The following is a 68,832-nucleotide window of genomic DNA, read 5'->3' on the forward strand; positions in this document are numbered from 1 at the left end:
CCTGAAGTGTAAAACTCTGGTTTGCTTGGTTTTGTGTTTGTTTCGTGAGGGGGAAAGACTCCAGGGCAGCCCTGGGTGACCCGGAGTCAGTGGAGGGTTACGGATGTGAACTGAAGCTCTTCACCAGCCTTCCACAAAGACCATGGTGGTGTAAGGCCATCGCTCGTGGGTCCGGCAGCCAGTGGGACTGTAACGCTGCTCACATGGCTTCCTGTCTGCGCCCCCCAAGGAAGCTCTAATTGCCGGGTCTGGGGGCGCCCAGCAGAGAACCTGGGTGCTGTGAGGTGGGCAGTGGGCTGGAGCGGGTCCCCAGCCCAAGGGCAGCAGCTCATCGCTCTCCGCAAGCATCGGCCGCCATCCCCTGGCCAGCACCACGCCAGGCAGGCAGCTGAACACTGTGCTTCCAGCGTGGTGCTGGGCTCCTGCTTCCCCAGAGGTGCCCATTTCCAGCAGCGTGGGAGGAGAAGCAGCTCACACCTGTGAGACAGATGGGCACTTGTGTGCCATGGGTGTTGTGTCCCAGCCCGGCAGCAATGCCAGGGGCTTTCTTGCGGGAGAGCAGTTGGTGAGCCCCTGTTCAGCAGAGGGTTTGGGACTGTTTTTAGCCTGGAGAAGAGGAGGCTGAGGGGAGACCTTCTCCCCACCTCCACTGACCTGACAGGAGGGTGCAGAGAGGTGGGCGATGGTCTCTTCAGCCAGGGGACAGGAGATGGGACAAGGGGCAATGGGCTCAAGCTGCCCCAGGGCAGGGTCAGCTCAGCTGGGAGGGCAGAGTTCTTCCCTGGCAGAGTTGTGGGGCTGTGGCACAGGCTGCCCAGGGAGGGGCTGAGTCCCAACCCCTGGGGGTGTTTAACAGAGGGGAGATGAGGTGCTCAGGGATCTGGGTCAGCACAGGTCAGGGATGGTTGGACTCAATGAGCTTAAAGGGCTTTTCCAATCTGGTGATTCTGTGAGGAAGGACTAACTCTGTGTTTCCTTCCCTTCAGGCAAAGCAGCCGCCCAAGAGTCACCGGTACAAACCTGGCAGTGGAGGAGAGGAGCCAGCTCAGGAGCCCCTGACGTCCCAGGGTTGTGTCCCACTGAGTGCGATGTCTCGCCCCTTCTGCCCATCCTGTGAGTGTGAGCTGCTGGGTCTGGAGGCTCCTGGGCAGACGGGTGCTTCGGGAGCAGGGCCCTGCGTGGGCTCTGCGCCGGGGGAAGTCTCCCAGCGCTTTCTGTGCCATTCAGGTTGGTCAGCAGTGACCTCACAGGTACAACCCTGCTGAGACAGGAGCCGTGGCTCCTTCGTGTGCAAGGAGGAGGCGTCTCCCCCCCAGCTCTCAGCCCGGGTTTCCTGTCTCTGTCATGCGGAACATGAGTTGTAGAAAAGGCAGATGGGGCCGTGTGTACCCTGCGTGGGGTACCAGAGCGCTGCGCTGCGATGGGAACTGCTCAGGAAGGGTACGCTGCCTGGAACGCTTCTACCGCCCAGAAGGGGGGTCTAATTAGTATGTTCTACTAATCTGTGTATAGTATGGTTAGTATAGATGTGCTCATTAGTGTAACAAGTGTCTGCACAGGACCTGCCGCAGCGCCAGGCACCGCCTGGGCGACGCGTGGTTGTTTCAGGGTGACAGGGTGGCAGGACCTGTGGCAGGACCTGTGGCAGGTCACTGGGGTGTGGGAGAGCTGTACCACCTGGTTATTCTTCCTCTGCTCTGCTGGCTGTGGGAGTTCGAGAAGTGTGTGAGTTCAGGGCAGCCCAGGAAGCGTGTAGGTGTCTGTAAAGAAAACAGAGAGGAGAAAAGAGCAGATACAGCGATCTCCAGTTGACAGGCTGCAGCGTTGTTGCAGTGCAGCAGCAGGGTGCCTCCTGAAAGCTCATCAAGCGCCTGGCTGCCTTTCAGTCGTTGGCTGCCGTGGCACTCCTGGCCAGACCCTGGAGCTGGGCAGGGTGGTTGGACCAGGCTATGAACCTGCCCCACAGGCTGAGGACTGGCCACTCTTGGGAGGCTGGAAGCCAGGGGCTTTTCACATTTTAAGGTTCTGTTTAATATTAAAGACTTGACTTCAGACACTGCTGTCCTTAGTGCTAGCGTGGCTGCAGGGTCTGGCATACGCCAAGAATCTGGGCTCAAAGTAAAGGAGGCTGAAGGTGGCAGGGATTTTTCCTTGCATTATCTTTAGGAAGGTTTTTTCTTTGCAAATTACTTGCTGAAGCACTGCTAGTATGTCTGTAATCCTTCAATAAGCCCATGTTCCAGACCCGGCCTGTGACCTGCACATGCATCGTTCTGCAAAGCCTTTCGGTAAGGCATCCGAGGGGAGGCAGGGCTGGGTCTGCATCCCAGCAGCGATGCTTCTCAACTCCCAGAGGGATTGGCTTCAACCTGCTCAGCGCTGGGAATGTTTGCTTGATGCCCCAGGAGTGGGGGAGCATGCCCCTCACCCCCGCCCCGAGAAGCACCCTGTGCCACCTGCTGCCCTCCCAGGGGCACCAGCCTTTGCTGGCTGGAAACACATGGTCCTTCAGGATGATGGAGCACCCTGCCTGCCACGCTGGCTCTGCTCCTCCTTCCCATCAGCGGGGAGGAGCCAGCACTGCGTGTCTGCCCAGAGTGTGTTGGCACCGTGGGCACACTGAGAGCTGGAGGGCTGAAAGGACACTGTGCTCGTAGCGCAGGTCTGCCAGCAGTAGCAGCATGTTGGAGGGGTTTAAAGTGTGAGACAGGCGTTACCTGGCCATGCTGCTCGGCACCTGCGTGGTGCTGCATGTGCTTTGGGTGTTTAGCACTGAGCTGGACCAGGCTGAGGAGCTGCAGGGGCTCCGTGCTGGTGTTGGGCACCCCGAGAGCGGGGCTGACACGTGCTGCTGCTCTGTCACCCTGTCAGCTTGTGAACTGCCCTGTGCTGCCCCAACTCCATCCGCTGCAGGGTGTGTGTGTGTGTGTGTGTGTGTGTGTAGGTGGGGCACGAGGCTGCCCATTGCTCCAGCACAGAGAGAGCCAGCCTGGTGCCAGGGAGGTGGCTGGAGTGGAGCATCCTCTGTGATGTCTGTGGGTACACAGGAGCGGCTGCTGTGGGCAGCTGGGCCTCATCTGTGCTTCCCCCAGCCTCTGGCTCGGCTCCCTGCAGCTCTGGGCATGGCCAGCAAGGCGGCAGTCGGGCTGTGACGGACAGGCTGTGGGGGGCATGGGGCACGGGCATTGGCATCAGCATTGCCTGGGGGGCACGGGGCACACAGCGTCAGCATTAGTATTGCCTGGGGGACATGGGGCATGTGATATCACCATCAGCATTGCCTGGGGGGCACGGGGCACATGGCATTGGCATCAGCATCACCCAGAGTGCCGCTGCGGGGGCGGCGTGGGGCTGCCAGCTGCTCCCAACGGGGTCTCCGGATGGAGATTGGGTTTGTTTCTGTCTCAGCGTGTCTGGAGATGAGTCACTGCTGTTTCAGGAACGTCAGAGGCTTGCCAGAGGAACCGAAATGTACTTTGTTGGTGTTCAGAGGCGCTTGGGGGGCTGTGAGTGGGAGAAGGGGAAGTGGCTCTGGGTCGCTGCGGTCCCCGTGTTGCTCAGGGTGCTCTAGCGCGTCAGCAGATGCTGTCCCTGTGACACAGCTTACCTTCCCTCAGAACAGGACAGAGCTTTCCCTGTCACACAGGGCTTGTTTAACCCTTGTACCTGAACGAGCACCATGAGGAGGTGAGCGAGATGTAACCTGTGAGTGGGGCAGTGCCACCCCCAGCCCAGAGGCTTCCCCTGGGATCTGTCTCATTCCGCTTCCCAGAACCGAAGGACAGACTAAAATCATCCCCATGATGTCACTGGGATGTCACACGTGTCTGTCCCGCCTGCCTGCCAGGAGAGGCAAGGGGACTAGTCTCACATCAGCCACAAACCTCCCCCCAGCTGTGGGGCCAGATGTTTTCTGCCAGCACTTTTTTCTGCCTGGTTTCCTGAGAGATGAGTGTACAGTGGGAGTGCAGCAGTGCAAGGAGAGGATGCCCAGGGGCAGAGGGAGCCTGAAGCATCACTGATGTCTCTTCAGAGGGGCAAAAGACCGTTTTCCTGCCTGCTGCCTCACCAGTATTTCCCACAAAATCTGGGTTTCCTCTGGCCTTTGTCAGTCTGGAAGTTGGGTGTCAGGAGCAGTGGTGCTGGGCTGCCAGCAGCCTCCTCCTCCTCTTCCTCCTTCTTCTGGGCTGGCAGGAAAACCTCTCTAACCCTGAAGATGTGCACCCAAAGATGTGGACCCAAAGATGTGCACCTGTGCTGCTGAAGGGACCTGGGAAGGGTTGGGGGGGGGGGCTGCACAAGCCCTCAGGGTCCGTCCTGTGAGTGTTGGTTGCCCCCCAGCAGTGAAATGCAGCCCAGCAGTGTCCCGCAGAGCTGCTACTGGCCCTTGTGCCAGTGAGAATTCCTTCCTGGTCAAACCTGTGATCTTTCATCTTTAAAATCGTTTGTGAGGTGATGAGGATGCGGAAAGAGCACTTTAGTTCTCCTGGGATGGGGAGCTGGTCCCACACACACCGATCTGCTGGCTGTTTCTGAAGCCATGCCATGGTGGTTTCCCTGGCACAGGGTAGGGCCCTGCTGCTCCTCCCAGGAGTATTTCGCTTTGCTCCGGCAGCGCTGGCAATTTTGGTTGATGGAGAGATTAAAAAAGATGTGAGACCTTTACCAAGCAGCGAGGCCAGGTGCTGAAATGTGTGTGAACTGTGTCCTCCTGGGAGACCTGTAGAGCACGGCACAGCCCTTGGAAGGATGGTGGATGGATGGATGGACGGATGGACAGACAGACAGATGATGTGGTTCCTGGCGTGCGTGCCAGGCAGCTCTTCCCCTGGTGAGGTGATAAAGCGGGGGGCTGGGTGAGGAGGAGGGAAATGAACTTGCTGTGTCAGAACTGTGATTAAAATCAGGCTTGTGGCAAAGCAACACCCTCCTCCCCGGGCTGGGTGCTGGGTTTCCCTCACCCTTCGGGGAATGGCCCGTCCCACTGCTCACAGCTCCCCTGCCCTGGGGCTCTCCCGAGGTGCTGATGTGATCCGTAGTGCTCTGCAGCCCCCAGTCACCCCACAGGTTGTTAAGCACTGCTCAGGCTGCCCAGGCCGTGCTGTAGTCCCTGTCCCTGGGGATGTCTCAAGGACACGCAGGTGGGTGCGCGGGGACCCGCGTTAGTGGGGGGCTTGGCCGTGCTGGGGGCTCTTGGAGGCCTTTTCCCAGCAGAACCGCTCTGTGCTTGTTTCCAGCACAGGAGGAGACACAAGTTTCCTTTTTAAGAAGATACTAATTTTAAGCCCTCACAGTGCTGCTTTTGCTGTCCATCCCGTGCTTAAAAGCCGTTATCTTTTCCGTGCCTCCTCCCGGCACGTTCGGGGGCAGAGCGGGTAGGAAGGGACAGGGCCCAGCTCTGGCAGAGCCGGCGTGTGCCGGCGTGTGCCGGTGCCGGCAGCCGTCAGTGGCAGCCCTGCTCTCCCGGGAGGGTGCGGGTGCCGGGTAGGGCTGGGTGTGATGAGCTCTGGTCCCCTCGCAGAGTTCCTGTCCTTGTGCTTTCCAGCCACCCCAGCTGAGCGCAGGGGTCTTGGACAAGTCCCAGGGGATGTGCAGCCTTGCACTGGCATTTGGAGCAATGGCTGGCTGCTCGGTTGCTCTGTGTGCAGCAAGATCCCAGTCGGGACGGTTCTGCTCTGATGGCTCAGCTCCCCAGAGGGACCCTGGCTGCAGGGTGCCGGGGATGTGCGGTCAGCAGGACACATGGGCTACCACTGGCCACTGTGACCACTGCAGCTGGCTGGGACGGTGGGGTTGGTGTGCGGTGCCCAGCTGGGCACAGCACGGCTGCCTTCCCCATCGCCCGCCGGCAGCCCCTGCCACCTTCCTGTGTCACAGCCAGCTGGGAATCGTGCCAAGGTGGTGCCCGGCCGAGGCTGTCCCTGGCAGTGCATCTGCCCCAGCTCTGCTGGAGCATCCTCGTGTCCCTCCTCCAGGCTCTGCGCTGACAGTGCCATTTGCCCCCGAAGCAGCTTTCTGGGTGGGTCACTGCTCCCCACCAAAGCATGAACACTGCACTGAGGATGTGGCTCTGCCCTTGCTCTGCTACGATTTGGTTCCTTCTCTCAGGCTGCAGCCTCCAGCTCTTCCTGCCCTGTGTCCAGGCACCAATGCTGCTGTCCAAAGGAAGCGGCGTTCTCCCGCCTGTGCCGAAAGGTGATGTGAGCAGCGCGAGGGGTGCTGATGCTGAGCAAGTGGAAGGGCCGATGCGGCGAGTTCAGGTGGGCGCCTGCAGCCAGCGTGCTGCAAGGGTGGGTGATGGCAGGAGCAGCGGCTGCTGGCTGGGGACCACTGTGTGCAGGGGTGGAAAGACTAATCTGATTTCTCGGACTGCCAAGCCCTTGGTGCTCCTGTGAGCGCGGCGCTTACCCAGTGCCCCGGTGAGGAGCTTTATGTAACATGCACCCAAACCACAGGTCACGTGGCTGGCTCTCCACCCTCATACTTTTCGGTCCTGGGGAGCGGTGCTTCAGTTTCCTCCGCCGCGCCGCAGCGTTGGGTGATGCTGCTTTAGATGCCCCTCTGCCGCCATGGCCCTGCGGCGGCTCATTCAGCAGAACCACAACGCCAACTTCATAGGCTTCAGCACCAGCCCCGCCTGTGCCGCCGGCGAGGAGCGGGCTCTGCCGATGGACAGCAGGATCCAGCACCTGGCCAACACGGTGGGGACGCTGCCCCGCGGGCGCAAGGTACGGGGACACTTGGTGTCACAGGGGTGAGCGGGACTGGCTGGGGCTCCGGAGCGACCACGGTGCCTCCCTGCAGAGCTGCACGGCTTCTGGTTTCGGGGTGCTGGAAGGATTGCAGACTGGGGGTGCTGGAATGATTGTAGCCTGGAGGTGCTGGAAGGACTGAGCCCAGTGCCGCTGACCGAGCAGGGTGGGGATTGTGGTGAGCCAATCTGGGGACTGCAGGGACATCTCTGTAATGCTGGCAGCACAAGGAGTGAGCAAGTTGGGGTCCTGCTCGTGGGTCCCGGGTGCACAAGGGGCTTTTGCAGCCAGGATGCTGCCCCAGCCGCGGTTCCTCTCTCCCCGTGGCAGTGCGGCGCAGGGGAGGCTGTCACTGTCAGTGTTCCTTCGTGCTCGTGTTGACTGTTCTGCTGTGCTGACGGGAGGCACCGGCCTTGCATTACTTCCATCCTGTGCTACGGCAGCAGGGCCAGCTGGGCTGGGTCTTTCCCTGACCCTGACAGCGTGTCTGTGCCCGTCGCTGCTGCAGACGCCGGCTCGCTGCTGCTGCTGCACGCTGCAGGCTGGGTGACGCTGGCCGTGGCCTGCTGGGCTGGCACGAAACAGCCCAAATAGAAATGTCTGGGACGTGTCTTAATCTGAAAGTATTACCCAGAACCCAGCGCCTGATGCCTGTGCACTTAAGGCTCGGCTTTGTTCAGGGGTGGAAACATGCTTAACCCTTTCCTTTGTGTGGGTGTGGGGGGTAATGGAAAGGCAGAGCCAGGCTAATCCGGGGAGCGCTGCGGCACCCAGCTCCCGCGACCGACGGAGCGGCCCCGTGTGTGGTGACTGCCGCCGGTGCGGGGGGTGCTGCCGGTAACGGCTGTGACGGGGCTGTGTCCGTAAGCACAGAATCACTGGGTTGGAAAAGACCTTTAGGATCATCAACTCATAAGGATGAGTTACAACAGGATGCTCCGTGCCATCCATGCCTAGTGCCCGGGTGTCTGCCTGCCTTCAGCTCCTTGGTTGCTGGTGTGCACACCATCCCTCCTTCCTCTGCCTCCCTCCTTCCTCTGCCTCCCTCCTTCCTCTGCCACCCTCCTTTCTCTGCCACCCTCCTTCCTCTGCCACCCTCCTTCCTCTGCCTCCCTCCTTCCTCTGCCCCCCTCCCCGAGCAAACACGTCTCTGCGGTCGGCTGTTTGCGTAGGTGTTGCACTGCAGCATCCTGTCACACCACAGGAGCCCCAGAGATGTTCAGTTACCCTGACTGAGCAAACACAAACCTTTGAGTGGCAGTGCCGGTCCTTGGCATGGTTGGGTTTCAGGGGGAATCGATGTTTGGTGCCGATCACGGCTGTTTCCAGAGAGCATTTCAGGCAGGGGTCTCTGCTGAGGCAGTGGCTGTGGATGCTCGTGGCCATGACCAGGCTTACATCAGCTCTGCAGTGCTGGGCAGCCGTACAACCCAGCAGAGCAGCTCTCCTGCTCAGGTGTGTGTTCTGCCTCTCTGAGTGGCACTAAGCTCGTGAGCACCCACAGATGTTTAGGGGAGAGGCACAGGGTGAGGTCCTGGCACTGTGCAGGTCTCAGCTACAGCACGAACAGGAGGATAGCAAGCCCTGCCCTTCCAGGTCTTGGGGTGCACCCATCTCAGCACTTTGAAGGGTCCCCACGGCCAGAGTGATGCCCTGGTGCTGCCGTCAGCCCTTCTGCACGGCCACAAGTGCCTGCGCACGCAGGGGATGGGGAGCCCAGGCAGGGGCACGGGGCAGCCACACGCTGAGCCGTGGCCCCGCTGCCCCCTTGCTCCCTGCAGTGAAGCAAGGTGAGCAGTGAGGAGGGAGTGTTCCTCCTCTTCCTCGAAAACCCCAGCCAGACGTGTGTGTTCTGGGTTTTTAAACTGCACAAGCCCCTCGAGAGCGCACGGACGTTGGAAGGGCAGCGGGACTCCTCTGATGCACGGCTGGATGCAGGGTTTCCTGAATGGCCTTGCCTCCTGTCTCTCCCATCTCTGCTGTCCTCAGGCATCACACCCCAGCAGCCTGGAAAGAGTTCCTTGCTCTTTTGCCATCAGAAAACTTTTTCTTGGGATTGAGCCTGAATTTTTTCACTTGTTCTCATGCTTCTTGATGGCAGCCTCTACTGCCCTACACAGTGCCTGCCTGCCCACCCAGGGGCTTCCCACGGGTGCTGCTGCAGGCATCCCCCAGCCAAGGTCCTTCTCGTTCCAGACCACTCTCCCTCCCAAGTAGGTGCTCCTGGATTTCTGAAAGCTAATTGGGAAGGTGCCAGGTTATCAGCCCCAGCGCTGCTTCATTTTATATTGGCTGGTGGCAGCTCAGCTCTCAATTCTGACTTACTGCAAGGAAGATTGGAGAGCTAGCTGGTGGCCAATTATTTTCAAATAAGTTTGGAACAGGCTCTGCATTACCCTCTCCCAGGAGGACACCTAATTGTCTTCTGGAGGTGAGCAACTGGGACAACACTGCGACGTGCAAAGAGCACCCATGTTGTTCTGCTCTGCGGTGTCAGTCTGTTGGAAGTACTCCTCTCTGTATCCCAAGGGATTGGAAAATGAAAGGGCTGACCTACAGCAAGTTCTGCAGGGCTTGATCTCCACCCCAGTGGAAGTAAGCCCGACCTCCCCAGAGAGCTGCCCTCGTGGGGTAACGCCGTCCTTCACAGCAGACTGGGTCGCAGTGGGTGTTCTGTCCTGCAGCAATGCTGGTCAAACATCCTCTGTGGGCACTGACAGCAGCCCCCTTACCCTGTAAAATGACTGCAGCTTCACAGAGAGGGCTGGCATGGGGAGGGACACATCTGGGGCAGGATGGGGCACCTCTTCCAAGCCTTGTTGGCCACCAATTCCTGGCCTGTGCCCGGCAGAGCTGGCAGCAGCATCTCAAAGGTGGCTCTGAGCGTGGTGCCCTTGTGCCCTGGATCGATGTGACATCCTCTGTGTCTGCAGGGTTCTATTCTCAGCTGGGGTGAGGCTGTGGTGGTGCAGGCTGCATTACTTGTTCTCTAAACTGCTGATGTTGGGCACAGACCATGACCCTCTCTCTCTCCCTTTTCTGGTTGCAGCCCGCCTTGGCCAGATCCAGCTCCTGCGGTGACCCCTCCAGGCCCCAAAGGTAGGGAGATCTCCTCTCATCACTGTTACTTGCTTACTCTGCGTGGAACGTGTGTCCTGGGGATCTCCCCGTGTAGCAGCTCCGTGGGGGTGACGGTGTGAGGCAGAGTGTGGTACCCAACGTGACGCTGTGACAGTCACCTCGGATCAGGGAAAGATGGTGCCCTGCTGGGGGGGGGGGGGCAGTGATGGGGTGAAGTCATTTCGGGGGGATACAGCACACTTGCTGCCTGGCACCCCGTGTTCACGTGGAGCTGTGTGTGTTCTTCCTACAGACACCTCGTGGCGATATTAAAAGAAGATAAAGAGACGTTTGGGTTTGAAATCCAGGTGAGACTTAAAAATCAAACACGGTGCAAACCCCCAAGTGCCCTGGCCTTGGGATTGGGTTAAGACATCAGAGGGCAGAGAAGGGTATCTGTCAGCTCCTCCTGAAGTCGGAATTGCTTATGGTACTGACACAGCAATGGGATGTGCTTCCCAGGAGCTTTTTCATAGCCAAGGTCACAGATGAGAATTTGTGGCCTTCTCACAAGTCAGAGCGTTGGAGAAATCTCATCCAAATCCAGACATGAGGCAATGGCAATGCTGCCTCAGCTGTGTGAGTATTTTTTGGGGACAGTTGTATAAGGGACTGTTTTCATGTAAAAATACCATATACCAGCTTTTTACTGCTGCCTTTAACATATACAGACGCACATATAGTTTTGAAGTAGATGCAGAGTGTTGGTGTTTTTAATAAATTACTGCTAAGCGTGACTTTCGAGGGCTAGGTCGTGTAGGAAGAGATTCCACCAGGTCCAGAAGTCACTAAATCATCAGTAAATCACCAGTAAAGTCGTCAGTAAATTACCACCCCGAGACTTACTGGGAGTGCTGCTAATGGGAGATTTTGCCCTGCAGACGTTGGTGGGGAAGGTAGCTCTTAGATCAGCAGCCCTGCTAAAATCCTGCTTATAAACAACCCCAGGTAATCCCAGGAAGAAAGGGATGTTGTATGGGGGGGCACTGCAGAGCTTGGCCAGCCGGTGGGACCGGCTGGCAGGAGCCTGCTCCATGAGCTGTTCTGATCCCTGCAGCCATGGGCCCCTCAAAGCGCTCGCCTCTGTGTCTGTGCATGGAGGGAAATGGGTATTTTTGGTGAAATCAGTGGTTTTGGTGCAATAGGTGTACCAGGAAAAGCCTGACTCTTTCACATCTGTCCCGTGTCGGTGGGGTGGGTACGTGTCCAGCTCGCTGCCCCGGAGAGTTTGCAGGGGGGAGGATAATTCAGTCAATCACTGGGCTCCTGTATGAAGAGTCAGGCCAGGGGCTCATTGGACACGACACTTGGACCAAAATAAGAGCTCTTGGCACGTTTCCTTCCTCAGCGTGTCTGGCGTGGGCACTTCACTGGCAGGCCTGGGCTGTGACAAGGCAGCGTCTGTCTGGGCATAGACATTGTGTGGAAGCTGTGATGTCATTACTACAGGTTAAATTTAGGAAAAGCAGAGTAAGATGATGTGAAACTCCAGGCCTACCATCTGCAGGGAGCTCAGGCGAACTGCAGGGATGGCCGAGCGCCACAGCTTCCTGCATGAGGCTGCTGCCTCTCTGATTTCCTACTCATGAACCAGAGCTGGGGGGGGTGGGTAAAACAGATGCTGTGTGGCTTCCAGCATGCCTGGATGTTGGTAGAGTGGGTGCTCTGGTAGCACGTTTCTCCCCTCACTGCAGCCACCTAAAAACTAGGTGTCTGCTCCAAAATCACGGCCAAGCTGTCTTCTGCAGTCCTTGAGGAGAAGGTGCAGGAGAGGGAAGTCCATCCTCCTGGCTGGAGCTGCTTCTCTTGGGGCCACCACTCGCACCCTGCTTCTCCCAGTGGCTCTGGTGGGGACGTCGAGGTGGCCCCAGTTAGGTGTGATGAGCCCCATCCTGCCTGTCCAGCTCATACTTCTCACACTGACCCAGCCTTCCAGGCTGAAACAGGTCAAAGAGGAGAGGCAAGTGGCATGCCCCCCACGAGCCTCACCTTCCCCTGGGCACTCCTGGCGTGGCCAAGAGCTGCACTGTTGGTCTGGGCCTGCAGTCACTGCGCTTATCTGGGCAGAGAAGCTCCACACTCGGGCCAGTCTTCACCCTGGTTTGTCCTGTGCTGACTGAGAAACGGGGGCCTAAGGTGACTCCTTAGATCAGGGTGTGATGGGGCTGTCAGAGGTTCTCAGGAGCTTCACCTCCCAGCTGCGGCTGAGCGCTGGCGTTTGTGTGTAACCACAAGGCCCTTCCTGCCGGGCTGCACCCCAGCTTCGGCCCTGTCCCCTCAGCGTTGACAACCCCGCCGCAGCTCTGCACGTAGAGTTAAGGTGTGTCCAGTGCACAAGTCAAGGACCCGGTGACCTCTCAGGGTCCCTTCCAACCCCTGGGATCCTGTGAATTTAAAAAGCACTTTTTTAGGGGGTGTGTGTGGGGATGTGTGGGGATAATGAGTCTGAGAGAGCAAAAGAGCCACAGTAGGTTCAACTCTTCAGGCTGCTGAGTTCCTGCTGTGAAGTGACTGACCCGCAGCACCCCTGGGGCAGCAGGAGCCTGTTGCTTGCCAGCCCCACGCTGTGCTGCCTGGGAGCACGAAACACCCCTCCAGAGAGCGATCCCCACCCGTGCTCGCACCTGTCCTGGACTGAAGTTCCTGAGTTCTTGATAGCAAATAACCAACATGCTTTAAAACTCGGGGGGTTTGGACAAACAGCACACGGGCACCTGGCAGGCTCCGGCCAGTCTCGGTGACAGGGATGTGGCTGCTGATGGGGAGGCCATCACTCTCTGGTGTTCTCACCCAGAGTAACGTGCCCTGCTCATCGCAGCCTTCTCGTTTGAAAACAGTAAAAGGGCTGTGAACCTTTAAACTCCTTCCCTGGCTTTACCAGGGGTAACGCTGTCGCTTTGGTGTTCCCAGACCTTCAGGTTCTCGCACCAGAATGACTGCTCCCTGGAGGCGTGCACCTGTGTGTGCAGGGTGCAAGAAGAGAGTCCTGCCCATCTTTCTGGCCTCCAGATCGGTAACTGTCCCTGGACTGTCCCTGCCATGGGGGCCTCGGCTCACCTTCCCCCAGCTGGGGGTACTGACTGCATGGGGATGGCGTGTGCGTGCTGTGGGTGCTCATGTTCTCCTCTGCCTACCTCTGACAGGCGACATCCTCTCCAGCATCAACGGCGTGAGCACCAACGGGTTCAGTCACAAGCAAATAGTCGACTTGATAAAGTCTTCAGGGAACTATTTAAGGTGGGCGACTCTCCTCCCATCGGGCTGAGCCCAACAGCCTCACCCCCCCGGGAACCAAAAAAGCACCCCGTGCCACCCCACACCCTGCAGTCTCCATGGGGGTGGTTGTACGAGTGTGGAGTCAGGAGGGAGTGAGGAGCTCTGGGAGGGGCCCCTATGTCGCCCATGACCCTTCTGCCCCTGCCTTGTGTTTGCACCAGTGCAGAGAGGGGTCAGATGGGGGTGCTCCCCGGGGGCCCTGCGGCACCACCAGCTGCGGTGAGCCACAGTGAGCTGTGGTGAGCTGCAGGGCACGGCAGCCCTGGCAGCGCTCGGTGCCCCTCTCGTGCCGGTGCCAGCATCGCCCGTTCCTTGCAGGTTAGAGACTATCAACGGGGCCGCCTTTCTGCAGAAAACAGAGCTGGAGGCCCGGCTGCAGTTCCTGAAGGTAATGCTGGTAACTCGGGCATCCGTGCTGGGGACCTGCTGCTGGCAGGGGCGGTGGGTGTCTGTGGGGCTGGGTGTCCTGGCTGGGCTGGGCACACGTGTGCCTCTGCCGCCTGCACATCCCGCTGCCATCCCTGCCATGGTCTATGGGGTTTGTTGGTGTTTGGATATACCTTTCCCCACAGTGATTCCTGGAACTCGGAACGTTTCTGTTTGTCGGTGCCAGCAGTGCCCAGCCAGCAGGAAACCCCCTGTCAGGACAGAGCGGGGTACTTTAAAGTGCTCTGTAACTAGTGAGAGGGAAGCCAGGCTTTTGCTGGCAGAGCTCGGGCTCAGTAGGGGACAGCACGCCGGCAGAGCCCGAGGCAGCTGGGCTGGGAGCCGGTTTTTGGGTGCCAGCAGCCCAGCGTGCCTCTGCACTCACCCCACCACAGCCCCAGAGCTGCAGGCACCGCAGGGCCAGGGCTCTCCAGAGACTCGGTTGCCCTGAGCAGGGTTTTCCTTACGGCAGCTCTGTGCCAGCCCCGGCACAGGAGCGGGCTGAGTTAGCCGTGCGTGGCAGTGGGTCTGGCTGGAACACTGCCCGTGCCGGAGGGTCAGGTTTGGCAGAGCAGTGACAGCCCTGTGTGCCACTGCCCAGGAAATGTGCGTCTTGCACGGGACGATCCGTGTGTCATGTATCGGGCTCAAACCAGCACTTGTTCAACTTGCTCTGTGAGTGTCTGTGAGTGCAGCACAGGGCGTTGTCATCTGGCATGGGTGTGGTAGATGATGTGTCGGTGGTAGCTGTGGTTGGAGGGGGAGGAAGAGTCCCTCCCAACCTCGGCGGGTCTGCGGGGTGGTGCCGGGGCGGCACTGGCTGTGTGACACCCCGTGCCACAGCGGTGCCGTTTCGGAGCAGAGCATGGGTGTGTGCCCGGCCCCCTGTGCTCCCGCCGGCCTGGCTGCAGTGGAAAGAACCTAGTTCAGAGCTTCACAGAGCTGTAGGGGGGGAAGGGACCCCCAGAGATTGAGTCCAACCCCCTGCCAAAGCAGGGTCCCTAGGACAGGTCGCACAGGTTGGCATCCAGACAGGTCTTTACCCGGAAAGCTGGCCTCCAACAGAGGGACAGACAGACATCGCTCCTGGCTGCCTGGCCTGCAGCTCCCGCTCCTCGGACCAGGGTGTGCGGTGCTCAGCCCAAGCACCCAGGGCAGGATGGTGCTTCCCAGGGAGCTCTGCCAAACTCCGGGAAGGTTGTGTCAGGGATGTACCAGTGCTCTGTGTGGGGCATCTCTGCTCTGACCACGCTGCTTCCTTCACACGGGCTTTGTGCTTCTGCGAAGGCAGAGTGACAGAGTGACAGCCCTCCTCCTTCTCCCCCACAGCAAACCCTGCAGCAGAAGCGGGTGGAGCTCCGGTCGCTGCTGCTCCGGGAACAGCGCTTGCTGCACGGTGCGTCCTCGCTTCCGGGTAGGAAACCGCAGCGCTGCCGCGTCCTGCCGCGGAAACGCTCGCCGAGGGGCACAGAGCGATGATTTCCTCTGATGGCTGCCTGGGCCCTTCTTCCCGTCAGCGCAGGCCTGGGGCTGCCCCCGGTTGGGAAACCTCATTTTCCCAGGGCTCATGAATTCAGGTGCTGCCTGATGGGGACCAAGGGCTCCTTTGCATGAGTTCTAGGAAAGGCGCTGATGTGGGGACAAAGCGCTTTGCCAAGGGAGAGGGTTGGTTGGTTGGTTGGTTGGTTGGTTGGTTGGTTGGTTGGTTGGTTGGCTGGTTGGCTGGTTGGTTGGGTGTATGTGTGGGTCACCCAGGGAGCAGCTTGGGTGCTGCCGGTGGGGCAGAGAGCCCCCCACAACCAGGGAGAAGGGGTTGCTCCCTGTCCCAAGATGCTGGGCATGATGTGCACACCCCTCCTGCTCACCAGTCTCAGCAGACACCGGAAAATAACGCTCCTCTTTGGCTTCTGCTTCCAGGGGAGGTAAATGACAACGATCTGCTGGGCATGCCAGAGCTGGAAGAGTGTGGCTTGCTCGGAGGCTGCAGCACGTCGGGACCCCTCTTCCCAACGCAGCCTCGCTTCTCCAGCGAGAGCAGCTCCCGCAGCCGGCTGAGCTCGATCACCATGGACAGTGAGGACAGCTTCTCCCAGAGCTTTGCCTCCGAGGACTCGGCTACAGAGAGCCTGAGCCGCCAGTCCAGCATGGATGATGACTGCTTCTTCCCCAGGGATGGAGACAGCGCTGCTGGGAGGTCCTCTCTGCGGAGGAACCGCAGCATCAGCCTGGCCAGCAGCGGGTCCATGTCCCCGCTCTGGGAGGGGAGCAGCTGCACCAGCAGTTTTGGGACCCTCACACGGAAAAGCAGGAGATCCAGTGTCCGAAAGCATCTGTGGAAATTCATTCCAGGCCTCCACCGGGCGGTGGAAGAGGAGGAAAGTCGTGTCTGACATCACCCGTGTCACCCTCCGTGTCCGGGGCTGAGCACGTGGAGCTGCCCCAGGCAGCAGCTCTCCCAGAGGCAGGTGGTGGGCGATGAGTGGGACGCTGCGGCACAGGCATGGGGGACACTGTGGCACAGACCTTCTGGCACCGGTACCTGCCGGCTTTAACAAGCTCAGGGGGTTGGCAGTAACTCACTCTTTACTCAGAGCACCCTGCAGACCCTTCACTGACAGGAGAAAGGACGAGCCCGACACGTGAAGAGCCTTTGCAGACCTTCCCCAGCATCCGCCCGTGTGGGGAGCGTTTCCCAAGTGAATGTAACCTGATGGGAGCTATTTATTTCCTGTTTCTGAAGTCACAGACTTCCAGAGGTCTCCAATAAAACAAGTGCTTCTGCTGACCCCAGCGCTGCTCCATTAGAGGGGACGGGGCCCGGAGCGTGCCATGGAGACGCTCCGATCAGGGACGGAAGGGCAGAGGCTCACCGGTGGGTTGCAGTGGGTGATGTACATGGGCGTGCTGGGGTGGGAGCTGCACCAGGTGCTTCCCTGTGGGGCTGCCTGCACCAGCCCGTGCAAGGCCCTTGCCCCGAGCCGAGGCCATGCACACTCAGTGCATGTGCCAGAAGAAGGGTGACCCCACCACCTGCTTCCCCGTTTCCGAAGTAGGGGCTGGGTTGATTTACAGAGAGCAGCGTCTGCTGTTGCTCCGAGCAGCCAGGATGTAAACCTGTAGTAGCCCCGTTCAGCTGTGATCTCACCTGGGCAGCCCCCTCAGGAGAGAGGGAAGAGGGGGTGCAGCACAGGGCTGGGGGGCAGGCGAGGGGCCGTGCAGTGGGTGAGGGGTGGGCAGCATCTCTGCATCTCCGCTTCCCAGAGTGGCTCTGCCCGGCCTGAGCCTCAGAGCTCTTCCCCTCAGGAAGGGGAACAGCTCCTCAGATGTCGTTGGGAGCAGAGGCTGCAGCAGTGAGATTAACTCGATAGCTTATACAAAGTGATGTAATAAATACAGACACCAACGTGAGGAAGAGGAGAAATTGTATTTCCCTCTCGGGTGACACAGGCACCGGCTGCTCCTGCAGCCCCAGCAGCCTAATCGTGTTTCCAGATGCGACTGGAAGAGCTTTAAACACAATCTAAACACCCCATGTGACTCAGTCATCTCTGGGCCACACAGACGGGGGTAAACTGGTTGTTTACCACTGTGGCAGGATTTCCTGGCTCTTCAAGCCAAGCCAGCAGGACCTGTGCCGGCGTCTGTCGGTTCTCCTAAAAGGATCAGGTGGATGGATGGTAACGCAGTGAGTCTGGGGGGAGCTGGAGGGCAGGTGGGGAGCAGCTCCTGAGGTTTTATGTATGGGAACAGTGTCCCATCCAGCTGCCAAGCCAACCCCACAGCCCACGAGCCCCCCTGTCCCCGGCCCACCCCAGCCCTGTGCCCAGAGCTGCGTTTGGGTCTGATGCTGGCCCAGGCTGTGACGTTTCAGGTGCCACTCAGGAGCTCACTCCCAGGCATCAGGGGCTTGCCCGTGACTTTCTGTCTCAAGGCAGAGTTTTCTTTGCCAGTAACAGCAGCTGAGAGGAGGCAAAGTCCTGCTGTCAGAGGCAAAACGCCTTGGCCCCAAGGGGTGTGTGTGTGTGTGTGATGCTTTGCCCCCCCACTGCTGCCAACTCTTTGCTTGGGTGATGATCAGTGTGCCCAGAGCCAGGCTGGGGCAGGGGCTGCATCCTCTGCAGAGGCCCAGGCACACAAGCTTCACATCCCCGCTCAGACAAGCCCTGAATCGACGTCTCCTGCTTTCCTTGTGGGCTGATTGTAGTGGCTGCGGTGGCTGGGGCTGGGCTGGACACGGCCCAGGTCCTGCCCTTGTCTTAGAGAGGGAACCACGGTACTGAAAGCATCTGAAAGCAGCAGGTGGAGTCTGCTCCCCGGGCCTGTGTCTCTGCTGCAGCCTAGAGCGGCTTCATGGTCCAAACTGGTGGTTCTGCTGGTTCGGGGAGTTAGTCTGGCAGAGCTGGGGAGATGGGTGCTTGCTTGTGTAGTGGAGAGGCCGAGCGAGCCTGGAGGTGCAGGAAGCTTCAGAAAGGCCAGAGATGATGCTCTTCCAGCGAGAAGATACTTCGGTTGCTGCAGGGTGACGACGTGACATGTTCACAGCCACCATCAAAAACAGGATGTGGGCGCCCAGCAGGCGCTGCGGCAACAGGCATCCAGAGCAGCTCACGGGCAGCCCAGGGAGCTCAGAGAGCAAAACCAAGCAGAAAGCTCTTCCAAACTGGCATTTCTCCTCGCAGAGGGCAATCTGGGAGGGTCTCCACCTCTGTTGACCTCTGTCAGATTTGGAGCCTGGGCAGCAGTGTGCCCCGTGCTCCAGCCCTGGTGCGGGATCTGTGCTGGCTGTGCCAAGCCCTGGTGCCTGGCCCCACGTGATGGCCACGGCCCCGCTCAGTGCTCATGCTGCTGCCAGGGGGTGATGAGACAGACTGGCCCATGTGTGCCCAGGGCAGGACATGCCCCCAGCCCAGTGCTGTGACGGCAGCACGGGCATCTGGCTGCATGGCAGATGATGTGCCCTGGGTCAGTGGTAACGTCAGAGCCCTGAGCTTGGCACACAGGGGTGCACAGCTGCCTCTCAGCACCGTTTCCCCTGGTGATTCCTCACCAAGGGAATCCTGGGGACAGGACCTGTTGTTGAGAAACGGCCTGATGGGCCCCTTTAGATTATCTGAGGGGTGTGGGAAGAGCTTGGTGGGAACAGAGAGAACCTTTCCCCTCTCCAGCTGTCAGCTTGTGCTGGGTACCCAGCCTCCCCTCCTGAGGGCACGTGTGGCTGCGTGTTGCCAACTCACTCTCAAACCTCATCCTCCCTTTCTCTCAGACAGTTTTCCAGCAGAAGACTGACTCTAGAAATCAGTGGCACCAAATTCATTTTCATAACAACAATGAAAGTCCTTGATTTAAAGATGCAAATTCACGGATGAACAAAAGCTGTGGGAAGGCTTTGGGTCCGTTTCTAACCAAGGTCAGAGCTCCACAAGAGGATTTCCAGATCCTAAAGCCCAGAGATGCCCGAAATGCACCGTACCAACACAAAAAGTCATTCACAGGAGGTGATTACACTCTTACATAAACCTGGCCTTGGGTGCTGGGGTGAAACGAGTTCAGCTGTGGTCAGCAAACGCCGCGGTGCTGCTGGGGTGATCCTCCTGCCTCCTGCTGTAAAACTCCCCCCTCGCTCCTGCTGGCCAGGGGTCCGACTGGCAGCTGGTTATGTCAGTGTGAATCTCACCCCTTGCCCTGTCCTGTTCCTGCAGAGTTTCTGCTGCTGTGGCCAGAAGCTGCTTCTGAAAAGGGGCTGTGCTGTGGGTGCGGAAGGGGAGCGGTATCAGCACATCCCACCCCTGGCTCGGCCTCAGGAGCCGGCCACCTCTCCGCAGAGCAGCGCGTCGGCGTGCGCTCTCGGCTTGCACCTTCTCCTCCTGCCCCGGGGGCAGAGCCCTGGCGATGCGGCCGTTGGGGATGCTCAGCATCCGGCAGGATGTGTCCGCGGCCGCGCAGCGTGGCGGTGTGCCGTGTGCGGGGCGTGTGCGGGGCATGTGCCCTGCCGCCCGGCCGGGCTGTGCCGTGTGCGGGGCGCACGGAATGTGCGCGCGGTTTAGCGGCGCACGGACGGCCCGGGGAACGCTGAGCGGGTTAGGCGCAGCAGCGCTGCCGAGCGCCGTCACCCTCCCGGGATTAGAGGTCGGAACAATGGCGGTGGCTGTGGCCAGGCGGGGACACAAAGGGCCGTTGTGCCCGGAGCACAAAATCTCTGCTGATTACCGCGGGGCTGACATGCCGAGGGAGCCGCCGGCCGTGCCAGCACAAAGCCGGCCTTGCCTCAGAGGGCTTGTTTATGTAAATCGAAATGTTGCCTTTAATTATGCAACGGGCCGGGCCTCGGCAGCCAGCGAGGTGCTGATTGGATCGCCCCGCGGCCAGAGCCCGCTGGAGAGCCCTGGGCACGGCGCACCCTGCTCTGCCCCGGTGCCCGCGGGAGAGGAGACGGGCGCCGACCCTCTCCGCGGGGGGACAGAGGGGCGAGGGGGAGCACTCCCCACCCCGGGGTGCAGGAGCGGGGCCCCGGAGGTGCGCGGCCCCGGTCGGCGGGCACGGCCTGGCCCCAAGCATGACGGAAGAAGTCCCAGCAGCAGCCGAGATGCCCGAGTGCAACGGGAGCATCCCCCCGGAGAAGGGCCCGCTCCAGGTCATGGGCAGCATCGGCGAAACAGCCAGGCCCCTGGGGACGGTGCCGTGCGCTAACGCAGAGCCCAGCCCTGGCCGGAATCAGGAGGGAAGCAGAAACTCCTTGGCAGAGGAGGCAGTACGTGGGGACTGTGATGGAGAGAAGACGTGCACAGGTAAGGTACAAGGCTGCTGTTCTTTGTGTGTTTGGAAAGAAAAGCTCTGGGGTTTATAGCCTTACGGACAACGGGATGTACCCTGTGTGTTAGTCAAAGTCCCTAACCCAGGGTAGCTGTGACAATGACTCAGTTAATGCACAGCCAGGGGCAGGTTTGAACGAGCAGTTACAGGGGTGCAATGAAAAGTATGTGAGTAAAGACTCTCTTTAACCTGCTCTGAAAAACCTGCTGCCAGCCTGCAACTGTTAAGACCTCATCATCATCATCCTCACTAACTGCTCCCTCGGTGCATTTCTTGTGCTTGTGTTTCCCAAAGCAAAGCCAGAGGAGCAGGATGGGGTGTTGCAGCAGCGATCAGCTGACATCCAGCCCTCGGGGGACGGCCAGGAGTCCGAGGAAGGTAATGGGAAGTGCTGTGTGACGTCAGGTTTCCCCAGGCATCGCAATGAGTGGCCCTCCAAGGCCATGACATACAGGTGGTTATTGTTATTCTTTTTAATTGGGTCAGACCCTTATATCCCGGAGAGTAGTGACTCGTTTCTCACCAGCAGAGTTGCTGCCCCTTAGAAAACAGGGCTGGTGTCCCTCTTCCTGAGGTCTGGCCTATCTCCATACCCACAGGGCATGGAAGCACCGTGGGGTCTTTGACCAGGAGGCCTCCAACAGCCTTGTGAGGCTGGGAGATGCTTTACCTGGGAGGATAACCTCTGCAAGTCAGAAACGTGCAGCCTCAAAACCCAAGCTCTTTTTCTGCCCAATTCACTGAAGGTCCAAAATCCCCCAGCACCCCGGCATCACCCGTCTGTGCTCCTGACACGTGGCCCTGGGTCTGCCTGCTCGTGCTGAGGGGGGCTGGTAAAAACCAGCTGGAGGCAGGGCTGAGCCTCACCCTGCCCATCAACAGGCAGTGAATATATGTGTGTACAGATGGACGTTCCTGATGGTACTGTGCAAAGTGCAGACAGGTCTCTGAGGAGGAGGAGGAGTATTTCGCTGGGCATTATCACAGGGAGAAGCTTTGTCTCTCCACAGGTGGGCTTTTGGCACTGCTGCCCCCCTCAAGGAGTCCCACACGGGCTCTTGCCCAGCTCCTTGGTTTTGGCAGGGACAAGGGGGCTGCTCCCTCCTGTCCTCTGCACAGCCACCCAGCTGCACCGAGGTGGAGTGTTCTGTGTGTCAGCTGCACCGAGGTGGAGTGTTCTGTGTGTCAGCTGCACCGAGGTGGAGTGTTCTGTGTGTCTGGTGCCACGTAAAGCTGAAGCCCTCCTCAGAGAAGAGCAGAGTAACGGCCCAGCGTAGCTGTCCTGGCAGAGCGCAGCTCAGAACGGTGTCTGGGCCGGGCCTGGGCCGTGCCAACGGGCACTGTGCTTCCCCCAGGAAAAGGGGGAAATGCACCAACTCCTGTCACAGGCAAAACAACATCTCATAGCAGCTGCATGGGTTGTGGGAGGTGAATCATGACGGCGCCTTTCCCACTTAGAGCTGACAGCCGGATTCCAGCTGTGCTGCTTTATGAGTGCACAATCAAACCTATTAAACGATCCCGCGCTGCCCCCCCCCGCACCCCCCAGCCGCGGGCACTTTATCTCTGAATTGCAGGCAGCTTTTTAGTACCGAACCAATTTAGCCTAATTAATACTCAGGACCCCACAGGCAAAACGTTGAATAGACCGTTTGTTGCGGCACTAAAGCATCCTTTATCAGAGAGCCCCGGGAGCAGGACGTCGCCATCTCGGCATGGTGGGCCACCTCTGCAGGAGGGATGGTCCCAGGAGGGCTGTGCTGGGCTGGCTGGGTGGCTGCAGCACTGGGTGGCTGGGTGCTGGGACCAAAACCCGTCCCTTCCCTTTCCCCTTGCTCCTTTTCCCTTCTCTTCCCCCTTCCATTCCTTTTTCCCTTGCCCTTTCCCTTCCTCCTTTCCTTCCCCCTTTCCCCTTCCGCCCTTTCCCCTTGCCTTTTGCTCCTTTCCTCATTTTCCTTTTCACCCTTTCTGCCATTTTCCCTTTCCCTCCTTTTCAATTTCCCCCTCCCCCTTTTCCTTTCCCCCTTTTCCTTCCCCTTTTTTCCCTTCCCCCTTTCCTTTTTCATCCTTTCCTTGCTTCCCCTTCCCTTTTTCATCCTTTCCCTTCTCTCCTTTCCACCATTTCCCCTTGCCCTTTGCTCCTTTCCCATTTTCCTTTTTACTCCTTTTCCCTTTCCCTTTCCCCCCTTTTCCCTTTCCCCCTTTCCCTTTTCCACCTTTCCCTTGTTTCCCCTTGCCCTTTTCCTTTTTCCCCATTCACCCTTTTCCCCTTCCCACCTCCCATCCCACCCTGCCACAGACCTGCCCCGCCAGGAGGGGGGTTGGCCAGGGGAGCCCAGGCCCGGGGCCAAGGCCAGGGCTCTGGGTTGGGGGGAGCGGCACCTCGGCAGGGCCCTGTGCCCAGGGTGCCTGGGTGCGCCCGGGGTGCCGTGGGGCACCGCTGGCACCCCGTTGCCTCTGCTCTTAAAGGGGGTGGTGGGAAGGAGACGGGGCTGAAGGGGTGTTGGAGCAGCCATGGGGTGGGCTGGGGTGTGTTGGGGTGGGCTCAGTTCTCCCCACAGGCTCTGCTCTGGGGGCTGGGGTGATGCTGCACCCGGAGCAGGTTGGGGCTGAGCCCATCCTCAGCCCCGCTCCCTCGGTGTGGCTGCAGGGCCGGGCAGCGGGGGCACGACGGGCCCCAGCGGGGAGGCGACAGAGACCCTGGAAACCAGCGCCCATGGGAGAGGGAACGCAGCCCCGGAGCCGGCGGAGGAGGAGGACATGGGAGAGGATGAGGAGGAGGAGGAGGAGGAGGACACTGAAGAGGACGAAGTTCAGGTGATTGAAATCAAGAAGGAGAACAGCGAGGCGTCCCGCCTGGAGCAGCTCGGCGGCAGCAAGGAGCCATCTCCCCCCACCAGCCCCGGCTGCGACTCCCAGGCGGAGAAGCCAGGGGAGCAGCCCAGCCTGGGGAAGAAGAATGACATCTCCAGACACAGCTACTCCAGGTACAACACAATCTCCTACCGCAGGATCAGAAAAGGAAACACCAAGCAGCGGATCGACGAGTTCGAGTCCATGATGCACTTATAGAGGGCGGTGACTCGCCAACGAGCCGAGCGGCCGCGCTGCCTTTCTCTCTCTCTCTGCTCCCCCAGACTCGCCCCCGCACAGGCTGCGCGGTCGCCGCTTCCTTCCCTTTTGTACATGATTCCATACCTCCCCGTGAAAAATTTAACTCCTTGGCTTTGGCAGCGGGCAGGACATCACCTCCATAGGAAATAAAAAACCGGTGTGCTAAACATCACCCCCTTTGATTCACATTCGTCCTCTGAGTTTCTCTGCCACTCTTGTAACCGTATTCAAACCCCAGGATGGCTCCGACCGGCCGAGGCTCCTCCAGCCACTGGCACACACGGGGCTGGCACGGGGGTGGCAGCGCCGCAGCCCCAGGAGCACCGGCCGGGGCAGAGTGAGTAATAAGAGAGACGACTGTTTGCAGCCGCAGCGCTCTGTCTTGCTGTCTGTCCATGCTGGTGTCTCGTGGTGCCCTGACAGCCACCCCCTGCTTGTCCCCATCCCTTTGCGCTGTGCTGGTGGGCTGGGGGGTACCTGCATGCGTGGGTAGGTGCTGATGTGCAGGAACTGAAACGGAGGGGAAGGTGTCAAGGACCCTGTTCTGCCTCCCCAGCATCCCAACACCTCACAGGGAGGGCTGGATTCCTTTTGCAGTGCTGTCAGCACTGGCCAAGGCTGGAACCACTGGCTGGCCCCTGCCCAGCAGGGTGAGGGGTGTCAGTGTGGATGTCTTCAGGCACAGCATTGTCCCCTGCGGCCGCGGCCTGTGCCACACCCTCACCTGGCACATGCAGCGCTGCTGTCCAGCCCGCCTGCTCCCAGCAGGGACCCCCCGCCTTTCCGTGTTGCCTGCGTGCTCTGGCCTTCGCCCAGCCCGTGGTGATCGAGTGCCACCAGCTCAGCCTCTCGCACACGTCACCCCGATTCTCACACTAAGATCGGAGGCAGAATTCACAGGTCGGTGCCTCCTCCAGCCACGAGCCTGGTTTAAGGATGAGCTGTGCGTCTCCCCAGCCCCCAGTGTGGTTTTGGCCTTTTCTGTTGCTCTGCATGAAGGCAATAACTGGTCGGCAACATGGACATAATAAAGGGCGATTCTGCATTGTGCAGAGCAGACACAGGCCTCATTGTGCTCCCCAGGCTTGTTTATTCGCACCCCGGCCCGCGGGGGTTCAGAGGGTCGCTTGTATGAACTCATACTGTGGGATTGTTTGCCTGCTGACAGCTGCCCATGGCTCCCGTGGGAGCAGCACCCCCTCCCGCAGATGGGACCCTCGCCGGGGTCTGGGTGGCTCGCTGCGGCCGGCACCGCGCTGCCCCGAGCTGACTGGCCTCAGCTTGAGCATCTGTGCGCCCGCTGAGGTGGGGCTGGTGGCTGCTGTGTCCCTGCCATGCTGTCCAGCCCGGTCTGTGCTTCAGAAGGCAGAACACATCTGCTTCACAGCAAGTTATAGATGCAACGTGGGAGGGACCAGCCAGACCCCACAGCGAAACAAAGATTGGAGAGAAAGCAGGGGCCTCTGCGTGCCGTGGGGATGCTGGGGTGAGGGGTCTGCCCAGGCCTGGCTCCTGTCAGGGGCTGCAGGATGGGTGGGCAGAGCTGTGGAGGCTGGATGGGTGGGATGTGAAAGCCAGGTCTCATGGAGGGATCCCTGGGCCTGGGCAAGGGACAGCCCCAGGGCAGCGCTGGCATCCCATGGGACCAAAGCCAGTGTCCACATCCTGACTGCCCCGTGCTCTCCTGGGGTGAGGAGAGCGGCAGCAGGAGCTGCAGCAGCGTTCCATGGCTGGGCCATTCGCCATCACAGCCCCCTCCTCACCAGGGGAACAGCCTGGCCTGAGCTCCCCGCGCCCAGGCACGAGGACCAACCCTCTTGCCGGCCGAGCCTGTGCTCGCTGTACCAAAGGGCAGACGCCAAGTCCCCTGCCCACCCCCTTTGATCACAGGTCTGCCTGCAGGGTTTAGCACTTGGCCTACACCCACAGCCACAGTTAGAAGTGTTTCCAGAGCTCCTGGGGGAGTGCAGGAGGAGCTGCTCCCCGTGCTGGCTGTGGGATGGGGTTCCTGCTCCTGTGCTGGCTGTGGGATGGGGTTCCTGCTCCCTGGGATTCACGCCCAGACTTCCAAGAACCTTGGCCTAAGGCTACACGTCCTTGGAAAGCTGTTTGACCAGCTGCAACCAGCAACTCCCTCGCTTGCCTTGGACGCTGAAAAATAACAAGCCCTGGGGTGCTCTGGGGGCCTTCCTGACACACACAGCCCCTCGGGGGGGAGGATCGGGGGGGGGGGTACAGGGGAATAGGGCCCCAAAAGATCTGAAAGTTTGCCCCTTGGGGCAGAGGCATCTTCAGGCAGAGAAGCTGGTGGGGATGCTGATTAGGACATGCAGCTCTGCAGACCCAACCTGAAAGCTGCCTGTTTTCCCAGTGCTGGAGGGGGGCTGTGGCAGGTAAGGAAGAGCTGGGTCCCTTGGTGGGGGTCACAATGCCTTTCCTCCCTCTTGAGCCCTGTGGTGCTGGGTCATCTGGGGGGGGGGGGGGACGGGGAGGCTGTTTTAGCATCACCACACAAGAATGGGAACTGAAGTGCTCTGGCAGCAACGTGGCAGCTGCCACAACATCTGCAGCAGCTCTGGGCTCAGCATCCAGCTCTGGGCACAGCACCCAGGTCTGGGCTCAGCACCCAGCTCTGGGCTCAGCATCCAGCTCTGGGCACAGCACCCAGCTCTGGGCTCAGCACCCAGCTCTGGGCTCAGCATCCAGCTCTGGGCTCAGCACCAGCTCTGGGCACAGCACCCAGCTCTGGGCTCAGCACCCAGCTCTGGGCTCAGCACCAGCTCTGGGCACAGCACCCAGCTCTGGGCTCAGCACCCAGCTCTGGGCTCAGGACCAGCTCTGGGCTCAGCACCCAGCTCCCGCGGGCGCCGCAGCCCACGCGACAGGCGCTGGAGGCGCACACAGGCGCAGCCATCACTCGGGGACCGCGGTGGGGTCAAGGCTCTTCCCGGGGTGACACGTGCCTGGCAGTGACTTGGGCAGACGTGCCCTTGGGAAGGGGCCAAGTCGGTCAGAAACAGCCAGCACACAGGGCCCAGAGCAAGACGCTTTATTGATTGTTCTGCTGCTTTTTAACCTGTTTTCTCCTTAACCAAACGGGACCCCACACCACGGCCACAGGGTCCTTGCCGATGGAGGGGCAGCAGGGTGTGCTCATTTGGCAAGGCTGTGCCTGTCCCCATTGCCAGCACAGCCCCACCCCATAGTGCTCTCTGAGCCTGTGTGTCCCCAAGCCCCCTCAGGGCCTGGCAGTGCTGTGCACACCACAGGGATGGGTGAGGGACTGGGCAGCACGGCCGGCAGGAGCGAGATGCCTGTGGCTGTGTGTGCCCAGTGTGCTGGGGGAACAACGACTCCTGTCTCCAGCAAACTGGGCTGGCTGTACTGTGGCTGCCAGCAGCACCAAAGGCATGCTCCCACCTCCGGCACAGGGCACCAGCATGGAGCACTTACACCCAGGGGGAGCGGGGGGCACACGCCAGGCCTGGCCCCCACCACGGTACAGGCTGGGGGTGCTGGCTCAGTGACCAGGGCCCGATGGAAATCACGCTCCTGATGGAAGGTGACAGCGCTGATGACATCACTGATGACATCTGTGCCACTCCTGAGTGACCACGGGGTAGGTGCACTGGGTGGGGGAATGGGGAAGACAGTGGGAGTAGAGCTGGCTGGGGGAAGCGGCTGGGCCAGTCGCTCTCTTGGCAGGCTGGGCCTGTCAGGCACCAGCAGCATCCATCTGCCACCAGCCAGGCGGCACTGGGAGAGACTGGAGAGGCAGGAGCTGCACTGGGTGGTGTTGGCTGTGGCCAGGGCGGTGTGAGAATGAGGGGGGCACTCAGCCCCGTGTGTCCCCACAGCTTGTGCTGGAGCAGCCCCCAGCCCCAGGGCAGGAGGAGCGCTGCCTTCCCAGGGACACTGCAGCTGGATGGGGAGCAGGAGCCCCACAGCTTCTGAACAGAAACAGGGGAAGAAATCTCCTCTGGGACCTATCCTGGGTCAAAGGTCCATTTATTCCACCCCTCCGCCCCGTCCCTTCAAAAAGGGGACAGCTTCTGGGGACAGAACGTTTCACAGTAAGGAAAGGCACGTGGCCATCAGAGGGACTCTGGCGTGTGGAGCCCAGCCCTGAGGGTGGGCTCCTCACACTGTCACCTCTGCAGCCGTCCCTGAGACACGTGTGCACCCCCACACGCGTGTGCGCTGGGGCCCTTCCTCAGGAACAGCCCTCGCTGAGCGCAGGGAGGTAGAAGGTCTGTCATCCGTCTGGCAGTAGGTTTGGGGTGCCAGATGTGCAGCTGGAGGTCTCTGCCCCCCTCTGCTCACAGTGGGGGTCACCACATGGGGCAGAGATGCCGGCCTGGCCTGTGCTGCCAGCAGGCACAGCTGCCCTGGGACAGCCCTGGCTGGAGCACGGTGAGGCACCCTGCTTGGGTCACACCAAATGTCACCAGCCCCTGGCACAGGCACCCCAACGTCCCGGCCAGCCAGGGGCCAGTGAGGGCAGCGGTGAGCCCAGGGAGCCCTGACCGAGCCGTGGGGGTGGGGGCACTGCTGGAGCCCCAGGCTGGGACAGCTCAGAGACCCTGGGACAAGGAGCTCCAGGTGTACCTCTGGTGTGTGCTGCTGGTAAGAAGCAGGACAAGCCCCCCTCTGCCACACGACCCCCCAGGCACAGCAAGGGACACCCGTCCCCGGGGTCTGCAGGCTGTGGGCAAGGCGAGCGCGTTGCTGCTCCTGCAGCCCCCAGCTCACCTCGTCTGCTGGGCAGCTCATCGACCCACGTTTGCCTCCCACTATTAAAAGCAGCTTTTCCAATAAGCCATCTATTCCCAACAGAGCCTGAGACTGATCTGTGAGAGGCGATGGCCCCCCCAGGGCAGCATCCTGGGGCCAGACCAGGCACTGGCACAGCACATGGATTATTTTAAATGCATCAAGAAAAGAAATCTAAAAACCTCTGCTTGCACGGGCAGAGGAAGCGCCCGAATCTGCTGCTGACTGCAGAGCCCTGAGGGGGTTCTGGAGTTTCAGCTGTGGGGTGGGGGGGAACTGATGCAGTGCCTTAGATGGGAGACTTCAGAAAATATTTCCATTTAATAATACAGAAAAGGATTGGAGGTTCTGCCAGTCCCCTGAGGGCCAGGAGAGCACGCCTACCTGTGTCAGACATCCAAGCCTGCTGTGCTGCGCTTGGGATCCCCAGCTCCTGATATGCCAGTTTAAATTATGGGTTTCAATTATCATCTGGAAACGAACTTCAGCTTTGTAACTGGTGTCAGGAGTCACAGATGCCCTTGCTGAATTCCCAGGATGGAAACACAGTGCTTCTGGTGCTGCTGTGCTCCCTTCAGTCTGCATAGTAATGGCCAAACTGCCACTTCTGGTAGGGGTTTGTGGAGTCACAGGCATTCACCCGCAGGGCTGTGCGAGAGGGATCTGCTTCCAGGCACGCCAGTGGCTGCAGGTGCTCTGAGATGATGTGGTCTGTCTGCAGAGGGAGAGAGAAAGAGGGCGTCAGGCAGCAGGACTGGTGCAGCAGCTCCATCTTTCCACCAAGAGCCCTGCACCCTTTATGGCATACCCTTGGGTTTCACATTCCCATCACACACCATAGAATCCCAGACTGGTCTGGGTTGGGAGGGACCCCAAGGGTCCCAGAGCTCCAACCCCCTGCCACAGGCAGGGACACCAACCTCCAGGCCTGGAGCTACACAAGGTTGCCCAGGGCCCCAGCCAACCTGGCCCTGAACACCCCCAGGGACGGTGGCCAAGCACCTGCAGCAGCCCAAGGGAAACACAGCTGTGACTCTGGTTGTGCAGTGCAGGTAATAAAGGGAGGTGTCTGTTCCTCTCCTCTTCAGCAGCACTTCCTTCCACCAAGCCACAGAGAGCTGGCTGCCGACCCGCATCCAGCAGTGCCCCTGGAGGTGCCATTGGTGGCTCTGATGCAGAAGCGGGATGCTCTGTTCCTGCCGGAGCCGATGCCTTGCCAATGGTGTGCAGCGTCCGGGAGGGCTCAGATTGCGGCTCAGATTGGGGCTCAGGCCGGGGCTCAGGCCGGGGCTCAGGCCGGGGCAGCGGGGCTGCCTGGAGGGATGCAGATGCAGCCCAGCAGTGGGCACGCAGCCCTGTCCCCGCCGGACGGGCGCGGTGCCAGGGACCGATGCCTGACGTGGGTGAAGAGGCGGCTTTGGCAGAGCCAGGACACCCCTCAAGGGAGCTGCCTGCACCCCAGCACGCTACCCCAGAGCAGGCAGCAGGGCCGCGGGCTGCCCTCCCCGGCGCAGTGCTTACCAGCTCCGGCTGGAGGGCGGCCAGCGAGCGGTGCAGCCAGGCCAGGCCGCGGGCCCTGCGCTGGCAGCGGTGCAGGCCCGGCGCTCCGGCAGCGCCAGCCGGGGCGAGGCACAGCTCTCCGTGCCGGATCAGCCGCAGCCACGTGTAGTTGAACTGCTGGTTCTGTGGGCAGAGACCAGGCAGAGCTGTGACCCCTCCGCCTTCCGTGGGCAGGGCTGGCAAGCAGCTGGTTAGGCTCTCCTCGCACTCCTCCTGCCCTCATCCAGGACTGGGATCCTCTAGGAAAACCTTTCCTATGGGTCTGCAGAGCTAAAACCCTCAGGGCAGTCCTGGCACAGGCTCTGGGGGCGATGGCTGCCCACAGCCCCAGCCGGACCGCCGCTCGCTCCTCTGCCCTGCCACCTCCCCGGCTGCACCCCGGACCCAGGGTGACAATGGATAAACCCCTGGACATGGACATGGCAGACCCTGCTTCACACAGCAGCCTGTGCCAGAGCAGTGACCCCCAGGCATGGCTGGCTGTGCCTTCACCCCAGGAGGGGCTGCGTTACCTCCCAGGGAGGGGGCCGGTCACAGTGGGAGGCGCGGGAGCTCCACGCCACGCACTGCGCCAGCACTGCACCTCGGCAGGCACAGCACAGAATCACAGAATCCCAGACTGGTCTGGGCTGGGAGGGACCCCAAGGGTCCCAGAGCTCCAACCCCCTGCCACAGGCAGGGACACCAACCTCCAGGCCTGGAGCTACACAAGGTTGCCCAGGGCCCCAGCCAACCTGGCCTTGAACACCCCCAGGGATGGGGCACCCACCCCCTCTCTGGGAAGCCCCTTCCAGCCCCTCACCACTCTCTCTGCAAAGAACTTCCCCCCAATCTCTCCTCTCCCCCTTCCCTCCTCCAGCTTCACTCCGTCCCCCTTGTCCTGCCAGTCTCTGCCCTTTAACAAGCCCATTCCCCTCCTGTTCCTCTGCTCCCTTCAGGGACGGGGAGGCTGCAGTGAGGTCCCCCCACAGCCTTCTCTTCTCCAGGCTGACCCAGCCCAGCTCCCCCAGCCTCTCTCCATAAGGCATCCTTACCGGCTGGTTGACATCACACGCCTCTAACGTGAGCGTGGTGTTTCCCACAGTGATGCATCGTTTCGTGGCTGTGTTCACAACCTGGAAAGCAAAGCACAACGTTAGACACGTTCCTGACAAAGGGAGAGGCTGCTGGGGTGCAGCGAGCTGGCTGGATTCACAGGACACTGACTGGTGCTGTCCCCTTAGCTGAGTGAGCCAGAGCTGACGTGTGGGTCCTTGGAGGGGTGTGTCAGTGCACATCTGCTCTGCTACACGTGTTCTACTGAGAGAAGCCCGAACCAGGTCTTTCCAGGAGCATCCCAGGCTGGATGAGAGGTTATTTTCTGGGTTTTGGGCACAGCCCACGTTCCTCTTCCGCAACCCCCCGAGGAACAGATCCCACCAGCAGCAGCTGCAGAATCCGTGTCCGCATGCACTGCTCCTGCGCCACTGAGGCGCCCGAAGCCAGCAGCTTCACACAGCCTTTCCAGGAGTGCTGAGGCTGCCCAAAGGGATCCCAGCACCCCTGCTGCACCCGCTGTGAGCTGCCCGCCCACACCCGGGCGCTCGATGGGCTGCGGCTGGCAGGAAGCTGGACTGATCCCTGGGGATGCCTGGGATGGGGAACCTTCCTGTTATGCCCTTGGCCCACAAGCCTGAAACGCAGCCAAATGGTTTCCCTGCTCCCTCCTGGCTCCCAGAAGGGCCAGTGCAATGCCTGGAGGCCGTGTGCCTTGGCAGGGACCGAGGGGACAGGCAGTTCTTGCTCTGGCTCCTGGCCGTGCCCATCCTGTGGTAACCGGCTCCTGGCCACCTCCCAAGTGCTGCTGCCGGCCCTGGGGACGGGGTGGGTGGGCGGGCAGGCTGCACACCCCTCAGGGCTCATTCCTGGCAGCGCTGCCGGTTTGCTGACACACCAGAGATTTCCCTGGTCGTTGCAGTGAGAGCTGGATGGCAGTCGGTGCGGTACCTTTCCTGGGGGGAAGATGTGGGGTTTCTGACTGTTCAGACCATCACCGACACTTCTCTGAGGCTCGGGGCCGGGCCAAACCCCTCTGGGTGCTGCGGAAGCGGCACCGAGCCCCGCAGGAGCCGCACAAGCGCTGCCCGGGGCTGGAGAGCACGAAGAGCGCGGCGGGAGTAGGGGGAGCGGGGCCGGGCGGGCAGATACACGTTCGCGGGGTGCTGCGCAATGAGCCCCCGGCTGCTGACCCCCGGCGCAGGCAGCCGCGGCCCTGAGCCCCCTGGTGACTCCCCCCCACCCCGCCCTGAGCTCCCCCCGCTGTCCTGAGCCCCCCAGTGCCGGCAGCCGCTGCCCCTCGCTGCCCTTGCCGCGGACCCGCGGGGCCGTGCTGCGCTCTGCTGGCGGCAGAGCCCCGGTGCAAACCCCGCCCGCGTCCCCATCCCCGGGACCCGCCTCCTGCCGGGCCCGGAACGCGGGGGAGGCACGGCCCGGGGACGCACGGCCCGGGGACGCACGGCCGGGGGCGCACGGCCGGGGACGCGGGGGACACACGGCCGGGGACGCACGGCCGCCGCCTTCCCGCCCTGCCCGCAGCTCACCCGCTGCTCGGACACCGCCCGGCTCCTCGGGGGCGAAGCGGCACCGGCTGCTCCCCGCACACCCACCCGCACCCATCCTCGTGTCCCGCCCTCCCAAACCTTGCCCCGCGCCCGGGAAGCGGCTCGGAGGCGGCACACGGGGATGCTGCCCCGTCCCAAGCCCCGCGCCAGCCGCTGAAGCAGGTCCCAACAAAGGGCAGAGTCACCAGTACGTACCAGCCCGCCGGCCTTCACCAGGGGAGCTTCCAGGTCCGGGTAGACGTTCTCCAGGTACCACCTGAAGCTCCTGCACTGCAGCTGCTGCCGCAGCTGGATTTGCTGGGTCAGGTTGCCCAGGTCCAGGCTCTTGAGGAGCAGGTGGTACGCGTGGCCGTAGAACAGCTCCTTGTACTCGTCCAGCCAGACCTCGGCCACCCGGGCCAGGTTCCTCTCCACCGTTCTCACCCGGTCCTCTGGGAAGGAGTAAGGGTTGTCATTCCTGAAGATGTGCCCGACCCTGGAGCAGGGGACAATCTCAATCTCTCCCCCACACATCCAGACCTGAGAGGGAGAGAGGTTGATGTGATGGAGATGAGCACGAATGGCAGGTGGGTGCTGGCTGTGGACCAGCCAGAATGGAAGCAGAGGGAAACGAACTGCTGGGGGGACGGGATGCCCAGCACGGGGCTGCCCTGGGAGACCCTGGCTGAGCCCCAAGCACCCCAGGCAGGCTGGTGGGGATGCAGGTGTGTGAGTGACGTACCTTGAATGAAATCTCCATATTTTCACCTCCCCAGACATCCAGGCCCGGGTCGTACATTCCCAGCTCGAAGAAGTACTTCTTCTCAATGGAAAACAGGCCCCCTGCCATGACCGGGCACCTGGGAACAGACCCACAGCACAGCATGGCATGTGAGCTGGCTGGGAAGCACCCATCCTGTCCCCTTGCTTCAATGGGAAGCACCCATCCCTTCCCCTGGCTTCAATGGGAAGCATCCATCCCTTCCCCTGGCTTCAATGGGAAGCATCCATCCTGTCCCCTTGCTTCAATGGGAAGCATCCATCCTGTCCCCTTGCTTTGATGGGGGAACTGCCCAACATGTCCCTTCCCTGCAGACTGGCAGGTGCCACCTTAAACCAGATGGAATTTGGGGGGATTTACCCAATCTGAAAGCTGTAACAGGGCTTGGAAGGGAAACAGCTCCCCCAGCCCTGGCAGCACCGTTGTAACACCAGCAGTGCTGTGGAGGTGTGAGAGCCTGGCTGGGCTCTGCCCCATCTGGTGAGCGACTGCCCACAGCGTGTCGTCACCGCACTGGCAAAGGGACAGCTCTGGCCTTGGAGAAGTCATTGTTCCCAATTCCCAACGAGGGAACAGGCTCCAAAGCTCCAAAGCTCTCCCTTTGCTGGGTTTTGGGGGTTTATTTACCTGATGATATCAGTTTCCCTGATGTTATTTCTCTCGATGGTCTCTTGAGGAATCTGCCGCCACCCGAAATTCATCGGCCACGTGAAAACCCCACGCTGGAAGTTGTCCACAGTCATGTAACTACAGGGAGGAGAGACTGGGTGAGCAATTCTGAGTCACATTCCTGATTGAAATGTCACCCTTAATGAGTGAAGATGAGTATCTGCACATAATTAAAAGAGGATTTTAATGAATTTCATCAGGAATCCTCTTTGTGTGCTGAAAACCACGGAAAAGGGGAAAGGTGTGTGTGGTAAACGAAGGGGACGTGGTCACTGGTAACATGTCTGGAGCAGGTTACATATCCCCCATGGAATGCTGCTGAGGGACAGTCAGGAGGTCTGGACCTGTGTCTTCTGGCAGTTCACACGGCGGCTGCCCCAGTAAGAGGCTCTGCTCAAGCCACTGGCAGGGATCTGGGGTTCCCCAGGCACGCACACTGCCTCACCTCATGTCCTTGTCGCTGATGACCTCGATAACGGGGCAGGCGACCTTGGCACGGCTCAGGCGGACCCTCTCCAGCAGCGGCTCCAGCCACCCCACGTTGCACTCCACGTGCGAGTCCAGGAACGTCAGGACGGTGCCTGCAGCAGCATCACACCTTGGGCACCCCATCCCTCTCCCATGCCGGCCAGCTTCCCTCCAACTGGGGTGCTGCCGATGGTGCCACCGCCCTCTGTGGCTCCCCCGACCCTCCCTGCCGTAGCCCAGAGCCCGTTCTCACTCCCCAGCCTCACGGCTCGCGGAACCGGGGCGGCACAGCTGGAGATCCCGACTGCTGAGCTGAGGGGCTGGACAAGCTGCAGCTCATCCGCCCCTCGTGCTCTGCATGCAGAAAAGCTGCCCGTAGATCATTAGGCTGGGACTAGAAGTCGGGACTGGGGGTGGGTTTATCGGCTCCCCGGGGGTCCCAGAGGGGCTGCGCGATGGGGCTCGTCCTACCTTTGGCCACCTGCGCTCCCGCCAGCCGGGCCCGGATTAGGCCGTGCCTCTCCTTCAGACGGAGGATCTTCACCTTGGGGAACCGGGCCATGTACCTGTCCAGCTGCCCCCTGAGGTACTCTGCAGAGGGGAGAAGCAGAGGGTGAGGATGATGTACCCACCTCACGCCTGCTCCCGGGGTGAAAGCAGGGAGCAGCCAGAGCAGGGCTTCTGGTGACAGGCCACGAGTGTGGGCTCTTGGGCAGCTCATGGTCCAAACCAGGAATCAAACGACTGGCCAAAGGCTCCACAATTAAATTTGCCTCTTCAAATAAAAGTTCTGTGATTGCAAATAAAAGCCTGGTGGTAAATTTTTTTCCCTTTGCCTAACAATAACAACACCAATTTCTCAACATTAAGCACCACGTTCAGCGACTCAGCCGGGGTTTGAACTGCTCAGGGGGGTGCCACGGTGCATCACTGCTTTTCAGGGTGCCTCCCCATGGTTTCTGGTGGGACTGCTGGAGGCAAACTCTGAGGAAGGACGAGGGTGTGAGAAAGGTGATTTGGGGGACTCGAGCGCTGGGCTGTCCTGTTCACTCTGTGCTGACAGAGGAGCCCTGGACCCCACCACCCCCAGCCCAGCCTCCCTCCCCAAGGGGCTTCACTGATGTTCCCTGGTTTTCCTTGGGGGACCAGAACCATTTGCACTCCAAAAGCCTGTTAAAAGCTCTGAAAGGTTCCAGAAGGTGACAGATTTGGGGCTGTGTAGGCTGCATGTCACTGCTGCTGCCTGGGTTGCAGTGGTGCCAGCACAGCCCTCCGCAGCACCTGTGCCGGCTGGTCTGGGTGGCAAACCCAGCGTTCTGGATGCAGACACAGCATGGGGAGAAAGGAGAGAGGAGACGAAGCGATGCTTCCAGGGGAAATGGTGTGACTATGCTTTAATGATCATCTAAAAGCTTTGCACAGGGAGCCCCTTTACTTCTGCACCCCCAGCCCTGTCGCACTGCCTGCTCTCTGTGCGTGGCACAGGCCCTGAGGATCACCAGCACTTTCCCTGAAGGACTAGCAGCTGGAAAATGACATCATTCCTAAACTATTACAGGCTGAAGCCAGCAGTGAGCCAAAGCCCTGCAAAGCAGAGGTTGGGTATCCCCTGCAACGCCAGCAAACACCCAGGCACAGCCACGGTGCAGGCACGGATGCCAGCTCACCGCGGCTGTTCCTGCCACCACCTCTCCTCTGAGCAGCCTGGGAAGCACACGCTGCTCCCTGGAAACACTCATCAGGAAGCCTCACAGGGAAGGGAAGAAGCATCTTTGTAACAAGCCCCCGTGCCAGGACACCCCAAAGATGCTGTGTGGGACCGAGCTCCCTGGTGCTCCTGGACTGTGACACCTCTGGCACACGTGTGAAGCCAGATGTGAGTGTGATGCACAGCTGGAAACACAGCAGCTGCTTAAGGAGCAATGGGGATAGGACAGACACGTGTGATAAAGCCTGGCAGGGTGTTAGGCAAGACCTGCAGCTCAATCCACCACAGCCACCTCCCCCAGCACCCACCTGGCTGCTGCTCCCCCCATCCAGAGAGGCGACGGGGCAGGCTGGGGACACTGCAATACATCGGAGGAGAAAACCTGATTTCTGCCCACTGTTCAGAATTGGATTACAGGGAACAAATTGTGCCTTGGCCTGGAGCTTAATAGCTCATAAAGGCGGAAGAAGCTTCCCCTACCTTTACTGCTGAAGTCATCCACCAGAATGACCTCTTCGATCAGGTGTGGGGGGGACCTGCCGAGGACGCTGTGAACGGAGCGCAGGAGCGTGGACCACACTTCATCCACGAAGCACATGATGATGGTGGTGGTGGGGAGGTCGTGGTGAACCCGCTGCTCAGAGCACCTGCAACGGCAACACGGGCTCACAGGTAACAGCCTGAAATCTCCAGGCTTAGGGTTTGTTGGGAAAGGAGGCAGGGAGGGGGGCACTGCCAAGGTGAAAACCCTGCAGCGGGATTTTGTTGGGACAGGGAGCAGAGGGGTGAGCAGCAGGAGCTCCCCGCACATCCCAGGGCCCGCAGGAGCAGGAGACACTCACTCCTTCCTAAGAGGGACCTAATCCCTCACTCCCAGGGGATATCATCTCCTTCTTGTGAGCAAACAGTGCAAGGCTGGTCCCAGCTCTGCACCGCTGGCCCTGGGGACGCACTGGCAAAGGTGTCCCCCCTGTGATGCTCCCAGCAGCCACAGGGCTTGGGATCCTGGGCTGCATGAGACAGCCTCACTGGGAAGGAGCCATCACCATCACGTTCAGCGTGCAGGGAAACAGCCATTTCCACGAGGGGTTACTCAGCACAGCAGCTTTCCAAACACATGGGCAGCAAGGGAGAGTCTCCCAGCCCAGCTGCTGCTCCTAACCCGAGAAGGCAGCTCATGGCAGGAGAAAGGACAGAGGCTGCGGATAAAGCCGGAGACAGCTGCTGAGCACAACAGCCTTCCCTACATGGAGAGATACTTAGGTAATCTTGCATGTTCAGATATAATACTTAATATATCATTCACTTTAAGTACAAGTCAAATCCTTTTGACATTCTGCCCCAAACAGGCTTTTAAACAAAACCAGCCCACAGCCCTTACGTTCTGTTGACGTCACCCTGAGAGGCATCGAAACCCAGGCTTGGAGGCTGCTGAAGCTGCTGTGGGAAGATGTCTCCTTACACCTGCTGCCCCCGAGTCTGACAGGGCCAGCCCCAAGGACCGGGGCTGGGGGGCTGCCCAGCCTGTCCCCTCCCAGCCAGCGGGTGCCACTGGCACAGGAGTACCTACCCCAGAGCGCACCGCCACGCAGCATTTGTGCCAGGCCAGGAAATCGGGGTCCCTGTCTAAACCCAGACAACTTGACTGTCCTGGAGACACTGCAGCAGTACCCTGGGAAGAGGCACCAGGGACCCCAGCACTGCGGTGTCGGGCTGAGATGGGGTCTGTGGGGAGCGCTCCCTGCAAGCCCCCCGTCCGCCCCACACCCTGCGTGTGGTTGTGCATCTCCTCCTCGGTGGGGCTGCCGCTGCGGCATTCCCCAGAGCACCGGCACGGCACGTGAGGCTCGGGAGGTGGCAGGCAGGTGGGAGGCTGACAGGATGAGTTTCCTGTTGGCCAGATTTCAGTGGTCCAGTGAGGATCACACGAACCGGAGTCTAAACAGGGAGAGGCCGGAAGACTCCAGCAAGCTGCCAACAGCCCTTTGCTGGCAGCTGGCCCTCAGGGCCTGACGTGTGCCGTGCCAGCAAAGCCTGCACAGGCTCCTGCCAGCACCAGGCACCTGGGGCAGCTCCCGGAGCTCCCGGAGCAGCTCCCATGGCCCTGTGCCCAGCAGCCCCAAGCACTGCCACTGGGGACACACCCCTGTTTGGCCAAGGCGTCCCGTGTTGCCCAGACACCTCACACACCAGAGGCAGGGGAGTTGTGCTTGTGGCAGCTCCTGGGCACAGGTATCTGCTCCAGGGCTGTACAGCCAAAGCACGATGCTGGCTTGGAGCTGACACAGATTCTCTCCAAGTGCAGGTGGCTTCTGCAGCCAGCATCCCCTGCCCAGGGGAAGGCAGGCCGAGCTGCCCCCCTCCTTCCCTGGCACAGTCCATCCCGTGCAGGGCCTCACCTCAGCTCACTGGTGAGCACTGACAGCACCACAGCCATGTGAGTGCACCATCCTGCAGGATGGGGACAAACCACCTCACAGCTCCCATCCCACCGCACCCCTCAGGTCTCCGTGTGAGGGGTCTCACCTGCGGATGGCCAAGGGACCTCTGGGGCAGGAAAAGCCGAATACAAGAGGAACCTGCTGCTCACCTGAAGTGGCCCCATCTCATGATAACCCCCTGCAGCCGCCCAGGCACAGCAGCTCAGGAGAGGGGACCCCCTCGAGTTCCTCACCCCGCCGTCAGTGGGATGCTGCCCACACCTCACCCCTTCCCCTTCCCCAGCCACTACCAGGGAGCATCCTTTCCGCACGGCAATACTGAGAGCTGCAGAACCAGCTACCTGGTTTGTGGGGCAGCTCTAACTGCTTCCCACACCAAAGCTCTGTGTCCCTGCCCACACATGCCCCTGGACCCGAGTTCACTCAGCCGCCTCCGCAGCATGGGTACTGAGCCTGGCGCTCTGCGGCACGAGGGTGGCAGTGCCTTGGGCTGCCCCAAAGGTGGGCTGCTGTGTGCCTGGGCAATCACACTGGTGCATGGCCATGTCTCCCACGGCCAGCTGCCGAGCCCCGAGCAGCCCTTTGGGCAGGGCAGGCCCCTGGGGTACCCGAGGAAGGGCAGCAGCAGGTGCGAGAGCACCCCTGGGCAGGGAGGACTTCTGCCACCCTGCAAACCCGAGGGGTGATCGCAGGAACCAAATGCACAGATACTGACACCAGGCAGCACCAGCACTGCACTCCCCAACCCCATCAAGTGTCTAAGGCCCGGAGGTGCCCAGCTCCACAGCCTCCCCCGTGCGCCCCAGGCTCTTTGGACAAGGGGGCTCACAGGGTGGGCCAGTACGCGAACGCTGCCTCGCTGGGTGTTCAATACAAGCTGCTCTTACCTGGAACGGCAAAAGCCACCTGACAGCCAGCACACACGAAGCCAGGAGCTGGCTGCACCTGACAGCCACCCCGAAGGGCAGCGAGCAGGGTTCCTGGGGGGCAGGTGTCTGGGCAGGGGGGCAGATCTTACCCGGCAGGCCTGGTGTCCGGTATGGCTCGGTCGACGGGGATCAAGTCGCTGAGGTAGACGTTAAAGTTTCCTTCTTTCCATCTACTTTTTGCTTCTTCTTGTTTCCCATCGGGGACCGACGCGGGGCGCCCAAACTGCCCGGGGGCCCGGGGGTCCCTCGGGACAAGCGTTGAGTCCATCGCCAGGACTCTGTGCGTGCCGGGGCTGCTGCCTGCCCGCTCCCGCGGGGAGCCAGGCGTCCCGGGAGCGGCCCCGTGTGCCGTGCCCCGCGACCGGCTCTGCCCCCCGGGCCCCGCGGCCCCGCCGGCGGCGTTGGCGAGCGGCCGCCCGGTGCCGTTCCCCGGCCGCCCCGCTGTGCTCCCCGCGAGGTGGGAGCCCGGGCGCGGGGCCGCTGGGCTGGGGGGCTCAGCCCCCGCCTCGCTAATAGGGACGAGGCGGTTTGCAGGGGAAGTTTCCTTCGCTCTCGCTTCTGTTCGCCCCGGCAGCCCCGCATCCCCCGGCTGCCCCGCGTCCCCCGGCTGCCCGGCTTCCCCCGGCTGCCCCGCTTCCCCCGGCTGACCCGCGTCCCCCGGCTGACCCGCGTCCCCCGGCTGCCCCGCGTCCCCCGGCAGCCCCGCGTCCCCCGGCGGGCCGGCGGCTGGCTGCCCGCTGCCGTTGACGGAGTGTCGGGGCCCCTCCGCCACCGTGGCCGCGGGCTCGGCGCGCCCGGGAGCCGGCGGGGCCGGGGAAGGCGGCTCTCGGGGAGGCCGCGGGGTGTCGGGCGATGCCTCCCGCAGCGCGGGTACCAACTCCGCCGGGGCCGCGGGGGCTGCCGGGGCCACGGGCCGCTCCTCCGGGCGCCCTCCCCGCCGCGGGGGGCCCCGGCGGGCCGGGCTCCCTCCGTCCGTGCGCCGAGCGCGGCGGGGGTCGGGCCGGGGGCTGCCCGCCGGCTCCTCGGGGCCCCGCCACAGCCCCTGCCCGCGCCCCCCGCGCCCCGCCGCCTCCTTCAGCAGCCGCCCGCCGGCGTCGCCGAGGGAGAGGCGGAGCGCGGCCATGTCGAGGAGCAGCCAGACGACGGAGGCGGCGAAGACGAACGCCAGCGCTCGCCCGCTGCCGCGGAACAGCCGCCGCAGCCCGCTCATCCCCGGAGGCGGCCCCGGGCGGGCGCAGGGAGCAGCCGGGCCGCCGCACCCGGAGGCAGCCGCGAGGGGCGGGCCGGGGCCGGGGCCGGGGCTCCTCTCGCCCCACCCAGCGCCGGGAGCCGGCGCTGTAACCCAACACCGGGGCAAACCCGCCCGGCCCGGCCCGGCCAGCTCCGTCCGGCTCTCACCTCCGCGGCCGCCCGGGCTTTAACCCCTCGCTGCCCGGACGGGGCCGTGCGGAGCCCTCGGGCAGCCGCCCGCTGTCCCGTCCGGACCCCCCTGTCCCCGTCCGGCTGCCCAGCAGCTCCCCTCGTTAGCGAGGGGCCGGCGTGGCACAGCCGGAGCTGCAAGGACAGGGCGGTGAGTGCGCATCGGCGGTGGAACTTGGGGGCGCAGAAGGGAAAGAAGCAAGCCTTGAGCTGGTCAGGGTTCTGCAGCTCTCGAACTCCGGTGTTAATAACTGTAAAAGCAGCCCACAGCATCCCAGTCCCCAAGGGAGCCTTTCCCTGGCTTTAAATAAAGGGCTCTGAATTTTAAAAGGACAAGAAATGAGTGGGAAAAAATGACATCAATACCCGTATATTAAACCAATAGTAACTGCAAAGTCCAGCCTGTGGTTGTACTCAGAGGTGGAGCACTGAAGAGCTGGAAATCCTGATGGCTTTCCAAGGCTCCTCTGCAAGCAGGCTTCCCTTAGACGTGGCAGCATGTGTGTGTGCTGCGGGGCGTGGAGTGAGCGGGAGAGGGGATAGCATCCCCTGTTACTGGGGGAAACGGGAGTGGCTGTTGGATGGGGAGAGAGCTTGGGGTCAAGATCAAACTTAAATGAAAGGATACTTTTGGTTTAGAAATGAGAGCTTAAGATAAACCACGGGCTGAGGGTTCATTGACCGCCCCGGCACTGCTCTTTCACTGTTATTTTGCGTGTTCCCTTGCTGCTGCTGAGTCTCACCCAGCAGCGACAGCACTCAGGGGCCCAGCACAGCACAGCGGGGGTCCCCATGGCTGGGATGCAGCCACTGTGACCGAGGGATGTGTTTTGGGCGTTCAGTCCCTGGGACCCCCCAGAAGCCAGCCCAGAGCGCAGTGCAGCCCAGGGGGTGCACACCGGTGGGCACTGAGCCCCCCAGGACCTCGGTCCCCAGGAGCTCTGGGGAAACACATTCCTCTGCGGGTGCTAAGTCGATTCCCCAGTGACTGGACACGTCACCCAAGGTGCAGCCCTGCGTGGGGCAGGGACAGAGACCTGAGGCATCCCTCTCAGGCTTCGGCTTGGTGCTTCCCAGCTGCGACAAAGCCGTTGCTGTTTTGGTATGGTCAGGCTCTCCCGCTGCTAGCGCTGCATGTTGGCTCTCCTCCTTGGCAAGTGTAAGTGTTCCAGATAGTTGAACATATTCCTTGACACGAGACATCTGCTTTTGTAGGGAGGAATTAATTTAATCAAGGCTACTCCATCGTTAAAGTGATCCGAAGCGTCAGATGGAATGGCACAGAGGCAAAGCTCACTTCAAGAGGAAAACTCAACATTTTTCCCAGCCAGAAGTGTCCCAGCAGAGGAGGTGATGTTAGAATAACTCACTCTGCGTCTCCCTGTAATATTTTAGTGATGGAAAAAAGTTGCTGTCCGAGGAGAAGTCGTGAAGGAATGATCTCTGGCAGAACCTGGGCTGGTGGCCTGGCCAGCTGCTCTTCTCTGCAGCACGAGAAAGCGTGCTGAGCAGGGGGCAAGACAAGGCGTGTGTGGTGGGCTCTGCCATGCAGGGCACGGGGGCCTTTCTGGCTGAAACCAGCAGAAAATGCTGCGAAAGCCCAGTAGTGCGCAAAGCTGTCAAGCTCTTCCCTTACCGTCAGGGATCTTGCTGTAGCTTAATTACTCGGTCACTTAATTACTCCCCTGGTCACAGAGCACTGGAGCTGCTCTTCTGCAAGCAGCGAGGATGTGGCCCCAGGCGCTGTGTGAGTTAAACCTGCCCTGTGCACAGGAGGGGATGCTGAAGGGGACAAGGGGACAGATCTGCAGACAGGAGGAGGGAAGGCCTCACCATTGAGGATCTTACCCAGAAATGGGGGTACGTATTGGTGTGACCGTGTGTAACATTTAACCCACGAGTGCAGCCACAGTGGCGCTGGAGTAGGTGTCTATGGAACTGTAGTGCCCTGCGATAAGACGGGGATCCCTCTCCCTGCAGCCAGGCATGTGGCCACGTTTGGCTGGGGACATGGCTGTACGTGCCACTTACGTGACCAGGGGTGCCAGGGCTGAGAGCCAAGCGTGTCCCCATGTGCTCCCAGGGCGGTTTTGGCAGCGGGACGTCCGCCTGGCTCAGGCTGCTCCATGTTGGGTGCGTGAGGGCTGGCTGCAGGGACAGGAGCTGGTGTAACCCAAACACCTCTCAGCACTCGAGCTCTCCCGTGTTTGACTTTTGGCAGCTTTAATGCTCCTCTGAGCGCAGAGCTTCCTGCAGCCTGGCACGACTGATGCTCAGCACAGGTCTGGCTGCTGATCCTACTGACGGCAACCCACACAGACTGGACATCCTGATGGACAGAACAAGAGGGGAGGGGAGAGGAGAGCACAGAGAACATGGGCAGGTTAGAGGAGAGCATGGAGAACATGGGCAGGTTAGCAGCCCGGGATGCCTGTGCTGCGAGGTGTTCATCACATCGAGGTGGCTGAAATTCCACTGGGTCTGTCGTCGTCCTGCTGGGACCATTGTGGCTCTGGCAGGAGTTAGGGGAGCACTCCTGCCCACAAAGCTCTGGTTTCAGCCACGACTTCCCCAAGGTGCTTGACTGCTGGTGCACAGGGCTGTGCCCAGCTGACGCCTCCGGAGCTGCAGGAGCTTCTCTGTGGGTCCCCGAGACAGGCATCCCTCCTGCCTCCCAGGACTGTGGGCATCCCAGTCGGAGCACGCTTTCCACCTAGTTCACACGGTATCTTCATATACATGGAAATCACAAGTTTGTTTCTGAAATGTGGCCACACCTACCAAATGTTAATATGCTGCTAGAATAGTGGGGGATTATCTGGGAGTGATTCGTTTGTTAAGACACCAAGTTCCATAAGATATTAAGTTCCACAAAATCCTAATTCTATTAAGTAAGAGTGATAACGATGAATGTCTGTCTCTGTGTCCTCTCTGAGGTCCTGCTGGCTTTGGAATCTGGTAATTAACTTTAATTGCATTTGTTGGAAAGATACCAGACCTGGGGACATGAAGTGCCCAAGCAGGGGGAAGGCAGCCGCAGCTCGGGAGCCGGCTGAAGGAGGAGGAGATGCTCGGCTGTTGTGTCAGACATCAGAGACTCCACACCCATGGGCTGTGGGGAGGCTCGGCTGCAGGACGCACTTCACCAGACCTCTGGCCCTGGCAGCAGGGATGCCTGGCACCAGGACCCTGGGCTGACTGTCCTCTGTCCTCAGAGATGATTGTTTTGCTTCATTTTCTGTGGCTCTCCTTGCCTGTGGCTGAGCGGCATTGGGCAGGGGCTGGGTGCTGCTCTGGGCAGTGCCTTATGCAGCAGGAACCTGTGAGCTGCGAGGACAGACGTACGGACGCTGGTCACCCTTCCTCTGGCCATCCTTCCTCTGGCCATCCTTCCTCTGGCCATCCTTCCTCCGGCCCCGCACAGCCGGTGACGGTGGCCATGCCAGCTCGGTGATGGCTCTCTGACGTCTCGGTCCGTAACGCAGTCCTGACAGAGAAAACCTTAACGCCAGTTACTGGTGTCACTGCTGGGAAGACCCCTCTGAGCTGAGGTGGTATTCCCAGCCAGCACTGCAGACGGAGCCCGAAGCCACCCCAAGCCTCTCGTGGCACAACTAAGGCAGTGCCAGAAACCCAGAGCTGCTTGTTTGTGCCTCAGCAAAGGTCTGTGCTGCAGAAACAAACGGCTGGCCTGCGCCCACCCGCTCCTTGGTAGGATGCACGACTTCCCATGAGGTCCTTCTGCAGATACAAGCTGTCAGTGTAATGAAGTAGTAGGTAACGAGTAGTAGGCACACGCCCTGAATCAGCACGATGGTTGCACAGTGCGGTGCTGAGTCACAGGCAAGCCTCGGAGCTGGAGCCAAGGCTCGGTGCTCCTGCATCTGCCAGGAGTTTGACCTTTGCTGAGTGTTCGTGAGCAGCCCAGCCCGTGAGCTGCTCACTGTTCCCTCACCATGGGACATCTCATTTCTCTTGCTGTGGAAATTCTGTCGGTAAACACAGACAAAGCCCTGACCTGGAGTCCTGTGGTAGCTCCTCTGGAATGCCAGGGAACTGGGTGATGTTCTTCAGAGCTCCGGGCACAGCAATGAGACAGGAATGGAAACTTGGGCTTGGGAAGGAAAGCTTATGGCTGTGTTCTGCAGGGAAACCACAGAGCTGCAGGAAGCTCCGAAACCTCGGGCACTTGTTCTCCATCTGGGGAGGGAGGAACTGAAGTTTGGGTTTCTATATAAACCCAAAGTTTGGGTTTCTATTTAAACTAAAGTTTGGGTTTCTATTTAAACCCAAGGTTGGGTTTCTATTTCTGAGGTTTCTGGGTCAGTTAGCTGACCACATTATCCCGGGGCAGGGGAATGCTGGGTGTAGGATGGCAGCAAAGATCTGGTTTAGGTGGCTGCTGCACACTGTGGCCGGGAGCAGCGTCCCTGAAGAGGAGCTGTATACACAGGGTGAGGTGAGAGCAGCCACTTCTGCCTGGCTTTTGTTAGAAGCGGTGACTGTGGCTCTGTGAAATCCCCTGCCATGACATGCCAGGGCTGTGAGGATGCCGGTGAGGGGGAGCACTGGGCTGTGAGGATGCTGGTGAGGGGGAGCTCTGGGCTGTGAGGATGCTGGTGAGGGGGAGCACTGGGCTGTGAGGATGCTGGTGAGGGGGAGCACTAGGGTGTGAGGATGCTGGTGAGGGGGAGCACTGGGGTGTGAGGATGCCGGTGAGGGGGAGCACTGGGGTGTGAGGATGTCGGTGAGGGGGAGCACTGGGCTGTGAGGATGCCGGTGAGGGGGAGCGTTGGCCGGGCTGGGAATGGAAGCGGCAGCGGCGCTGGGTGATTTGCGTGGAGGTCATGTTTTGCTAATACATGTCTTGTAGAAGCAGACAGCATGTAAAAGAGGACGGTTAGAACCTGACCCAGCAATGTTTTTAAATTTCAAATTATGCATAAAGTATGCATTAAATTAATTAGGGAATTCATTAAGAAGAGAAGAGTGGAGAAACTAGTTAGCACGGTGCAACATTTAGTAATGTAAGCCATTTTCTATAATTGTTATATATAATTTGTCTCATAGCATTATCCTTTGATAAATCATTGCAGCAGAATATGATCTATGTAGCTTATTAACAGTTTCATTAATTACTATTAGAGCAAAGACACTCTGAAATCTGGTACACACAGGAGCAAATGCTGAAGCAGATGGCTGAAATTAGTGGAACGCAATCGGTTGCTGAACCCTTTTACCTAATTACATTATTACAGCAAAATAGTTAAACTGAAATTGTCAGGTTGTCGTTGGAGCGCTGGGATGTTTGGTGAGGGCATCCCCCCAGCCCCAACTCCTGTGGGGCACAGGGACCATCCAGACATCCTCCCCACCCCGGCCCACATCAGGGACACCAGCCGTGCTCCAGCCCTCCCAGGGGCCTGTGAGACCCCCTTGGGAGGGGGGAACATCCCTGGGTGTCCCCACTCACCAGGACCCCCTCAGCATGTCCCTGCAGCTGCCCTCTGCACATCCTGCTCTCCGAGTCCCCTGCACTCCGTCTGCAGGGTGCACCCCAAAGCTGTCCCTGCCCATGGGGGGCTGCGGAGGGGCCCCCGGCCCCGCCGTGGGAGTGCAGCCTGCTTGAGGCGGCTGCTCCTCCGGCCTGCCGAGGCCGCCGGCCCCGCCACGAATGCATTAGCAGCAGCGCTCAGCCCTTCCTTCCCAGCCTGATTAATGCGTGGCCGGGCCCGGGTTTGGGTAAACACGGCCCTCTGTGTGTGCTCAGCTCAGGGGGCACCGCGCTCCAGGCCTGTCCCCAACAGTGATGTCATATTTGAGGTGCTTGGCAGCTCACCTCGGCCGCACACAACTGCCGGTCTCGGGCCTGGGAGGGTAAGGCCGCTGATGGAGGTGCTGGTGTGATGGTTGCAGGCACAGCTCAGGCCGAGCGCACCTGCGGCTGCTGGTGGCAGTGGACGTGGCACCACACTCCCCCCTGTGCTTGCACGAGCAGGGCCGGGCACACGCGTTAGTGCACAGCCGATCCGGGGGCTGGGAGGCGGCTGGCCTGTATCTCCAGCGGGATGGAGACGAGTCTCTCCAAACAGCTCTGGGGACGTCTGGCTGCTGCAGACACACTCCTGCCCACCGAGCTGCCCCTTCCTCACAGCCCCTGATGCAGCGCGGGAACCCTCGGCGGGGGGCCCTCCCTGCTGCCCCCTCCCATCGAGCCGGCGCCTGGGAGTTGCGGTGTGCACAGACTCCGCTCCCACACTGTGATTTCCTTCATCCCGATGCGGGATGAAACCGCGGCAGCGTGTGAGCAAGGCGGGACGTACGGCCTGGGGGCAGTTGTGCAGGGAGGAAGGACAGGCCAGCCTCTTCCCCGAGGATGAGGAGCACACAAGTCCAGTAAAGAAAGCGTCCAGTGGTCCATCATGGTCAGTGTAGAACCAGGGATCAGAGTCTCCTGCCTGGGCCTCGCCTGCTCCTCTGTCGCTGCGAGGGGTGATGCTGCACTGGTTGGGACTGAAGCGGCTGTTCACACACACTGACAGGAATCACTGGTGTCAGCCTGCCCACGTGTCAGGCTGCACACGGGCTTTTAAGAGCAGAGGGACATGGTGTCAGCCCGTGGGCGCCTGTCTGGCCCTGACTCCCGTGTCCAGGCGTGCGGGGCAGCTCCCCGTTCCCATCCAGAGCGGGTGGGTGCGTCAGTCTGGTCCCTCCTGCTCTTGGCACAGCATCACTTTTCCAGACCAAAGTGAGTATTTTGGAATCTCTGGGGTTTTTTTTTACCATACATATTTCTGGGAAATGCTCCTAAGATATTCTGTTCTTGCTAATCCCTCCAGCAAGGACGTTGGCAGGAATTACAGCTAGCAGGGAGCTCAGCAGGGTGAGCTAACAGAACGGAAATGATTTCCTTCAGATGCCTTTTCCTTGGTGCTTCCCTCGCCAGTGGTGAGCCCAGGTCTGAAAACTCTCTGTGATCACCACAGCTCTGTGCAGTTACTGGAGCTACCTGCACTGGGAGCATCCCTCACAGGAGGGATGCTGTCCTGGGTCCTGCGGGCAGGGCAAGATAAAGCAGGGCAGGATAAAGCAGGGCAGGATAAAGTAGGGCCCATTGAGGCAGGGCGGGATGAGGCAGGGATGGACAAGGCAGGGCAGCACGAGGCAGAGCAGGGTGAAGCAGGGCCCATTGAGACAGGGCAGGACGAGCCAGGCCAGGATGGAGCAGGACAGGATCGAGCAGGGCAGGATGAGGCAGGGCCAGACAAGGCAGGGCCAGACGAGGCAGGACTGGACAAGTTGGGGCAGGATGAGGTGGGGCCCACTGAGGCAGGACAGGAGGAGGCAGGGCCGGATGAGGCACAGCCAGATGAGGCAGGGCAGGCAGGGCCAGATATCTCTGCACAGGTACAGAACTGCCTGGACCAGCCACTGCTGCTCTGCCTGGACGTGACCCCGGCCGCTCCGACACTGGATTAACTCTTGCCTCTTGCCCGTGCCGCCTCTCCGGGAGGCACCAGGCAGTGTGAGCTCTGTATCCACAATCGCTCACACAGTAGTTAATATTGAAGAAGCACTGTAATTGGGGAGGCTGCGGGTCGCAGGGAGTGGATATTCCTTATATGACATTTGAACATGAACCATCACAGGAATGGGTTAATGTGAATAAACCCCGGGGTAGCCAGGCGGTCACCGCGCTCGGCAGGCCCGTCCCGGGAATGAGTGACGATGTTTGGGTAGTTTGATGGCCATGAAACGATGTGTCATGTAGCGCCAGCCGGCGCGGCGGCCGTCAGGCCGCCTGTCACCGTCCTCCAGAGCAATCCACACGCGTGATGCGTAGGGCAGTGGAAGCAGTCGGTAATCTCCTGCGAGCCAGGGCGGGTAATCAGCACCACGTGCCGTGCTGGCCTTGGGCACGCCAGTCCCAGCACCGTCCTGAGTGATTCCAGAGGCTCACGGGTTGTTTAACAACGAATTCCCACTCCTGGCGTGTCCAAACCCAAGTGCCCAGTGTCCCCACCACACACCAGTACGGCCGGTGGGGACTGGTGGGTGCATCGGGTTGCCCGGGAAGGAAGGAGCCGATAATCGGGACTGGTTTCACACTCGCTCCTCATCATAGCAGTGCCAGTACACCGCGAGACGGAGACCCCCGGCCGGTAATAACCCGGCTGGCCCCTGGCCGGGGCCCGCTGACGTGGGGTGGGGGCAGGAGGGCGTCTGGGCCAACCCCAGTGCCCGCGGCCACAGGGCCACCCGCCGGGTTGTCCTCTAGCCGCAGTGTGGTGCCTGTGCGGTGCGGTGCGGTGCCGTGTGGTGCGGAGGCAGTGCCGTGACGGTGCAGTGCGGTGTGGTGCCGGTGCCGTGCGGTGCTGGTGCAGTGCGGTGCCTGTGCGGTGGGGTGTGGTGCCGTGCGTTGCCTGTGCAGTGCCGTGCTGTGCGGTGCCGTGCAGTGCGGTGCCTGTGCCGTGCGGTGCGGTGCCGGTGCCGGTGCCTGTGCAGTGCGGTGCGGTGCCGGTGCGGTGCCGTGCGGTGCGGTGCCGGTGCCTGTGCAGTGCGGTGCCGGTGCCTGTGCGGTGCGGTGCCGTGCGGTGCCGGTGCCAGGCGCGTGGTGGCGCCTTTTCCCGCAGGATCGCCGGCAGAGCTGCGGGCAGAGCGCGCCGCCGGCCCGGGCCTCATCCTGCGGGGTGCTGCGGGGGCTGCGGGGCTGCAGCCTCACCCTGTGGGGTGCTGCGGGGGCTGCGGGGCTGGAGCCTCATCCTGCGGGGTGCTGCGGGGGCTGCGGGGCTGCAGCCTCACCCTGCGGGGCCCGGCCTCAGCTTGCGGGCGCTGCGGGGCCGGTGCTGCGGGTCCAAGGCCCGGCTGCCGCGGGTGCCTGGTGCGAGCGTGTGCCTGCCTCCCCGCACGCCGGGCAGCGCCGCAGCCCGCGGGGGCGCGGGGTGACACACAGACCGCGGGCGCCTCGTGCCCCGCAGCTCCCCGGGCAGAGGCTGCGGGGGTCGCAGTGCCCGCACTGCGAGGCCGGAGCTCCGGACACCAGCGGCATCACCTCCCTGTGTCACGCAGCTGTCACCTGCCTTCTGCGGGATGCTGTGGGCATCTGTTGCGCCCCGTTCCGCGCTACGTGAGCTGTCTCAGCGTCACCCACCGAGGCCCCAGCGCTGCCATCCCACGCCTTGAGCCGCTGCAGAGGCACGCTGTGCTGCGCTGGCGCTGGAGCTGCCTCCACCCCGTTCAGCCAAGGATGCCACCACGCCCGCCCCACTCCCCACGGGAGCGTCCCCTGCCCACCAGCCCCGAGCTCTGGGCTGCCCCCGCGCCTGGGGCTGGGGAAGAGGGATGCTGGAGCAGAGACTGCAGCACGGGTGGTGGGCTGGGCGGGCTGCCCTGTCTCCACTCCCCCTGCCCAAAGGTGCTGAGCAGCATGGAAACAGCAGTACCTTCCCCTTCTCACTCATCCCAACTTCAGCCACGCTTACATATTGCCGAGGGTCTAAGATGATGTCATTAACGATTCCCAGGGGTCTAAGATGATGTCATTAGTGCTTATGCAGGCGCAGGTGCTGTGCAGAGGCAATCGCTGGGCTCTCAGGGTGGTGGCTGGTCCCACTTCCCAGCAGCTGGTTAAAGTGCCTCAGACCATTCTGGCAGAAGTTACTTTCCAGAGATACCCCAGTGCTGAAGCTGGTGTGAGGGTGTATGGAGATGCAGCAGCTCATTCCTGCAGCTCATTCCTGCACAAACACCAGCAAAATCTGCCATTGCCCCCTGCATGTCACCAGCACATCGTGCCCTGACTCTGCATCCCCCCCCTGCCCCCGTTGCCATCCTGGACCACACGTCCTGCAGTGCAGTGGCTTTGGAAATGATGCTCCGTCATCTCTCCAGAGCACTGAGGATTCTTGCTGGTTGCCCAAATCACAGAATCACAGAATCACAGGGGTTGGGTGGGACCTCCAGAGCCCCTGGGGTCCAACCCCCTGCCCAAGCAGGGTCCCTAGGACAGGGCACACGTCTGTGTCCAGACGGGGCTGGAATCTCTCCAGAGAAGGAGACTCCACACCCCCTGGGCAGCCTGTCCCAGGGCTCCCTCACCCTCACTGGGAAGAAGTTCTTCCCCACATTGGGGGGGAACTCCCTGTGCTCCAACTTGAGCCCATCGCCCCTTGTCCTGTCCCCACAGACACTGAAAAGGGGCTGCCCATGTCCCCCTGCATCCCATACTTCAGATATTGATAAACATTAATAAGGTCCCCCCTTAGTCTTCTCTCCAGGCTGAACAGTCCCAGCTCGCTCAGCTGGTCCATCTAAGGTGTGATCCCCACCCTGCAGAGCCTGGCTGGAGGGGAAGAAGCTGATGACCCTGAGGACAGAATCACCGAGGTGTTTGCAAAGACCTTGGAGCGCTGTGAGTCGCGGTGCCAGGAGAGCAGTCAGACACCACAGCAGTTTCAGGACTGGGAGGAGTTCGTGGCTCTCAGCTGCACAGCCCCAGGTAAAACTATTCCACAACAGGCCGGGTTCTCCAAGACCAGAAAGGGGTTTGATCTGTAGGTGACTGGGCCGTTAATTTGGGCAGGCCTTACCCCTGCTGCTGCAGTCCCCAGTGCCAGGGCAGGAGTGCCTGGAGAGGGTCATTTGCACCTGAATAAAGGCACAGCAGGAATTAACGAGTCAGATCTTGGTTTAAATGTCATCAGCTGCACGAGGATGCTGTGGAGCCTGTGAATACTCCCAACCCAGCACCCGGCTGAAGCCAGCCGCGGGGTTGAGAGCCCTGGTGCTCCCTTTACTTCTTGGCAGTGCTGGAAATCAGGGAATTGTTGACAGCAGATCTCTTATATACATCTGAACAGATTTGTTTACCTCTTTCTTAATCACTTTCCTTAATTAAAGTGAGCGTGATTTAGGCACCTAGCTCCTTGTATGCCTGTGGAAATGTTTTCCTTTAAACACAGCGCTCGCTCGGTGCTGGGGACTGCCAACACGGTGCCTGGTTTCCTGAAGTTAAACAGAAGTGTTCAGGAGCCCTTCTCCCCCTTCTCCTCCCCTCTGGGTCCCCGATCAGTGCTGGGTCTCCTGGAGGAGTGGCTGAACGCTCAGGCAGGGCTGGAGGATCCAGGCACCACACCACTGCCTGCCATGTTCTGTGTTTTCCAGGAGAAGCAAGAGAAGGGTCCTGCCCAACAGCCCCACTGACCACCAGTTCCGCACCAGACAGCACAAACTGGAGGGGTCTGGGAAGTGCCCCCACCTCGTGGGTGGGAGGAGGGCTGAGGAACGAACACAGGGCTATTCTGTGGGAGCCCATCAAACCCCAGTGAGCTCCTGATAAATCCCCGCTCTGCTCTGAGCCCAGAACCCAGGAATAAAATGATCTCTCCATCCTTTAAAGATGCTGGTACCTGTGGGGGACTGAATAACCCCCTAAGCAGCACAGAGCAGCTGCCTGAGGAACTCAGCCGTGCCGCCCTGAGTTCCCTCTCCGGGAGGGCCTGGGGTTAGCTGGGGGGCTGGAGGCCTCTGCAGCAGGTTTGCCAACGTGCCATCATGGCAGAGGGGCCTCAGCCGGGCAGGGGGAGAGCGGAAATGCAGAGCCACAAGTACAGAGCATGAAAAAGCCCTTAATTTCTCCCCGAGCATCAGCAGGCGCGTGGGAGGGGAGGGGGAGTGTGTGCACTGAGTCACTGCACAGAGTTCCGTGTGTTTGGGGGTTATTTTAATTACCCACACCGGTGGTTTTCAGGAAATCTCCCACCTTTGTGCCCCCCTGGGTGCCAGCATCAGTGGGAGGCAGGGGTTGGCATCGCTGCTTTCCCAGCCTGTGCTCCCAGGCGCAACCCACCTCCTCCCCTGGCCCACGGCATGAGTGCTCCCGGCAGGGCTGCCCAGGAGACTGGTCCTTCCCGTGCTGGAGGTTTGCCCTGAAGGCGAGGTGACAGGTCCAGTGTCTGATTAGCTGGCCACAGGCACCTTTCCATACGTGGATTTAAGACAAGTCTGCGTTTAGGGGTGGTCTTAGGCCATTCCTGTGTGTGCAGGGTGTGTGACAAAGGCTGCAGGGTGCAGGAGATGCCGGCGTGGCGAAGGCTCTGGGGGAAGCACCGTGTGTCTGTGGCATCCCAGCTCTGGGCAGCAGCATCCCGACTGTGGCTGAATTCCCCAGGGACCCCCAGAGGAGCCGCTTCCCCGGCAGCAGACACGCTGCTTCGTTCGAGGGGCTGCGAACGAGTGTGCCCGGCTCTTCCCTGGGCTCACCCAGCACACCCGGCTCTGCTCGGTGCTGCCAGGACTGGCTGTCAGCCTGAGGCCCAAGCTGTGATACCCCAGGTCAGGGGAGTGGGAGGTGGGTGCACCAGCACCCTCAGGAGCCGAAACTTGGCCTGTGGAACCAGGACAATCCTGCAAGTCCCTTTTCTCGCCCTGCACAGGCGGTGCAGACCAGCACCCCGGCTGCAGCAGGACCTGCGCTGCTCCAGAGGGGCCGGTTCCCATGGGACAATCCCTGCCCGCTCGCAGAGCTGCCCTGGGCTCCCTTGGGGAGGGGGAGGCTCTGGTGGGGAGGGGGCTGCCGGTTTCCATGGCACCATCTGATGCTGCCCCGTGTTGGCTTCCCGCAGAAATCTGCCAGGACGCGCCCCACTCCCCAGCCCAGAGCCCAGCACCCGGCTCAGCCGTGCTCACGATGCTCCTCCGCCTCCCAGAGCCCGGCATGTCACACCCGGAGCCGCTGCCCTCCACCAGCTCCGTGCCGTCTCCGTCGGGGCTCGCCGGCAGCCTGGCCCCCTCCCCAGCCCCCCGCCGGCAGGAACCGGGTGCTGGCTGCCCATGGGAGCCGCTGCCAGCAGCGTCCCAGTGTAAAACCCACGTGCCATCTGGTGAGTAGGTGCGGCAGCATCCGAGCGGGGCGGTGGGCAGCGCGGAGCCTGCGGGAGGAAGGATTCGCGCCCGGAATACCAGCGCGGCGCTGTCCCGAGCCTGTGCGCATATGGCAGGGGAGAGGCACCGCCGTGACTCACCGAGCAGCGCGGTAAAAATAGGCTCTGCTCCTGCGTAAGGGGAAGAGCAGGTACTAATTAAGCTGGGTGCTCGCCGTGGCGCGGGGGGGATGGGGGGGGGGCTGCGGGAGGGGGGCGGCGGGCAGGGGCTGGCTCCCGGGAGCGAAGAGATGCTCCCAGCACCGGCGTGTGGAGAGAGGGGCTGGGGAACCCGGCCCCAGTTCTGCTGGGTATCTCTGGATGTTTTGGGTGCTGCCCGTGGCACACAGGCATCCCAGCGGGCGCCTCTCTACCCTGCTGCTCCTCAGGAATCAGATTAATTTCAGAAATGGTGCTGTAACTATTTTCCTGCCTCAGGGACCATTTGTTTTAACATCATTAAAGGTTTTTATGTGACACTGCGCTGACATTTGATGTGAATAAATTAAGGGGATTAGTATAAACCCATGCTCTTTCTTCCTGGACTTGCCATGTGTCTGTGTGCCCGGATGTGTGGGAAGGTCTGTGCCAAGGTGTCTGTGTGTCCAGGGATGGGACAGCCGTGGGGCAGCTCCTGCACACACTAAGGACCCCATGAGGGGGAAAGGTCTGAAACTGGGACTCCATCGCCCCATCCCACCTCCTCCCTGCCTGTTCCACGTGCCCTGGGCCTGCTGATGGCACAGAACCCAGCATTTCCCTAGTGCACCCAGAGAGACGCGGCAGGACCAGCTCTGGCACATTCAGTGCTGCCTGGGACCCAAAACCAGACCATGAGAAGGCCAACTGCATCCCAGGCTGCATAGAGAGAGGGGATTCTGCCCCTCTGCTCTGAGGAGACCTCACCTGGATACTGCATCCAGCTCTGGAGCCCGCAGCACAAGAAGGACATGGACCTGTTGGAGGGTGTCCAGAGGAGGACACAAACGTGACCCAAGGGCTGGAGCAGCTCTGCTGTGAAGCCAGGCTGGGAGAGCTGGGCTGGGTCAGCCTGGAGAAGAGAAGGGGGGAAGCTCCAGGAGGACCTTACAGCCCCTTCCAGTCCCTGAGAGGTGCCTGTAGGAAAGCTGGGGAAGAACTGTTCCCGACGGCTTGGAGTGATAGAACGACAGGGGATGGTTTTAAACTGGAAAAGGGGACATTAAAGTTGGGTGTTAGGGAAAAGTTCTTCAACATGAGAGTGATGAGACACTGGCACCAGTTGCCCAGAGAGGTGGTGGAAGCCCCATCCCAGGAGACATCCAAGGTCAGGCTTGATGGGGCTCTGAGCGACCTGCTCTAGTGAAGATATCCCTGCTCACTGCAGGGTGGGGCTGGATGGGCTGTGAAGGTCCCTTCCAGCACACACATCCTGTGATTCTGTGATTATTTACTTCAGACTCCATGGCTGGAGCTGCTGTAGTGCCCTCAGCCCCTGGCAGATGGTGAGAGGAAGCTGTTTGTATAGAGAGGAGCTGCACCGTTCAAGCCTGGAGTGAACTGCAACCTGAATGTAACCTGGACTCAGACTTCAAGTAAAAAGTGTTAAAACTTCATTGTCCAAAGGAATATCCAACACCCATCGTGTTTGGCTCCTGGGATGAGGACCAGCAGATTGCACCAGCGGGGATGTCACTGCCTGGGCAGCCTCTGGCTGCAGCATCGCCCAGGTCCTCTGGAAAGGCATAGTGCTCATGCTGCTCCTCAGCACTGCTCCATGGCCCTGCTCCATGGCACTGCTCCATGGCCCTGCTCCATGGCACTGCTCCCTGACACTGGCACTGCTCCCTTACACTGCTCCATGGCACTGCTCTGTTTCACTGCTCCACTTTTCTGCTCCATCATATCACTCCGTTTCCTGTGGCCCCACCATCCCAGGCTGCAGTGTACCTGCCTTGTGCACATCACTGAGGCTGGGAGGGGAATTGAAAAGCAGCAGAAGGTGTGTTAAAAGGTGACATGGTGATGTTTAGCAGGGACACGTGCTGGCAAATGTGGGATGAATATTTTACAGCAGCAGGACCTCCAGGGGTTTGGCACTACGGGTTTCCACAGGCCGTGGATGTTACCCCACAGGTGATGTAAGAGACCTTACAGGTGGTGTAAGGTCTCCTTGGGCAGAGGAGAGTGGGGCTGGGACACGGCACCAGGGTGCAGGGAGCTGTTCAAGGGGAAGGTCAAGCAGGGGACAGGCTGTGACGTCAGGCAGAGGCTTCCCCAGCTTTGGTACTGGCAGGGGAAGCGGGGGCAGCCAGCTCGGGGGCTGGGGCTGCAGGGGCTGGGGCACAGGGTTCAGCGGTGCAGGGGTGCAGGATGCAGGGTCCAGGATGCAGGATGCAGGGTCCAGGGTGCAGGATAGAAGGTGCAGGATACAGGGGTGCAGGGCACAGGGTATGGGCAGCTCTGCCAGGCCACATCCGGAGCCAGAAAGCCCGTGTGGCAGCTGACAGGACGGTGTCCTGCATCCCGTGGAGGGATGCTGAGCGGTCCTGTGCCAGGGCTGCCAGCCCAGCACGTCCTGCCTGGCCCCTGGCCCCACGGCACAGTGCAGGATGGTGGCTGCTGGGAGGGGATCTCAGCTGATACTGAAGCCCAGAGAGGAGGGGCGCAGGAAGAGCTCGTCAGCGTTCCTCCTGTCATCTCACACTTGTACGGCGAAGTACTGTTAATACCAACCTAAAAGCTTTGGTTGTCAGTCACTGCTCTTTCTTTGTAAATGTTACTGGTTTCATAAATAAATCAGAACCTGCAGACCCTGGGTTTTCAGAAACTTGAATGCTTTTGTTAAAATTGTATGAAGCAAATTCACAAACACATGATTTATATTATCTCAGCACAGCACAGGAGATGATAGAATATACTATTTAAATTAACTCCTCTCCCAACAAATGAAATCAATTCTGTTCTTGGGTTACTTTTCATCTGCCTTTTGTCTTGTTGCTGAATCTTTTCTATTTCTTTCACTCATTCATCTATTGTGCCCTTTCCTTGATCTGATAGCATTAAACATATAATTAAGTCATAAAGGAGGGAACTGATGAGTATAGCAGATGGTAATTGCTTCCTACATTTGAATGAAATGATATGCATTGCTACAATTTACAGCTCTTGCCTCATATTTTATTCAGGAACCTTTTATCTCTTTTCCTGCAGAATTATTCTGCAATAAATTTAGACATCTTATCAATAGCTGGTGTGATAGTAGCAGGAACCGGGGAAAACTGAACTTTGTGTATCTTAATGTTTAAAATAATTTCCTACAGTAATTGAATTATCTCCCAGCAAACACCCTACACAGAGCCGGGCTCACTGGGCTGCTTCCCCTCCCAGAGCTCACCCCTGATTAAAGGCAGACATCGGATCGTCTAATTACAACTTGTCGAACTCGGAGGGGCTGGGGAACTGGCAGAGCCGCTCTTCTGTGGATGAGCTTCATCCTTCCAGGCTCTGAGGCTTTGCTGAGCCCAGGGAGCCGGAAGAAGGCTGATGGGGACACAGGGAAAGCCGGGTGTCTCTGTGGTGGTTCCAGCGGTGCTGAGGCAGTTCCTGGCATGTTCCCTATTCCTCCACGCTTCCAATGGGGGAAAAAAGTTTTAAAAAAAGTTCAATTTTCTTTCCTCTGCAGCCTGAGCCCTTGGGATGGCTCAGATTTCTGAGGGGCCCCGCCAGGGCTTTGCAGGCAGCGGGACGATGCCCGGCCGGGCACAGGCAGGAGGATGCCGGAGCATCTGCTGCTGCTGAGGCACGTGGCTCTTCCAGCATGGCCCTTCCAGCATGGCCCTTCCAGAAAGCCTCCAGTAAACTGGATTTCTTTTCCCACCTGGTTCCTGGGAGGGAGAGAACGTGTCCCTCACCAGGAAACGAGCAGGCATGTGGCAGGAGGACACAAGTGGAGGAGAAGAGGGATGTTTGGGGAAAGCATCCACCTCTCAGTACGGTTTGTTACAGAGCCAGCGGGCCTGGGAGAGGCTCCGGAGCACACACGGCTCGGCTGGGTATCCAGGTGCACAGACTGGCAGAAAGAAGAGGTGTATCAGGAGTTAACGTTGTGGTTTTAAGTCTCAGTCAGGACTGAGAGTCCTGGTTTCTATTCTGTTTCTTACTTTTTACTCAGTTTCTTAGTTGTTACTGAAAGGTTTTTAGTGTCCCAGATTTTGTCCTGTGTCTCAGGCTCCATTCGCTGCCACCACTTTGGCCTCAGTAATGAGGAGCACAGCTGACTGCGCTCCTGGGCTGAGCCTGCTGCAGCTCCACGTCCATCCCAGGCCCCGGAGCGCTTCCCTTTGCCCCCTGGATCCCCGCAAAGGGCGGCAGCAACACCCCCACCCCTGCCAAGCTGCAGCATTGCCCACTCGGAGCCGAAATCTCCCACCCGCCGGTAACTCGGAGCCGCAGCCCGAGGCTGCTCTGCAGGGCGGGCAGCCCGGGCTCGGTGCCAGCGCGGGGGCAGTGCCGGGGCTGCGGCTGCCTGAGCAGGAGGTGCCGGCTGCCCCCTCACCCAGCCTGGGGCCCCCACACGCGCCCTCCTTCCACCTGTCCCCTCACCACTAGCTGAGGCCTGGGGACTCGCCTTCCCGGGGCCCGGGAGCGGCCCATGGCAGCGGGAAGTGAAATGCTGGCACAGAGCTGTCACTGGGGTCTTGTGTGCTGTGTGTGGGTCTCGGGGGGCTCTGCCCCGGGACAACAGCACCGGGGTGTGTCACAGCACCAGTGGCAGCGGGTCCCTGGCTCGTGGCCCCGCTTCTCAGGGATGCCCACACCTCCCCACGCCGTGCCCAGGCCCAGGCCAGTTTCTGCCCTCCTGCTCCTCCAGCACCGCCCTCAACACCTCGGAATTTTCCAGGGAAAAGTACTCTCCCTTTCCCTTCTCATGGGTGATGGAGAGGAAGTCACATCCCTGTCTGCGAGACTGGCCAGCCGTAAAACTACACAGGGGGAAAATCCCACCATGGGGAAGCTCTGCAGCTGACTGAGGATCCCCCCCCTGCCCAGGGAGCAGGATTGCTCCCTGCAGCCAGACTAATCCCAGGGAGCAATAAGGCACCCGACACTTCTCAGGGCGGGAATGGATGTGGCCACACATGGTCGTGTTCTTTTCATCACAGGAGATTGTTATAACAGTGCAGAACACAGCAATATTGGCCAGAAACTGCCCTGTATGTCATTCCCCACCACCTGTTTTATTAGGTTAAAGGCGTGATGGAGAGGAGTGACTTCACTGCGGCCGGACTGCCGGGGAGCACGGGCAAAGGTCACGCTGCTATTACACCTGCCTGTGCACCTGCAGAATGGATGGGGCTTTGGGCACACGTGTTCCTGAGACCTGACACAGGAGCAGCCAAATCTGGGTTAAACATCTCCCCAAACGAGTGCCTGGCACGGTGATTCCCAGCACAGGGCAGGGGCTGGCTGAGGGGGCTCGGGGCTGGCCGGCCTGGTGGGATGGGGCTGGGGAAACACCCCCCCAGGGACTGGCAGGGGGTGGTGGGGATTTGCTGTCAGACTCTGAGTGTGGCCGTAGCTGCGTGGCTGGAGCCAAGGGGCTGCCTGGCAGACCCAGCCCGTGTCCCTGTCCCGTGCTGAAGCTGAGGTGGGAAAGCTGCTGGGTGTCTGGAAGCTTGTGGCTGCTCGGGGCCGGGACACAGACCGGGCAGGGGGTCGGCTTTACCTCGCCGTGCTGTGCCACAGTCTCACAGGTGGGAAGAGGCCAGGCCAGGCCCCACAGAGCACGTCTGTCTGGGGGACATGATAGTTACTCATGTCCTACTCTGCCTATTTAGCCACCCATAGGTCCATAGCAACTGATGCTCTAAGCATCTGTCCCTCCAGGCGAAGTTTTGGGAAGGGTCTTTGCCAGGGTGCCAAGTCAGGGCATTATGGAGCCCGTGTGCCCTGAGCTCATGTGGCAGCAGGAGAACCAGCGGGGATCCCACAAGGCATCCTAAGCCCTCACTGCTCCCTGTCTGCGGGGGAGGGCAAGGAAGAGCTGTCAGTAATCATGTTATAGACCTGTGACTCCTGCCCTTATTAGTTTTAATAAAGAGCCACTGCTCCCTCAGCTTGCTTGGGAAATTGTCACCTCTCAGCAAGGCAGACGACAAACACAGGGGCCACTGGCAGCGGCGCGGTGCAAGCCCCTCGTGATGGTTACTGGGAGCCAAGAGTTGCCTGTTTCCCCGCAGCCTCCCTGAGATTCAGCTCTTTGGAAGGGGCTTGTGAGGATGCGCTGAGGCTGTGTGCTTGGGCAGGCACAGACCACCCCCCCCGGGACCCTGGTCCTGCAGGAGGACAGTGTGTGTCCTCCTCTCCCTGGAGCATCTTCCCTTGCTGAGAGCACAGCCAGGCCCTGGGGATGGTGAAGGTTTTGTGACCAGTGATCTGACAAGCTGTCCCCATAGCCAGGGTTGTGTGACACACATTGCCACGTCCTCACCTGAAAATGGGACAGTTGGGAAGGGCTGTGACAGCCTTTGGCCCTCCCCTGGCTCCCCCTGGTTTGGGGAAGGCAGGAACAGCACAAAGAGGGTGGTAGGATCACAGTTCTGTGTGTACCTGGTGCTCTCTGTGTCTGCAGCTGGCACATGCTGGGTTTGCCCTGGCTCCTGCTCTAAGAGGGAGAGCTGCTCCAGCACAAGGGCAGGGATGGGGAGGAATGGCCGGGATGGGGCTGTGCCGGATGGGGGCAGCCCCAGGAAGGCCTGGGGGGACCCATGGCGCAGGTGCCCATGCAGGGGGATGGGCCTGTGGCAGCCCGGAGCAGGGACCATGCAGGGCAGAGGACACACCAGGAGCATTCCCAGTAAATATCGGTTTCATCAGAAATGAACTCCTGGGGAGCACCAGCATCCACTGGTTTGCTCCAGTGGACATGACCAGCCGGGAAGCTGCATGCCATGGTGTGAGCTCATCCCCAGGACCCTGCCAGCGAGCCAGGATGGGTGCCAGAGCCGTCCCTGCGCCGTCACACAGCCGCTGCCACGCCGGTGGAGTCCCACATGGCACAGGTGACTCCAGCATCTCACCCAACGCAACTTCTTAACCTCCAGCTGAGGAAAAGAATCCAGTCGTGAGCGGAGATAACGCTGTCTGCAGGGAAAGGAAAGGAGGAGGCTGAACAGTGCTGGTTTGGGGAGCTGATGGGCCGAACTGAGAGCTGTGTGTGGCTGGGCTGCTATTGATGCTCGAGAGTTCCCAATTGCTGGTAATAGACTGGGGAACAAAGATAATGTGTTTGATCGATCAGCATGGACAAATTTCATTTAGGGGATCAATAACAGTTTATACTTGGCGGAGCGGAGGGACCACGTTTATTTTTCCCTTTGATTGAATAAATGTTTTCAATGAGACTGGGAATGTAAAGCAATCCTGGCCGGCCCGGAACGTGAGGCACGGGTTGCTGCCTGTTCCTGGGAGCAGGGTGTGTTTAAACACACACACAGCGCTGTGGATAGCCAGGGGCTGCGGCCGCCGAAGGAAACTAATGTGCAGTTTATTAAAACAGAAGAGGTGGAAGGCGCAGGGGCTGGTTTTCCTGACCCCCAGCCATGTGAAATACCAGAAAGAGACATCACTCGGGCGTATTTTTCAAGGGTGGGTAGAAAAGGGAAGGGTTTTTTTTTTCTCCTGGGTTTTTTTCCCTCTCAAGCATGATGCCTTCCAGCCTGCGGGAAGACACGTAGGAGGGTAAACACGCAGGAGAAAACAGCCACGTCTCCACCAGCATATGTTGCCTCTTCGCCAAGCAGCCACCACGTCCCCACGCGCTCCTGGGCAGCGGGGGGTTGGAGAGTCCAGGCAGGGGCTGTGCAGGGAGGGTTTGGCTGCTGGTACCACATGGCCCTGGCATCACCCCGGCATGGCCCTGGGGCTCAGGCGTGGGGAGGGTTTGGCTGCTGGTACCACATGGCTCTGGCATCACCCTGGCATTGCCACAGGGCCCAGGCACTCCAGCCCTTGGCGTGGGCTCTGTTGCCCACGGGATCTCGTGCCAGCCAGGAACGCACAGCCAGCCCTTCAGCACTGCTGTGGCAGGTTGAGGGGGCCACAGGTACCTGCAGCCCTTGCATGGGCTCCTCCCATCAAAGGGGTCACTCCAGCAATGTGGTGACATCCCACCTTGCCCACCCTCCCCATTGCCAGCTGGGCACCAGCTCAAAACCATCCCACCCCCCCCCCCCCAGCAGTGGGTGCCCCAGGATCTTCAAAATCCCCCCGGTTCCCCCCATGGAGCAGACCCACCCTGTGGTGGAGCAGCAGAGCCATTCCCAGCCCCTCAGCCAGCCCCTGGGGGAACCATCCCTCCCTGCCCCCTGCGCTGCCCACCCTCCCGGGGCTGGGGGCACAGGGCACTGTCCTGGGGGATCCTACGGATGCCACCAGAGGACAGCTGGCGTGTCACGGGCCCAGAGGTTCACCCTTACCCAGAGACAGCTGCGGGTCTCAGGGGCTTTGGATTCTGCAAGTGGAGCTTTTAATTAGCGGGGAGGAGCGTGGCAGCCGCAGCGCCCGGCGAGCAGGCACTTCTCCTCTCAAGGTGAGAGCGGATGCTCTGCAGAGCCTGCGACGGCTGCGCATCGTCCCTGCCAGGCCTGCCTCCCTCAGCAGTGTGCCGTGGTCCAGGGAAAGGGTTCATGGGCAGGGGACTGTTACACTACATCCTTCAGGATCCCAAGTAACGCTGACTTTGGCTGTCCTGCCCAGGGAGTTCTCATCTTGCTCCTCATAGGTTTGGGGTTCCGACCAGAGGAAGACTCGCAGCGATCGCCTTGTCTTGGGATGCTGCCAGACCCCACTGACTGAGCACCAACGCTGAGCAGGGCTTCTGGGATGCTGCTTCCGCAGGGCAGCTCCGCTCTCTGTGGGTGTCGTTCCCAATGCAGAACTCCTATCCTCCCCCCACCCCTTTTTGTTGCTGTGGTTTATGAACTCCCCGTACGAGAGGCTTAAGATGGAATTTGGCTGGTGGCAGACAGTAATTAAGTTCCAGATGACGCAGATGATAACTTTCCCTTGCAATATGGAGCAAATGCCAATAATAAATGCAGCTAGTTTCTAGCTCCAGATGCATCAGATTGTTTCGTTAGCTGACTTGCTCATCAAGGCGAGAGAGCTGAAATAGAGAGACGCCTGTTTCCGAGAGGGATCTGTGGCCCCGTGACTATTTTAGGCACGCAGCTTGGGATTGTTTAAAATGCATATTGTCTGTGTACATTTCAATAAGGCAAATGCCAAGTGCGGGTGCCGTAGGGCTCCTTGTATGTCAGATGATTAAGTCTTCAAGACTCGCAGCCGCGGGGTCGTTATCGATGGTACTTCCAGGTCACGGTGTGCGCAGCGGAGTTGGAGGCGATGCTTGACCTTCTGACAGCCCCGCGGGGTGACCGCCCTGCGCCACACACAAATAACCCCTTCTCGTTTGTTTTTGTGAGGGGTATTTATTTAAAAATGCAAATATATTATAACATATGTGACTTAAGGATATTCAGCAGGGAAAGCGGAACGCGTCTCCTCCCCGTTCCTTTCCCCCAGTGGGTTTCCAAGCGAAGTGCTTAATGGGGGGAGAGGGAAGAGATGGAATAAATAATAATGATAATGAAGATGGAGATCACTCACCTTGTTCTCTTTGCGATTGCCTGGTGCCTTTTTGCCAATGACATCCTCTATGCAATGCTGAATGAAGTTTGTGATGTTAACAAACAACAAACTGCTTGTCAGCTTGGTTTCATCCCGTGCCTGGTGCCTGGCACAAGGAGAATGAATATATGACCTTGTTTTATCCATAATGTACCGTAGCACAGGATATTGGGAAGCTTTCAGGAGTCTCTCTTTCGCCTTCAATAAGCTGTAAGCCCAGACATTTACAGCCCTGCCTCTTGCGCCCTGTGCTGACCTGACTCCAGTGCAGAAGCCACTGCCTGGCTTTATTTTCATCCTTGCAGGAAGAGGAGCTGTTTATAAAACTCAACAAGCATAAAACTGTACGCTTCAGGATTATAAATAGCATTTGAAAAGGTTTGGAGATTGCACACACCCCCCCCCCCGCCTGAAATCCTACAGGGCAGAATCCTTCCCCCTGGCTGGGGTGAACGAGGGGCTTGGGTCAAGAGGGGCAGACAGAGCTTTGGGATGCGGCTGGTGATAACTCAGTACATCAGTGGCAATGGGATCTGATGGTGCTCAGCTCCCTTTCAGCACCTGATCAGCAAGCACTTGATTGTTCCAGGTTGTGTAACTGCAGTGGTGCTGAGCTGGGGCCCTGCATTCGCCAGTGCTGCCGTTTCCTGCGTGGGCAGCAGCGGGGGTCTCCTCACAAGCCAGACCAGCCCTGGTGCTAATGCCTGGCAAGGCGTTTAGGGTGATGTCTGAGTCCTAAGGGGCACTGAGCAGGTAGAGGATGAAGTATAGAGCTGTGTATGCACACAGTCACATGGGTGTTCAGCACTGGGATGCTGAGGCTGCAGGGACCAGATGCACGAACACCCGTGAAGGGATCAGAGGAGTTAACGTCACATCACGATGGGGTGATCGCAGCCCAAACAGCCCCGTCAGTGTGCAGCCATGCATCCCCCCTGGTCCCAGCTGCAGGACTGGCATCCTCATTGCCACGGCGTGGGGGATTTCGCTGTAATTTGGATGGGGCCAGGAGCTCCCCTTCGCTCAGTCACTAGTGGGTGTGCCGGTGCCGCAGCGGTCACTGTTGGGTAACAGCAGGGCTCGGGCTGGGAGAAGACAGCGAGTATGGCAGGACCCCGTGCAGGGTCTCCTGCTCTTGCAGAAGACGTGGCTTCCCTCTGGGTCTGTAAAGAACAGGGCGCTGAAGAAGTTTGGGAAGGGGAGCGCTGTCTCCATACCCCGCGCACCCATGGGTTGGCTGTGGCTGTGTAAGACTTTCGTGCAGCAGATGGTGTGCTATTTCAGAACACGCAGCCTTATTTCTGGTCCATTCTCCTCCGTGGCTCTCAGCAGTGTTTTTACATATTCATCAGAGCAGTGGGAGCTGCTGCTGCTGACACTTGTCTTACGTGGCGAGCATGTGTCACGGCTGTGTTGTGTTGCATCCGCGCTGACGGCGAGCGGAGCGCGGAGAGGTGTTCCTGCTGCGGCACCTCTTCCCTCGCGCGAGGTCATGTCCAGAAGGCACCCTGCCAGGGGAGCCGGCTGCACGGCTCTGCCAGCGTCCTCTGAGCGCCAGCTCCGGCGCCAGCACCGCGTGCCGTGCCGGGAGCGCGAGGCACAGCACGGCACCGCGCACGCACCGGGCAGGGAGCGTGGGTCCTCCGTGCCAGCCTGGCTGTGTTTGTCACAGGGCATCTCCTGCTCCTTCAGAGCCGGTGCAGCGCCAGCAGCCGGTGGTGTATAACGGTGACCGGGCACGGGAGAAGGTGAGACCAAACCAGAGCCCTGCTCCGGGTGCCCATCTGCTGCTGCTGTGGAGAACCTGCTACTTGGGGGCCTCAGCAGCAGGAGGAGCTGTCCCTCCATCAGGGACCAAGAACTGTCCCTCCATCAGGAGACAGGAGCTGTCCCTCCATCAGGGACCAGGAGCTGTCCCTCCATCAGGGACCAAGAACTGTCCCTCCATCAGGAGCCAGGATCTGTCCCTCCATCAGGGACCAGGAGCTGCCCCTCCATCAGGGGATATCATCCCTGGTGACAGCAGGGATCGCCCAGCTCTTTGCTGGGAGCCAGCCCTGCAGGAATCAGGAATGCACAAAGAATCACCCACGTCGGAGGAGTGGGGCCCTCGGTGAGGTCTGTCCACAGACCATGGGAGGGTTTGGGAACAGAGCAGGCTGGAGGCATCGTGTCCTCTTCCGCCCTTGAAGCAGTCCAGGCAACCTCAGGTGTCCACAGAAAGTGGGTGCAGTCCTGGTGGTGTGAGGAGCAGCTCAGTCCTTAGACACCAACAGACCTGAAGCCTCCACAATAGAGCCCTGACATCTGAGGCACCTTGGAGAGCAGCCTACTGAGGTGGGTGGCAGCCACTGTTACAGAGAAGGGATGCAAAGTGCTTGAGGTGGCCCAGGACAATGCTGTGACCACGTTCTTTCACCCAGCGGTCTGTGGTTTGGGTGATGAGAGGTTGGCAGCCACGAGCACCCACAGGCTGTGTGAGCCAGCAGCCCAGCCCCGAGGGGCACGTGCCAGGTCCCGCTTGTACCCATTCACCGCTGGTTTCCGAGCTCTGCCCTCAGCTCTGCCTGTCTGAACCGAGAGGGAACGTGGATCAGGATTGTGTCCTTGCTCAGCCCTGGAAAGTGCTCGAGCTCCTTCCAGCCATGGGGCTCGATGTCGGCGGGAGGAAAGGCCAGAGAGGGTCTTCCTCAGGCACCGCGTGGCCTCCAGCCGCTCCGCAGCCACGCCAGGAAGGATGAGGGCTGTGACTGAGGTCCCCGGGTGGGAAAGGTCTCTCCTCCTGATGCAAGAACGTCCCTTCCTCTGGTGGGGTGGCAGCTGTGTCCCTCAGCCCCCCGTGCAGGCTCAGAGCACTGACAAGGGAGACAGTGGCTGGGAGCGAGGTGCCGCTGTGCCGAGAAGCAGCCGACGTGCCGCTGAGAAGGAGCATCTGCCATTTTGTGGACACTTAGGAAATTGCTGTGACATTTGGGTGACATTTTACTTTGTGCTCTGACCAATTGCCTCTTACCTGGTAGCATCAAGCAACGAGCCTGCTGCCAAGTCGTTAGGAAGGAGCCTGGAGAAAGGGGTGATTCCCCAGGGGGGTGCGCGGGGCGGGACGTGCCAGGTCCCCAGGGGACCAGTGGGGATGTGGGGTGCAGGTTTGTGCCCTGTTCATGTCTCTGGATGTGGGAAGGCGAGGAGCACAGCGGGCAGGCAGGGGCCGTGCTGGTGACCACGTCGCTTGCCGTGCATTCCTGGGGAGCAGCGTTTTCCCACAGCCCGGGGGCGCGGGCTGGCGGGAGGGCTGAGCCTGCTCGGGGCTGAGCAGATGGCCCGGGGAAGAGTCGTTAATTAAGAGCAGGGCTGCGCCGGAGCCTGCTATTTGTGCTCGGGAGGAGGATCTGCAGAACGGCAGAAGCTGGAGGGTCCTTCCTCGCCTGCCAAATAGCAGCGAGCGCGGAGCAGGAGGCGCGCAGCCTGGAGCCGGCTGCTTCCAAACACGAGCTCCTCTCCGAGAGAAAAATGTCACCGTGGCTGAGCAGCTCCTTCCCCCCGCCCGCCGCTCGCTGAGCCCGTGGAGCCGGCTCATGGAAAGGATGGAGGGGGCACCGGGCCACCGGCCGAGGCGTGGGGCTCCCCACGCCCAGGAGTACCGCTGGGACCGGGCCGGGGCTGGCACGGTCACATCCTGCACCCTGGCACCAGGACACATCCAACAGACTGAGGGTGCTTTGACAGGTGGCCCCAATCAAGGAGGTGGCAGCTCGGTGTCCTTGGAGAAGCAGCCGGGGGCTGGTGGCATCGCTGCTGCCCACATCCCCCCTGGCTTCCTCAGCCAGCACCACAGACCTTCGGACAGCCTGGCAAACACAGCCAGGCCATCCAAACCCTGCACCCTCCCCACACCCGGGCCAAACCCCCACACAGGGAGGGCAGCGACCGCCCGCATCCCTGCAAGGGGTGTCCCTGTCCCACCCCCAGAGCCACCCAGCAGCTCCCTTCTTGAACAGCCAGGGGTCTTTGAGGGCTGATCTCAGAACCAGTCGGAAGTCTTCCAGGAGCTGGAAGGAGGTTTAATCCCTGGCTTGATGCGTGAGAAGGACCCCGCGCTCTGATAATGCTCTGAATCACCAGGAATTAAAAAATAGGGTTGTCTACACATTGCTTGGAAATTGTTTACAGCAAGTAATGAACAAAGCAAAGCACGTTGCCGGAGGGCTGGCTGTTGAGACACTGGATCGCATTATTAATTAAAATCCAAGTCAGCTTTTCCCAGCCCGTGTAGCCCGTGGGTATCCAATGTACTGCGCTTGATTGAATCGGGTAGTGGCAGCACAGGCATTTCGTACGCTGTGCTGGAAGGGATAACAAAAATGTAAAGCTGTTTTCTGCTACTTCATTTGAAAAAATATTATTTTGGGGGGCAGGCGTCAGGCGCAGGAGCTGCAGAGCCAGGCAGGAGCCATGCGAGGCGCACGCACCCCCCGGCACGAGGGTTGGAGGGCAGGGTCTGCATCCCCAGCATCCCTCCGGCACGGTGGTGGGGGCAGCAGGAGGCTGTGGGCAGTGGTCCCTGCTTACAGGAAGCACATTAATCTGAGCAGGAGAGATGCTTATGATAAATAAATAATCCTAGAATCCCAGACTGGTCTGGGTGGGGAGGGACCCCAAGGGTCCCAGAGCTCCAACCCCCTGCCACAGGCAGGGACACCAACCTCCAGGCCTGGAGCTACACAAGGTTGCCCAGGGCCCCAGCCAACCTGGCCCTGAACACCCCCAGGGATGGGGCACCCACCCCCTCTCTGGGAAGCCCCTTCCAGCCCCTCACCACTCTCTCTGCAAAGAACTTCCCCCCAGTCTCTCCTCTCCCCCTTCCCTCCTCCAGCTTCACTCCAGCCCCCTTGTCCTGCCAGTCTCTGCCCTTTAACAAGCTGATTCCCCTCCTGTTCCTCTGCTCCCTTCAGGGACGGGGAGGCTGCAGTGAGGTCCCCCCACAGCCTTCTCTTCTCCAGGCTGACCCAGCCCAGCTCCCTCAGCCTCTCTCCGTAGGGGAGCTGCTCCAGCCCCCTGAGCATCCCCGTGGCTCCTCTGACCCCTCTCCAGCAGTTCTACATAAATATATAATAATAAACATTACGATATTACTGTGTTCATTTCTTGTGAGGGGGTCTCATTGCATTTCATTGTATAAAGGCCAGGGGGGACATAAGCTGCCCGCGTTTGAACGCATGCTCACGCTCCCACGGGGTCGGCCCCTCACCAGCTGGAAGGACACAGACCCGTTACCGGACTTCCCGAGGGCGAACGGAGCCGGGAAATGCCGCTGTGTGGCTGTGGGGAGCTCTGCACAGCAGAGCGGGCTGTGGAGCCGCCCCGAACCCGAGCGAGCCCTGTGCTGCCGGCGAGGAAGAGGAGGAGCTGGGGGGA

The 68,832-nt window shown here is 60.2% G+C and overlaps 3 protein-coding genes across 3 annotated transcripts; 2 read left to right on the forward strand and 1 right to left on the reverse strand.

Moving 5' to 3' along the window:
- Positions 1-6,569: 6,569 nt before the first annotated feature.
- On the forward strand, positions 6,570-16,324 carry CYTIP (cytohesin 1 interacting protein; the record flags this gene model as incomplete). The annotated part of the gene is made up of 8 exons (XM_084265178.1): positions 6,570-6,728; positions 9,802-9,851; positions 10,126-10,180; positions 12,783-12,885; positions 13,016-13,109; positions 13,467-13,536; positions 14,904-14,970; positions 15,492-16,324. The coding sequence occupies 8 exons, from the start codon at positions 6,570-6,572 to the stop codon at positions 15,962-15,964; spliced, it is 1,071 nt and encodes a 356-aa protein (XP_084121304.1). The 3' UTR covers positions 15,965-16,324.
- A 3,803-nt stretch (positions 16,325-20,127) lies between these two features.
- Positions 20,128-23,456, forward strand: ERMN (ermin; the record flags this gene model as incomplete). The annotated part of the gene is made up of 3 exons (XM_084265304.1): positions 20,128-20,359; positions 20,679-20,762; positions 23,035-23,456. 3 exons carry the CDS (start codon positions 20,128-20,130, stop codon positions 23,454-23,456), a joined length of 738 nt encoding a protein of 245 aa, XP_084121430.1.
- A 5,309-nt stretch (positions 23,457-28,765) lies between these two features.
- On the reverse strand, positions 28,766-40,616 carry GALNT5 (polypeptide N-acetylgalactosaminyltransferase 5; the record flags this gene model as incomplete). The annotated part of the gene is made up of 10 exons (XM_084265658.1): positions 28,766-28,986; positions 29,793-29,954; positions 30,866-30,946; positions 32,627-32,950; positions 33,153-33,270; positions 33,819-33,938; positions 34,306-34,441; positions 34,800-34,919; positions 36,517-36,683; positions 39,496-40,616. 10 exons carry the CDS (start codon positions 40,614-40,616, stop codon positions 28,846-28,848), a joined length of 2,490 nt encoding a protein of 829 aa, XP_084121784.1. The 3' UTR covers positions 28,766-28,845.
- Positions 40,617-68,832: the final 28,216 nt, after the last annotated feature.

Source organism: Gallinula chloropus, assembly GCF_964237585.1.
Source record: "Gallinula chloropus genome assembly, chromosome: 5".
Lineage (NCBI taxonomy): Eukaryota > Metazoa > Chordata > Aves > Gruiformes > Rallidae > Gallinula > Gallinula chloropus.